The 72,089-nt window shown below is 38.2% G+C and overlaps 2 protein-coding genes and 1 pseudogene across 3 annotated transcripts; all 3 read right to left on the reverse strand.

The window, feature by feature from the left end:
* Window positions 1-15,106: 15,106 nt before the first annotated feature.
* On the reverse strand, window positions 15,107-36,562 carry LOC113356924 (isoflavone 3'-hydroxylase-like). Of its 2 annotated transcripts, XM_026600162.1 has the most exons (3): window positions 36,529-36,562; window positions 17,742-18,679; window positions 15,107-16,104 (listed from the first exon to the last, which is right to left on the reverse strand). In XM_026600162.1, the coding sequence occupies exons 2-3, from the start codon at window positions 18,648-18,650 to the stop codon at window positions 15,445-15,447; spliced, it is 1,569 nt and encodes a 522-aa protein (XP_026455947.1). In that variant the 5' UTR covers window positions 18,651-18,679; window positions 36,529-36,562; the 3' UTR covers window positions 15,107-15,444. The 2 variants fall into 2 exon arrangements, with proteins under 2 accessions (XP_026455947.1, XP_026455946.1); XM_026600161.1 differs by lacking the exon at window positions 36,529-36,562 and having other exon boundaries at window positions 17,742-18,705.
* Window positions 34,644-36,571, reverse strand: LOC113356923 (annotated as a pseudogene).
* A 1,478-nt stretch (window positions 36,572-38,049) lies between these two features.
* LOC113359780 lies at window positions 38,050-38,592 on the reverse strand. The gene has a single exon (XM_026603361.1). The coding sequence runs from the start codon at window positions 38,590-38,592 to the stop codon at window positions 38,050-38,052; it is 543 nt and encodes a 180-aa protein (XP_026459146.1).
* Between the last annotated feature and the right edge of the window lie 33,497 nt (window positions 38,593-72,089).

Below are 72,089 nucleotides of genomic sequence, written 5' to 3' on the forward strand. Positions count from 1 at the left end.
AAATCAGGGTATAATATTAAGTACCACATAAATGGTAACTTTCAGTACAATACCTTAGTGGAAGCAGATCCAGAATCTTGAAACAATTGTAAGAATAAAGTTGTTTTTGTTTTAATGTGATAAGGAAATTCTACCAGGAGTCTAGAGAATTACAAAGAATTTGTGGTATGAAGATCAACGTTGTAACAGATGCAAGCATCCCTTGGAATCAACTAAGTACATCATTTTGGTTCATCCTCTCCAATATCATTTGGTTTGGGATGATTGGTTTTAGGACTTCAGAAAGTACCTGGGAGTCACAAAAGCAATAGATTTTAGAGCAGGGCGGTTGGAAGTTCATGAATAAATGAAGATCAAAATCAAGTTTGACATAAACTATGATGCTTCTTTTCTTAAATATACAAAATTTGGTGGGATCGGTCTAATAGCTAGAAATTTTCCAGGTGGTCTGTTAGCTTACTTGCAATCAATGTACGTGCACAAAAAAGAAATAGTCAGGAGATCAAGTCTTGTAATCTAGTTAGTGAATATTATTTTCTAGGTTTTGCTGATCCTATCATCTCTATAAATAGGATTATTTTGTAACTGTAAAACTATCTCAGTATGTATTTTTGGTCATCAATATAATTCACCGTACGGGTTTGTCCATGGATATATGTGCTAGTGCTAAACCACATTAATCATTTTGTATTCTTTATTTGTGTTTGATTCATCTATTCAATTGATGATCTATACCGATACTCATAGTTTATTGTTAGCTAGAGGATTTTTTTGTATTAGCATAAAGGAAATACTAGACATTGAACGTGTGGAGTGCCTAGCACAAGGCCATAAAGAAGTGATTGTCGAGTCAGACCGTGAAGGTCTGGTTAAAGTTGTTAACGGAAGAGAGAAAATTATTTATTGCAAATATAGAAATATAGAGGCCTAGTTGAAGATGTAGTTTTTTTTTACTTAACCCAATTAAATGATTGGTGTTTTAAGCACATAAACAAACTTGTAAATAAATGTACCTATTTAATAGAAAATGCGCTCTTATTAGTTTTTCTGTTGAATGGCTAGAAGATCCACCATATTTTGTAGCTTTCGCTATTCTAATCGATGATCCGTCTTAATATCCATAATTTATTAGTTAGTGTTGGAGAATAGGAAATTTAGTTTATGTTTCTTGCTGAAATATTATTTTTCTATTTATGGATTTATTTTAGTTTTATTATGTCTTGTATGCCAAGTTAAGGCTATATTTCCTGTACAGCAATTCATGTAATTAAAACATATATAAATAGATTTTTATCTTTGGTTTTCTCACATTGAGAAACCTATCAAAACCTAAATCATGTCTTGGTATTAGATAGGTCGACCCTTCATCCGACATGTTTAGGGTTTCTTTTTTTATTTTTTCTTTTCTTTCTTCATCTTTTGTGTTTTCGACATGGTTACTACATCTTCTCAATCTTCCTAAACTTCTTCTTCCACTACATATTCTCAATCCACTTATTCTATGTATTCCTCAATTCTTTTTCCGCCACTAATTCTCCATCCTTAGATCAGGCACCTTTTGAGCGCCTCCATGGTGCTGTTTCAGAAAAACTCATTGGTCATAATTATCTTTTACGTAAAGATCAGTTTACGCATTAATTATTTACAAGGATATGATTTAGAAAAATATGTCGATGGTTCTCTTGAAATTCCACCAGCTCTTATTAATGGAATTCCTAATCCATTATTTTTGTCTTGGAGGCGCACATATAAACTTCTTCTCGGTTCGATTACGTCTTCACTCACTGCTCCAATCTTAGCCAAATTTAAGTCTTGTGATTATTCTTTTGCAATCTGGACCAAACTTGAAGCTCTCTTTGCATTTAAAACTGATGTGCATCTCATTCATCTTGAAGAATCCCTTTCATCAATCAAGAAAGGAAATTCAACTATGTCTGATTACATTCAATCAGTTAAAAATATTGTATATTCTCTTGCTGCTAATGGTGTTGAAGTTTTTGATAAAGAGTTTCGTCATTATGTTGTTAATGATGAATCAATTGTTAGCTCTTTAATCACCACTATGAGTGTTATTACTGCTGATGATTTTGAATCCATGTTGTTGTCTTATGTTCTTCGTGTCACTGCACAGAATCAAGTTGCTCTCTCTCAACCACTTGCTAATATTGTCCCTATGAATAGCCATGTGAATGCTCCTCTCAGAAGGGGTGGAATACTAGCTGTTATTTGTCATATATGTATCAAACCTTTTTACAATGCTCGATATTGTCGCAAAAGGCTGGATACAGTGACTTACCCTCATCGTGAGAAACGTCCATTGTACAAGAATAATTCTACTAGAGGCAGAAGACCTTCTTCCAATGCTCCTGTTGCATATACTGCTTCTCACAATTCTTCTTATGCCTATGACTGGCTTCACGATAGTGGTGTGATGAATCACATGACTAATGATCTCAGCAATTTACAAACCCGTTATATATGAGTACAACGGACTTAATCATATTCGAACTACTGGAGGTTCATCCTTGCCGATTTCTAATACTGGCGATGGTATTATTTCCACACCTGCTCGTAAATTTCTTCTCCCTAATGTTCTTCATGTTCCACATCTCTCTACAAATCTATTATCTATCTCTAAATTCTGCCTTGATAATAATGTCTTCTTTGAATTCCATGATTCTTTTTGCCTTGTGAAGGATCGTCAAACTGGAGAGTTAGTACTTCGAGAAATGCTTAAGAAGGAGGGTATTCATACTTTTCTTCCTGTTTCATCTGTTTGTGCTCTTGTTGGTGAACATACTTCTTTACAAACATGGGACTTTCGTTTAGGGAATCCAATGCTCAAAACTGTCGAAGCCGTTGTCTCGAAGCACAGCTTACCTGTTTTTGTTTTTAAATTTTCTATGTGTCAGTCATGTTTAGAAAATAAAAGTCATAAACTTAGTTTTACAGCCAGTACTACAGTTTATGAAAATCCTTTGGATCTTATTGTTTTAGATGTTTCGGGTCCTGCTCCACTTTTATCTAATAAAGGTTTTCGACACTATATTACTTTTATTGATGTTTTTAGTCATTTCACTTGGATTTTCCATATGCATACAAAATCTGATGTTATTGGTATCTTTGATGTCTTTTATCAACAAGTGCAAACTCTCTTTGGTCAAAAAATTTTCCAGACTGATAACGGTAGTGAATATAAGAAATCACTAAAATTCTGCAACAAAATGGTACCAACATCGCATTACTTGTCCCCCTACATCTTCTCAAAATGGTCATGCAGAAAGACGACATTGTCACATAGTTGAAATTGGATTAACACTCCTATCCATGGCTACTGTTCCACCTCGCTTTTGGTATGATGCGTTTTTCACTGCCACCTTTATTATGAATCGTGTTCCTTTAGTTCCCACAGGTGTTAAATCATCATATGCATTGTTGTTTAATAAAGTCCCAAATTTTCTATCACTTCAGACTTTTAGGTGCTTATGTTTTTCTCATCTCAGAGATTATCGATCTACTAAACTTGAATCGCGGTCTTCTCCTTGTGTTTTTCTTGGATATTGTGCAACCCGTGAGGGTTATAAGTGTTTTCACATTCCTACTGGTCGAATTTATTGGTCGCGTCGTGTTGTTTTTGATGAGTTATCTTTTCCTTTTGCAGATTCCAACTCCTCGGTACTACCATCTCCCCGGGATCCCTCACAATTAACTTTTTCTTCCCCTCACTTTCCAGTTTCTGCAGCCTTGTCCTCCTCTTCTATTTTCGCTGCTTCATTAGTCCCTCCTGCAAATATTTTTGTCCCAAACTTTCTTGTTTGCAGTCCTAACAGTAATTTGCAGTTTCCTCCTGCCGCTCACCTGCCAAAATTATTCGACCATCCTCATCTGCTAGCATCTAATAACATCCCAGCAGTTGTTACTGTTCTCGACAACAGCACAACCCATTTACCTCTATCAGAAATTCAGCGTACATCTATAGAGGGTTCATCCATGTCTCCCTATTGATGGTGGTTTTTAGCTTAGGGTTAAAATCGTAAAACCTTGCATCAGATGTGACGTCACTCTACAAGGAAACGGTGCTGCGAGTACTAACCTCTCCACCGACACATTTATTGAGCCGCTCAATATACTTTTATCGATAACACTCTGTAAATCTCGGCACCTCGCCAATACGAGACTCACTAAGTACTTTCCTGTGCTATGTTCCCCAGCAGAACCCTTAATCGGTATGGCATGACGGATTTATGTTCACTCGCAGCGGAGTAGCATGAACCTCCAAGTACCAAAGTTAAGGCCATTGCACGAAATGCTCAGACAGAAAGCACACTGCATTCTGTAGATAAAGATTTTGTGTGGCAGCATACAAAATCCAGCTAATTATTGTGATAACTCGCAAAGAACTCATAAACCCAACTAATTTGCAAATTAGGGTTTCGCGACCCGCGTAGTATACTGGACCCAGTTGGTCGAAACCATGCTTAAACAAGCTAGGCAACCAAATCCTCCACAACGCGCTAAAAGTGCGGTCGCGCCCTAGCATGCCGGACCTCTTCCCATCGACCAATCAGGTCGCTTCAAACCTTCCACGACCTCAAAAAGGTCTCCATGCTAAGTTGGCTTCCCAAAACACGCCAGCTTCCCAAAAACGCGCTAGCTTCCCAAAAAACGCCAGCATGCCGCACGTGCATGCCGCACATGCCAGCGCGCATGCCAGACGCGCATGCCCGACGTGCTTGCCATACGTGCATGCCAGACGCGCTTACCAGACGCGCATGCCAGACGCGCATGCCAGCGCCACTTACAACACCACGGCCACTGGCAGACCGTCATGCCACGACTACCAGCACATCGCTATGCCACGGCCACTGGCATACCACCATGCCACAGCTACTATCACTTCTCTATGCCACGGCCACTGGCATGCAACCATGCCACAACTACTAGCACGTCGCTATGCCACGGTCACTGGCATGCCACCAGGCCACAACTACTAGCCAAAACGAGCCTAGCATCACATATGCTATTTACCTACGGCAAACCTCTCAATTTTAACTTGCCACACGTAGCAAAGTGCTACATGTTTTCCACGAAAAATTTCGAGACATCAAAACATGTCACAAACTGGGGGATACTCATCAGGGTATTGGTATGGCGGTTTACAGCGTGCGGCGTGCAATACGCCCGTTACAAGAAAGTGTCATAAAGCAGGGTGGTTAGTAATGGCAAGAAGTAATGGTGAAAACATATCCTTCATTATGGAAACATCAGTTCCAGGTGTTACTCGTTACTCATTTCTTCCAATACTCAAATGTTCCCGCTTCTACGAGACCAGGGTACATTTTATTGCGACTTGTATAAATAGGTCTCACCTATTTCCACCAGACAACAAGTTTTTGGTCAGGAGAACAATACCACATCCATAAATCGTCTGATAGCTTTTCACTCAGCTATCCAGTTCACCTTTCTGATACAATTCAGAAAACACCTGCACCTCCAGAATCAACTATTCTGGTCTCAACACTTTCTTCGCTTCCCTCCCTAAGAACAACCCTTCTCCTTTACTTTGTGACCGAAGCAAGCCTGGAACGAACATTTATTGGTTTAGGCCAGGATTATAAAGATTGATCTCTCGAATCAAAAGTACTCCCGTGCAGTACATTGTTTTGGGTTTAGACTCGTTTCTCATCCGCACTCACACGAAATTATAAAAATCAACAGAAACGGTTTTCACCCACAAACAATTGGCGACCACAATGGGAGATTAATCTCTCGGTTACAATATCAATTTCCAATTCTCGATTTCATTCTTCAACCCCGCGTTGAAATCATCCCCGGTACTAACGCTCTTTCCAGTGGCATTAATACGCCACCTGCTAACACCAGCGGCGCGGAAAACGTTCCTTCAGGTGTTACACCGCCAATCACCAAAGACAGAGCCGCCGCCACTCCCAACGTTTCTTCAAATATGACAACTCCAACCGTCACCAGAGCCGTTGCTACTCCACCATCAGGACGAGAGACTGGAGGAGCCAGAAGAAGCCGATCTCCTCTTACCACTGTTGATCTGATGGAAAGACAAAAGGTTCTCGTAAGGCTCAGACAAACATGGATACAACTCAGAAAGAGATACCTATTTTCCTCAAGATACTAACGGAGCGGCTACCACAAGAGTCACGTCAACCCCAGATGGAGCTGACAAGGAATACTTTTAACATCCGGCACATGCACTTCAGCAGGACGCGCGTTTATAGATGAAGAGACTCGCGTTGCTCTTGAACGACCAATAGAAAGGAATCAGCAATCCAATTTCATCACACGTGAAGATCGGGAACGACTTCTTCAAAATCGGGGCAAAGAAAATCAGCAACCCTCCTGAGTTCACAGAGACCCTCTTCCCGTCAGGAGCTGCATGATTTCTGGGGAGTTCGCCCACAAAATCGTGCAGTCTATGATGAAACATTTATGTGAGATTCTGTATTTCTCCAAGGCGCAGCGTCAAGAAATATTTGCAGCCCTCAACCGCACTGCATCAGGAAAGCATCTGTTTCCAGCCAGGGAAGTCGTTCCCAAACCCCAACCTCTCGTGGAAAGCACGATTGATAGATGAAACTGGGGACTCCTAACCACTGTTCACTGGAAGGATGTCGAGTTTGACAACATGATTATTGACGCGGCCTCTGACTTCAACATTGTAACCGTCAAGTCTCTGAGAGTTGCAAGGGAAAATCAAACAGAAGAGGCGTATTCTTTCCCATGAGGAGAAAAACACTACTTGCTGACCAGCACTATTTGTGACATCTTCCCATATGCCATATCGTATCAAGTCGTTTTTCGAAGTCAAGGGTTAATAGTGCCCTCATTGGAGTTTCCTCCAGGAGTCGCTTCGACATTTCTCTCCAGGAGCCGCTTCAACGTTCTTTCCAGAAGTCGCTCCGCTTCAACGTTCTTTCCAGAAGTCGCTCCGCTTCAACGTTCTCCAGTAGCGGCTCCACTTCAACGTTCTCCAGCAGCGGATCCACTTCAACGTTCTCCAGCAGCGGACCCGCTTCAACGTTCTCTCCAGAAGTCGCTCCGCTTCAACATTCGCTCCAGCAGCCACTCCGCTTCAGCATTCTCTCCATAAGCTACTCCAGGATCCGAGGCCGAAGCTTCAGCGTTTTGTTCCATAAGCTTCAACGTCCTCTCCAAGAGCCGAAGCCACTTCAATGCCTCCTTCCTGCCAAGGATCGTGCCGTAGCCGCCACTCCTCCTTTCTAAGGTTCATGCCCGTAGACACCACACTCGTCCCTGTCAAGGATCGTGATCGCATCTAGCCAAGGTTCTTATTTATGGCCACTTTTGCTTCATCCCATTAAAGACCCGGGGACTTTTTTCCGTCTGTCAACCCATCATCATCCTGATGTCATCACTAGCGCCTGATGCTGCTTACTCATGGGGGAGCCTAAAATACCCAAAGACCAATCATGCGTGAAGGACATGCCTAGCGGAGACAGGGCTAAGTAACTATCCTTAATCTAAATGTTTTATATCTATTAGGCATATTCAATAAATTTTAAAATATCTTAGTGTTAGGACGTCTAAATTCCTCAACACTCACTACTGTGTTGCTAGGCAAGCTTCCTCAATACATTTTCCTCTTGGTGTTGAGACGTGCGAATTCCTCAACACCACTACTGTGTTGCTAGGCATGCTTCCTCAACACATTCTTCCTCTTGGTGTTGAGACGTGCAAATTCCTCAACACCACTATTGTGTTGCTAGGCAAGCTTCCTCAACACATTTTCCACTTGGTGTTGAGATGTGCAAATTCCTCAACACCACTATTGTGTTGCTAGGCAAGCTTCCTCAACACATTCTTCCTCTTGGTGTTGAGACGTGCAAATTCCTCAACACCACTACTGTGTTGCTAGGAAAGCTTCCTCAACACATTTTCCTCTTGGTGTTGAGACGTGCAAATTCCTCAACACCACTACTGTGTTGCTAGGCAAGCTTCCTCAACACATTCTTCTTCTTGGTGTTGAGACGTGCAAATTCCTCAACACCACTACTGTGTTGCGATAGTAGTGTTGCTAGGCAAGATTCCTCAACACATTTTCCTCTTGGTGTTGAGACGTGCAACACCACTACTGTGTTGCTAGGCAAGTTTCCTCAACACATTTTCCTTTTGGTGTTGATACGTGCAAATTCTTCTAGACCACTACTGTGTTGCTAGGCAAGTTTCCTCAACACATTTTACTCTTGGTGTTGAGACGTGCAAATTCCTCGATACCACTATTGTGTTGCTAGGCAAGCTTCCTCAACACATTTTCCTTTTGGTGTTGATATGTGAAAATTCCTCAACACCACTAGTGTGTTGCTAGGCATGCTTCCTCAACACATTCTTCCTCTTGGTGTTGAGACGTGCAAATTCCTCAACACCACTACTGTGTTGCTAGGCAAGCTTCCTCAACACATTTTCCTCTTGGTGTTGAGACGTGCAAATTCCTCAACATCACTATTCTGTTGCCAGGCATGCTGCCTCAACACATCCTTTCTCTTAGTGTTGAGACGTGTAAACTCCTCAACACTCACTACTGTGTTGCAAGGCATGCTTCCTTAACACATCCATCCTCTTAGTATTGAGACGTGTAAAATCCTCAACACTCACTACTCTGTTGTCAGACATACTGCCTCAATACATTATAGTGCTGACGGCTGCACCACCTCAACACTCATCTTAGCAGTTCAAAGAAGTGCCATCTTCTCCGCTTCATAGCCAGCGCCAACAGTCCGCTCAACAGCCGGCGCCAACAGTCCACATCCTAGACAGCGATATTCACCCTTCCATAGCCAGCAGCGTTGTTGACCTAGTCAGTCAAAGCAGCGCCATCTACCTTTTTGTAGCCGGCCAATACCCGTTCCGCGGACCAAGTTTTAGTGCTACCTCTGCCAATCAGTATCCAAAGTTGCAGCGCTGACGCCAACCCACTATGGCCAAGTCGCGTTCAAGCCGCCCCAAGCCAAGCCGCGTCCAAGCCGCGCCAAGCCAAGACAAGTCGCGTCCAAACCGTGTCGCGCCAAGCCAAGCCGCTTCCAAACTGCGCCAAGTCGAGTCGCGCCCAAACCAAGCCAAGCCGCGTCCAAACCAAGCCAAGTCGTGCCCAAGCCAAGCCAAGTCGCGTCCAAGTCAATCTAGCACCGGTGCCAACGCCAAGACAAATCTATGCAAAATCCGCCAGCACAAGGATCACAGATTTCTTATGCCTTCCACTAAAGGTTAGTTGAATTTCGTTGGCGATCTCTTCACGTATTGCTCTCTCGATTTTACTCTCGCCTGTCACCATCTCATGCTTACCCCGCAACAATGTTACTGTTACGTGCTAAGCAGGGGACTTAATGTTGATGGTGGTTTTTAGCTGAGGGTTAAAATCGTAAAACCTTGTATCATATGTGACGTCACTCTGCAAGGAAACGGTGCTGCGAGTACTAACCTCTCCACCGACACATTTATTGAGCCGCTCAATATACTTTTATCCATAATACTCTGTAAATTTCGACACCTCGACAATATGAGACTCACTGAGTACTTTCCTGTTCTATGTTCCCCAGCTGAACCCTTAATCGGTATGGCATGACGGATTTATGTTCACTCGCAGCGGACTAGCATGAACCTCCAAGTACCAAAGTTAAGGCCATTGCACGAAATGCTCAGACAAAAAGCACACTGCATTATGTAGATAAAGATTTTGTGTGGTGGCATACAAAATCCAGCTAATTATTGTGATAACTCGCAAAGAACTCATAAACCCAAATAATTTGCAAATTAGGGTTTCGCGCCCCGCGCAGTATACTGGACCTTGTTGGTCGAAACCATGCTTAAACAAGCTAGGCAACCAAATCCGCCACAACAGGCTAAAAGTGCAGTTGCGCCCTAGCATGTCGGCCCTCTTCCCGTCGACCAATCAGGTCGCTTCAAACCTGCCGCAGCCTCAAAAAGGTCTTCTTGCTAATTTGGCTTCCCAAAACACGCCAGCTTCCCGAAAACGCGCTAGCTTCCCAAAAAACGCCAACATGCCGGACGCGCATGTCGCACATGCCAGCCGCGCATGCCAGACGCGCATGCCAGACCCACTTACAACACCACTGCCACTGGCAGACCATCATGCCACGGAAACTAGCACATCGATATGCCACGGCCACTGGCATACCACCATGCCACAACTACTAGCACGTCGCTATGCCACGGCCACTGGCATGCCACCATGCCACAACTACTAGCACGTCGATATGCCACGGTCACTGGCATGCCACCATGCCACAACTACTAGCCAAAATGAGCCTAGCATCACATATGATACTTACCTACGGCAAGCCTCTCAATTTTAACTTTCCACACGTAGAAAAGTGCTACATGTTTTCCACAAAAACTTTCGAGACATCAAAACATGTCACAAACTGGGGGATACTCATCAGGGTATTGGTCTGGCGGTTTACAGCGTGCGGCGTGCAATACGCCCGTTACAAGAAAGTGTCACAAAGCGGGGCAGTTAGTAATGGCAAGAAGTAATGGTGAAAACGTATCCTTCATTATGAAAACATCAATTCCAGGCGTTACCCATTACTCCTTTCTTCCATTACTCAAATGTTCTCGCTTCTATGAGACCAGGGTACGTTTTATTGCGACTTGTATAAATAGGTCTCACCTATTTCCACCAGACAACAAGTTTTTGGTCAGGAGAACAATACCACATCCAGAAATCTTCTGATAGCTTTTCACTCAGCTAGCCAGTTCAACTTTCTGATACAAGTCACAAAACACCTGCACCTCCAGAATCAACTATTCTGGTCTCAAAACTTTCTTCGCTTCCCTCCCTAAGACCAACCCTTCTCCTTCACTTTGTGACCGAAGTAAGCCTGGAACGGCCATTTATTGGTTTAGTCCAGGATTGTACAGATTGATCTCTCGAGTCAAAAGTACTCCCGTGCAGTACATTGTTTTGGGTTTAGACTCATTTCTCATCTGCACTCACACGAAATTACCAAAATCAGCAGAAACGGTTTTCACCCACAAATACTCTCACAATGGATTGTCAGCAGTCTTCTTTGTCTGCCTCTGCTGACCCATCTGCTCCTGTTACCGACTCAGCTACTGAAGCCCAACAGTCTCTTTCATCCAAGGTTCAGTGATCAGCTACTGCCCATCCAGGTGTTTCTTATACTGCACCAGCACAGCTGCTTCCTGATAGCATTCTCTAAACTACATCACCGGGTCCTACTGTTACTATAAGTACTTCACCTGAACAAGTTGTCCTAGCTTCTCGACCACCGACTCGGAATGATCATTCTATGGTTACAAGAGGAATGGATGGTATCTTTAAACCGAAATCTCTTTTAGATTCGAAGCATGCCTTAATTACTGAGGCTTTCTTTGGGCCAACTTGTTATTTGCAGGCGAAGGAAGATCTTTAATGGCGTAAGTCTATGGATGATCAATATAATGCTCTTGTCCAAAATGACACTTGGTCTTATGTTAAACTCCGGATATGAATGTGATGGTATCTAAATGGATGTTTCGCGTCAAATGCCTTGCTGATGGCACTATTGAACGAAGTAAATCTCGTCTAGTGGCTCAAGGCTTTCATCAACGTGAAGGGTAGGACTATGGAGAAACTTTCAGTCTGGTTATAAATCCTTGTACAATTCGTGTTGTTCTTACTTTGTCACTTACATCTGCTTGGCCTATTCGCCAACTTGATATTCAGAATGCATTTCTCAATGGTCTTTTTACGGAGGAGGTCTATATGAAGCAACCTCCTGACTATATTAATCCAAATTATCCTGATCATGTTTGTCAACTGCATAAATCGTTGTACGGCCTAAAACAAGCACCAAGGGCGTGGTATACTCGTTTTAGTGTGTTTCTACAATAACTTGGCTTTGTTGTTTCCCGAGCAGATTCTTATTCGCCGTTCGACTACTGATGTTACTTATCTCCTTGTATATGTTGACGATATTATCTTAACATGCTCCTCTTCTTATTCTTTACAACATCTTATTGATACTCTACACAAGAAATTTGCACTAAAAGATCTTGGGGGATTGTCCCTTTTTATTGGTGTTGAAGTTACAAGAACAACTGATGGTTTGTTTCTTTCCCAACGTCGTTATATAGAGGATTTATTGGAGCGTGCCAATATGCAAGGAGCAAAGCCTGTGAGTACTCCATTTACTAGTTCTACTGAGCTAAATCCACAAGGTGGGGTTCCTTTGAAAGATCCTACTAAATATCGGAGTCTTGTTGGAGGTCTTTAATATTTTTGATCACATGGCCTGAGCTTGCTTTCTTAGTCAATAAAGTATGTCAATTTATGCAGCATCCTACTGACAAGCATCTTCTTCTTGTCAAAAGAATAATGCGTTATTTAGAAGGTACACTTCCTCTTATGGTCTTACTCTTCGGCCTTCTTATAATTTGAAACTGAGTTTTCAAGCCTACATGGATGTTGATTGGGCTAGTAATCAAACTGATAGACGTTCCACTAGTGGTTGTTATGTTTACTTGGGATCGAATACCATTTCATGGAGTGCTAGGAAGCATAAAAATGTCTCTAAATCGAGCACATAAGCTGAATATCGTGGTATTGCCGTCGCCATTGCTGAGCTCATGTGGATTGAATCTCTACTCAAAGAACTTCAAGTTCCAGTCTGCACGCCTCCTGTCTTATGGTGTGATAATCTTGGGTGCTACCTATCTTATTATGAATCCAATTTTTCATGGTCGTACTAAATATATTGAAATCGATTATCATTTTATTCGCGAAAGAGTTCAACGTTGTCAGTTACATGTTCGTTTTGTTTGTTCTAAAGACCAGGTTGTTGATGTCTTCATAAACGTCTTTCGAGAAATTGATTCTCTTTTCAACGCTTCAAGCTTCCTGTTTCTGATCGCCCGCTTAGATCGAGGGAGGATGTTAAAGAACAGGAAATTTAATTTTTGTTTCCTGCGGAAATATTAATTTTTGTTTATAGCTTTAGTTTAGTTTTGTTATGTCTTGTACGCAAGCTAAGGCTATATTTCATGTACAGCAAGTCATGTAATTAAAACATATATATATAAACAGATTTTTATCTTTGGTTTTCTCACATTGAGAAACCTATCAACACCTAAATCGTGTCTGTTAGCTAGGGGATTCTATTGTATTAGCGTAAAGGAAGTAGTGGATATTGAACATGTGGAGTGCCTAGCAAGTGGGCAATCACACAAGGCCATGAAGAAGTAATTGTCGAGTATGGCCGTAAAGGTCTGATTAAAGTTGTTAAGGGAACAGTGCGAAGTTGTTAATTGAAGATGTAGTTTCTTTTTACTCAAGGCAGTTAAATGATTGGTGTTTTAAGCACATAAATAAACTTGTAGGTAAATGTGCTGATTTAATAGAAAACATGCTCGTAGATGTTCTTCTATTGAATGACTAGAAGATCCACCGCATTTTGTGGCTTCCCCTATTTTACATGACAATGTCAGCGTTTAGAGATAATATTCTCTCCGCATATCAAAATAAGAATGCTTTAGAAAAAAAAAAAAAATGGAAGTGAAATTCAACTGAACACCAACCAACACAAGCATGCTTCAAACAAAGAAAACCAACACAAGCAAGATGCCCAAGTCAAATTGGGAGCATCCATAATGTGAAAATGAGAAGCCATATTCGTCTGTTCAACTTAAACCCTACCCGTCGTGATTTGTGTATCCTATACACCTCAAAATGCGGTAAAAGAAGAAGAAACCGGCTAGAAATTGTCTTAATTGAAAAGGGGTCCACTCCCAAAAAGCCCCTTGCCGTCCTCATTTGGTCCGACTTAAGACAATTTTTGGACCTATAAATACTGCTCAACCATGATACAACTATAAACCCCTTACACAATTGAGCTCCGAAGAACACTGTCACTAGCTTGAATCTATAATTTGAGCTCGAATTTTGAGGAAAGTTTTAAGGTCGCCTATAAATGAAGCATCTCAATCTGCTTTTAGCCATAGTTTTGTTGATGGCATCGATGTCGCCTCATTTTGTCAGTTGCCGGTCTCTCCGACCAATGCCGACGAGGAATGATGAGGTAAGCGGTGATGACAAAGTTGGAGCTAACAGTGCAGGCGAGTTCACTTCTGTAAACGTTTCATCGTGCAATACTAGTAGTCGTCATAAAAGATCACTGGCATCCAAGACCAAGTTGGCTTCTGGACCTAGCAGGAGAGGCCGTGGCCACTAGACTGTTTTTTTTTTTTTTTTTTTTGAATTTCCAAATGTCCTTCTCATTAGCTAGATTTTGTAAATGAATATCGTGCTTATGCACAGTCAAAGATTCAAAGCAAGATCTTGTTCGAGCTTTGCAAGCAGATTCTTGTCAGCGTTTTATAAATTTTCCGGTAACAAAAAACTATACAAGTTACAACCTTTTATGATTCTCGCTTAAACTGAATGACATTGGGCTTTTTTCCTTCATAAGCAGCAAATGCAGTATTTCTTTATGACCAAATAGGCAAATACCAACCACAACAGAAACTGTTGCAGTAGTCCATACTTGTTTCACAATGAGACTTTCCTGAAAGCATCTTGGATTAAAGGATTGGAAACCTTTGACCAACCGACTCCAAATATCTCATTCACGATGAGGTACCACAGATGTAGCCCTTAACAACAGCTCAAAAACTTTCTTTAACAAAGCTTCATTTTCCACAAGTATCCGCAAAAGTGTGCGACCTTAAGAATAATGTAGGTGAAAATTTAGCGTATGCATTGTATACTATGGGTCATATGGTGTACAACAACAAGGTCTTGTATTTCTGCAAAAAAATCATGACAAATTCTGCAATAACAACCGCAACCGAAATAATAAGGTTGCTAATGGGGTACCATTTTGTTTGGGGGTGTACCAACATATATATAGGACAAAAAACCAATTGCCTTTGGGTTGGTACACCCCCATTAGCAGTCTTGCGGAATAAGCCGTCAAGGGTTGATCATGATTTGCATTCTTTTTCCTTTCCCCTTGTAATTATTGTACATTGCTAATTGCTTGTATAGTTTTTCATCTAATAAACTCTTCCCTCTCGTCAAACAATAAAAAAATTGCAACTCAATCATATTTTTTTACTGAAGTAAATGAATTACAATCTGTTAAAACAACCGATAATGAAAAGACAACCAGTTATTTCCATTCACTTTCTTCTTCATCTTTTCTCAGTGACGATTTCCATTTACTTTGGGCGCGCCATTTACAGGTTTACTTTTTGTGCCCGATTATTCTAGTGAAGCTTATCAATAGAACCATAGTCAAAGCAAGGCCACTAAAACTTCCATCGGAAAATCAATATTGATCCAAGTACTTCACGCTTGACAAAAGATTACTTTTTCATGATCAAAAAATACAACAAAAGGTCACCTACCCTTTCCTTTATGTAACAAAGATTTCAAATAAAATTCCCCGAGTCAACTAAATTTTTGGTGAGAAAATCCATCATGGCTTGACGAGGTTTACACACAGCTACCAAAGGCTTGGCTATAGGCATGGTAAGACCAGGCCCTTCACTCATATCCACTTCTTCATTTCCAAGTCTTCCCCATTCAAAACACTGAATTAATCTACCCAACACCAAACTCACTAATTGCATCCCCATCAAATTCCCAGGGCACCCTCTCCTTCCCATCCCAAATGGCAAGAAACTATAACTCCATAACTTTCCTTCTTTATCTTTCTCTAACGCATCGATGAATCTCTCTGGTTTGAACTCCATTGGATCATCCCACGCCTTTGGATCTTTATGTACTGCCCAAATGTTGGTCAATAAAATTGTTCCACGTGGTACTCCATATCCACCTACTGTGCACTCTTCCGACGACACATGTGGTACCGAAAGTGGAGCTACCGGATATAGTCGCATCGTCTCGTTGATTACAGAATGGAGATATGGTAGTTTTGGCAGATCATTTTCATCTAGGAGACGATGATTACCAACGTGAAGGTTAATCTCGACCATGACTTTTTCTAACACATCAGGGTGGTTCAACAGCGCCGACATCACCCATTCCATTGTAAGGGCAGATGTGTCTGTTCCAGCCGTGAAAAATATCTACACACGAGGAGAATACGATGGCAACATGCTGTAAGACGCGTTCAAAAACCAAAAATTGGCTTGGATATAACCATGTAACATGACCAGGCAAAAGTAACCTAAGAATCATCAATACTTGTCTTATTTTTTTTCAATTGATGGACCATTATCATGTTGTAAGAAGAAGCAACATTTCTGATCTTGGACAGCAATGTACAGCAACCAAAGTTACATAATCTTTAAATATCTTTATATTAATGAAGAACTACCTACCCGTGGCCTAAGCTTTTATATTAGAGAACTAGTTTAGCTGCCGGAACACTCCCACGAGGTTATGCATTTAAAGGGTGTAGGATTCGTCAGTGTAAGGAAATAATTGCTGACCCACATTGTAACAAAGAGTATTCCCAAAAGTTTGAAGGGCTATAAACAAGCGCGTACATGCCTCCCTAGCAGGCTAGTATTCCCAAAATTTTAAGGTCCTGGCCTCTCATCATTTAGCTGCATTTCCAATGCCTAAGAAGTTAACTAATAGGCTTGATTCCATTCAGAAGAATTTCTAGTGGAATAAAAATCAAGATGAAAAAGGTTTACTTCTTATAAAATGGGATACAATTACTAAGCCAAAAAACCTAGGTGGTCTCAACATTAAGAATACTCAATACTGAGGAATTAAATAAATCCCCCCTAGCCAAACTGGGTTAGAGTGTTAAAACACAAGTATCTTCCTAATACCAATCCCTTGCATGATGTTAGTAAACAAGGTTCATGCGTCTGGAAGAGGATATGTATAGGATTAGACACTGTAAAGGAAAATTATTATTCGGAAGTGGGTGATGGTAGAAATGTATCAATATGGAGAGATAAGTGGAAATTATTATTGCAAAGGAAAATCATTTCGACACCTGTTCATAGACTGTAGACTGTTAGGTTAATAAACAGATTTGGATTGCTATGGGAGTTTGTTGTGTTAATATAACTCTACATTTGAGCTTTATTAACTGGATAGCTAGTTGGTTTTCTAATTCTCTTGATCATATTCAGATTCATTATGTGAAATTTTTGAAACACCGTTGTGCAGATGTATTTTATAACGTTAAATGCAGGTACCGATATAGTTAGCCGAACCAATAAGGATACAGCTCGCTGGAAGGAAAATGTTAGGAAAACGGTCTGACACGAATCTAAGGGTTGTTAGAACTAGAAATCCTAAATCATGGAAATTTCCACCTGACGGATTTACTAAGATCAGCTTTGATGCTTCATTTGTTAAAGCATCTAAATGCATGGCTACTGGTCTGATTATGTTTTCTGATGTAGGTACACTCAAAGGAGCATAGAGCAAACCGGCAGTAGCAGAAGCAGTGGCTGCTTATGAATCGATTATGTGGGCTGAGCAATGTCAGTATGGTCAAAGCTTTAAATAGCAGTTAGATTGCTTAGAATTGTAAAAGGGCATTAGAAGTTGGATGTGCGCTCATGTTTTAAGGGACACTAACCTAAGAATAAGTTCCTCGGTTTAACTTGGTCAGTAAAAAATCCATCTCCCCCCCAAGTTTGGCTTGAAGTTGAAGTTGGTTTAAGTTTTGTGTGTGTGGCTCTGTTCAAACGACCATCAATCTAAGTAAGGAAGTGCAAGAAGATAATTTACTTACCCCGATGAGTCCATTGACGATATCTCGAGGGTATTGTTCAGGTTCAGTTTCCTGCAGTTTCAAGAGAACATCGATAAACACCTTCTTCGACTCGCATTGATCAGTCAGATCATTTTCTCTGTTCTTGCAACGTTCCACAACCAAATTTTGCAGATATGCGTCTCTTTTTCTATGTATATATGCTAATTTCTTGTCAATTCCAATTATAAAATTAAACCACTTTAAAACCGGAAAAAAATCCCCCAAGTTCATCGACACATTTGGTACAAACATCTCTCTCAAGTTATCCAATTCAATCTTCTTTTTTCTCTCATCGTCTCCATAATCAATAAACTTTTTCCCAGCTACAATTCTCATCATTACATTAAGAACCAACTCTAAAAACAGTGATTTCATTTCAACCTTCACAAATCCCTCGCCACCACTAAATCTTCCTACCAAGTGCTTGATAACAGACTCAATTTCTTCCTTACGAATACTCGAAAAATGTTGAACACTATTCGAAGAAAATACTTCGATAGTAAAAATCCGTCGTAGATTGCGCCAGTGTTGACCATAAGGAGCCCAACCAATTGCAGTGAAGTTGTAACCGAAGTGTTTTCCGGCCAATAAATGAGGACGACTTGCGAATACGATATCGTTTTTGGAGAAACATTCTTCGACCGCAGATGGAGATGAGATGACAAGCACACGACAGAAACCAAGTTGGAGGAAGAGGATCGGACCGAATTTGTTAGAGAGAGAATGGAAAGTTCTATGAAGGGGTTTTTTGAGGAGGTGGATATGACCTATGATTGGATATGATGGTGGGCTTGGTGGCAAGTTTTTGGCAGGTTTATTAAGTAATTTGTAGAGAAGGAACAATAAGAAGATGAATATGGAGATGGATAAGAAATTGAAGGTTTCCATTGTGGAATGATGGATGATAATGGATCTACCAGATGCAGAGCAGAGTGAAGTTATCGGTGCATAAAGTACTGTATAAATAAAAAATTATTTCAACGGGGGAAGAATATTCTTTTTAAATTGGTTTTGTTTTGCCTTCACACTTGTATGTATGGAATCTCAATGTAAACTGTAAATGTAGACTCCATTTTTTTTTAAATAATGATTCTGCACACACTCATAATTGCTAAAGGGAGTTACCGGATTAGCAGGGGTACCACGAGAAAGTTGCACACAATTTTCCTTCTTGTATTGCTGATAGAGTTTCGGAAATCAGAATCTTCACAAACCAGTTCCATCTTTGAATTATGACCAATTGAGATGGTCGTTAATTACTGATGAAATATTTACTGAGAAATCTCTTTATGACATATTGCATAACCATGTTGCACTGTCTTCTTTAATTTTTTCTGCTCCTTACTGGAAACCTTTTTGGAAGATGAATGTTTCTCAAAAGAATCAAGAATTTTCTATGAAAATATATCCACAATGCTCTTTTGGATAGGAAAAGGTTAGAACACATAACTTCTGATAATGAAAAGTACTGTATTTTCTGTAATCATCCTAGTGAATCTTTAAAACACTTATTCTTTGAGTGTTCATATGTTGTAACACCCCGTGTTTTTAGCATGGCACATGCTCAAAGATGCGCCATGGCATGAGATGAAGCTTCATCTCAAGTTTCGTTGCGTGTTAAGAGGAACATTGGCCTAGAACCAATATGGCGCCAAGTATGGCGCAATGCGAAGACATATTGTCCAAGGACCAATATCACACCAAGAGGGTACAAGTTGTAAGCTATGTTGGCCAAGGGCCAATCTCGCATCCAATGGTGCATTAGGCCAGTTGGGTAGATGGCCTTGAGCAAAGCTAGTGCTAACATAGCACATTTCCGTTTTATTGGCCTATGGTCAATATCGCTTTACTGTGTTGCAATAGGTCAGAGCAGGATGGCCTTGGCAATGTACAGCCATCCTGGCTGGACATTGGAGTGACCTATGGGCCAAAGCCGGAAGTACATCCTTCACGGCCCTTCACTGGACCTGGCTTAGGAAATGTTCAGCCATTATGGTCGGACGATGGAATTGGCATGTGAGACAGAACTGAATGTACATCCATCTTGGTCGGTATTCAAAAATACCTGGCAACGACCATGAATAGTGAAAAAGTTGGATTTGGTGAAGTTATTTTCCTCCCCTAATTTAAGTTGTAAAAATGTCTTTAAAACATATATATGGAGGGGTAGTTGGTTAAAGGTGCATATGTGAACCATGCACCAAGTAAGCTTCATAGGTTAGCCGAAAGAGCATAAATGATGATTAGGCCTCATTTATGGTTGTGTAGCCTTGCCAATGGAGCATATTAAGCATGGACATCACTATGCCATGCCGAGGACTAGATATGCATCACTTGGATGCATTTTGACAGAACGGCCTACACAGTCTAGGTCATTACCATTATTGCTTGGCCACGGCCTTGCAAACAAGTTGTCTTAAGTTGTTGTCCCTTCGAGGATGAACTGCGGTATGTGCTTGATCCCTTTAGAGTAGGGAAGAATACGTAGGCAGCCGCAATGAATACAGCACTTTGTCGCTTATATCATCTAATTGAGAGATGATTGCGGCATATTGGCCTCTCATATCATCTGGCTCGGTGATGCGATGCAAGAGATGATTGTGGCCATACTTGATGAGACTAGTTGCATGTCATTCACTGGATGCTCATACTGCCTATCAAGCTACACAGAGTTGGTATATGCACCAAGTGCGAGTTGGGAATGGCCAAGGAGGTAAGCTACATCAATATGCAAGTTAGTGGAGTTTGCATAAGCCTAAGAAGAGTACGGCATGAGCCTGATTGATGTACTCTTGCCACGTACGAGGAAGACAAGTGCATGCTTTCAGCAGTTCTTATGCTAGGTGAGAAAGGTGGAATTGGGATTACAAAGGCTTATGTGCAAGTTCAAGGCATTTATGCCTAGAAAGGACTCGAGAGCCAGTGGTGCATGAAATAATGCATCGGCACTAGCCTCAATGGCCTTATACCCTTTGTAGAACAAGGGTAAGTTGGAAAGGTGTGGAAGCTAAGTTAGCTGCATCATGCTCCACGAGCATGCTTGTAAGGAAAAATGGACGTGCATTTGCCTAGTTTTAAGGCCCAGACTTTAGTATCAGAGTGGTTTGCTGATGTCACGAGAAGCCAAATAGTTGGACACGGTGATGTTAGATCAAAAATGATCTAGCAGTGCGAGAGCAAAAATCTTTCCAATTTTTTACACAGGCCTCTAATATGTTCAAAGATGGAAATAATTCTGCTCTCACACTGCTAGATCATTTTTGATCTAGCAGCACCGTGTCCAATTATTTGGCTTCTCGTGACATCAGCAAACCAGGAATTTAACCACAGTTAACTTCCATTTTTAGGCGATTTTTTCCTGCCCGTTTATTTACCTGCCGTATCTTAAAATTTTGGACGCTAAGGATAATTTTTTCCTTTTTATACTGTCGTAGAGAACAAATATGCTTATTCGGATCTTATATCGAAAATTTTCTTCTTTTTACTCGCGACAACTGAAGCATACGCATGCCTTTCCAGCTTTGTAAAACTAGATAATGTAGAGATACTATATATGAGGGGAGGAAAGGATGGGCGATGGTGCAGCTGTAAGTAAGTTTTTTCCTGTCAATGGACTGCTAATGTTCAACAAGTTCGAGTCTGGTTTAATCCATAAGGAATTCTAGTCTGGTTACTGAAAATGCACCATGAATCCAGTGACTTACTTCACTATGTACGCAGGGGTATAATGCAGACTCACTGTAAGAAATTGAGCAACTATAATTCAAAGAAAAGATGAACAAAAAAGATATGGTTTGGAATCTCTTAGAAAAACTTTGTCCTTATAAAGTCGCATTGCAAGTTTTAAACCATATCAAAAGTCAAACAGTAGATTGGCGTGACTCGGAAGCACCGTCTGTGACACATGAGAGCATAATACTGGACATGTGATACTACATCCGATTCGAATAGCATCACTCAGACACAAGTGCTAAAAATCTCTCGTTAAATTGGACATTTTCAACAGCATTATGGGTTCCTTCACCTTCCGGTGGTATTGGTTCCTAGAAAAATCATGATAGTTGATAATTATGTTATATATGCGGTTACTAACAACATCTTTATTTCGCAGGAGATAGTTTGAGTATATACCTCAAGAAGTTGTAGACAGTAATAAGGGACTGACTTCATAAGATCTTGTTGGAGAGTTGAGCTAACTCGTATTGAGGAACCAATGCTATTGTTATCAACCTCCAAAGCACTTGGTGGTATGGAACTGAAAAGGGTTATTTCTTTTACTTCTAAATCACTATGTGTTACTTCTTGTATGTCTGAATCTTATGTAAATTTATGCCAGTCCAATGAGATCCTAAATGGACATGGAAAACAGAAAACAAAGCCATTTATATGTTAGTTCTATAAAGAGATGTTAATGTAATGACTACACACCTGTACTTTAGGCAATCTGACATATATTGATCTCAACTGGATAGGAATAGCGAGTTTGCAGTTCCTCTAGTTTCTGTAACTTTTTGTCTATTTAGAGATTCTTCCGCGAGCCAAAAATATAATCTGGCGCGGAAAAATATACATACATATCTAATTAGGGTATAAAATATCTCGATATATTCTAAAGATACGGCAGGTAAATAAACGGGTAGGAAAAAATCGCCTAAAAAAATGGAAGTTAACTGTGGTGAAATTCCTGGTTTGCTGATGTCACGTGAAATTGGACACAGTGCTGCTAGATCAAAAATTATCTAGCAGCGCGAGAGCAAAAAAATTTCCTAAAAAGTTGGGGATGCTTTTTGTTCATAAGGATGGACACATGGTAGCAGACAAGCTGGCTAAAGAGGCAAGGAAGCAAGCATTCTATAAACAACATTGGAATACAGTGCCGGATTTTATTTTGTTCTCGCTTAATATAGATAATAATGTATTAGTTTCCACTTCGAGCAACTTTTCAAATGTTATTGTTCATCATGAGAATGAGAGACATAATCTGTTGAAGGTGTCTCATATTTCAGGGGATCATGTCAGAATAAGAATCCCTCCTTCCTTTCCTCTTCCCAGGAAAAAAAAAACAACCTTAGCCTCCATTAATTTCTTGCTCAGATTTGGTCCTTTTTGGACCAGATCTGAGCAAGATTTCTTTTTCTTTTTAATTTTTAATCGAACAAAAGTAGTTTTCTTTTGTTTTTGATGTCATTTGGCATATTTCTTCGCTATTTGGAGCGATTTTTCTTCGCCATTTGGGCGAGTTCCTCTTCGCTTTGAGAGCGATTTATTCAAACCTTGATCACTGGTTGGTAACTTGTTATTCTCGATTCAAGAACATCGACAATCTAACACGGTATTGCTTAGAATCCATATTCAATCCAAAGGATTTAGGGCATCCGGGTTCGTTTGGATTTACAAGATTTTGGGCAAATAACTCCTTTCTTATAGGAGTATCTCTTATTGAAGAAGAAGAAAATCAGATTAAATGGTCAGAATCGATTCCGGATTATACCATCATCCTTCTGATGAGTGCCAAATATTGTATATATTTATCCCTTTTTGTTGGCATTTTAACTCATCTTTTATGCATTAATTCTACATTTTATCCCATATTCTGTATTTTCATTGTTTTCAAGAATAAATATTTTTATTAATTAACTTTGCATTTTTAGGTAATAAATAAAGTTCGGATGAGTCGCGGGGCAAAAAGAGCAGAAAAGTAGTGAAAAGCCGGGAGAAATCACGCAAGGAAGCCGCAAAGAATGGTGCGCACAACCTCATTTTCTACACACAAAAGCGCCTCCGTTCTCAGCCATCAGATCAGTTCTCAGAAGCATCCGACGGTCGCTCCTTCATAGAGCATCAAAATCTGAAGTCTCTGCCGAGCACCACAGCGCTGAAATTCCAAGCCTTCAGATTAGATGGTAGTTGAATCCAACGGTCTCTCCCTTGCTGTTCATCAACGTTTGATATCTCCGCCTTACACTACAACACCTAACCCCATCTAGAGCCGTTAACTTCGTTGTATCAAAAAATCTGACGGTCGATACAAGCTTCACTTCACATCACCGTCCGATCTACCTACCAGCTTCGCATCCAGTGACTCAGCGTCGCAGAACATCAAACTCGATGGATCCGCCTAACACCCTAGCAACCGAACCCTACCACCTAACCAAACACCCCCCTTCTCCCAAACAGTCGAGCCATCTCCTCCATCACCCCTCCTCTGCAGAACCATCACCCTGCAACTGTCGCCACCATCATCGCCACCTCTCCCTGTCGCCACCAAACACCACCATACCACCTCCGTCATCATCCTACACGTGATTGAACACCTTCCCCCATCATTCTAGCCCTTTATCCCATCAACTCATTACCTAACCTAAACCCTAGGTTATGGGTTGATGGATTAACGTGTGCTAGAGAAGCAATTGATGCATGGAGGTGATACAGGAGAACAAATAGAAGCATGGGTCGACATCACAATGGAGTGGTTGTGTCAAATTGGGTGAGTAATCACAAACCCTAGCTCTGTCAGTTTGGGAATTTTTGGGTGAAAATGGGTAGAACCCTAATTGTCTGTGGGTATATATATGGGTGTGAGTATGATGTAAAAAACTATGTTTGGATTAGCCTACATCCAGAACTTCCAAGTTCTGTTAATTTTCAATTTTCAGTTACAGCTCAATTTCAGTTCATGTTGTGTTTAATTCCTGTTATGCTTATGTCCTGTCATGTTAGTATCCTGTTAAATGTATCTTGTTATGTGCTTGTTTAATTTCATGTTTTGATTCCCATTTCATTCCTGTTGATGTTTGTTACATGTTCACTGTTGTGTTTAATGTGCTGTTACATTTGAAGGAATGCTAGGCTAGATACATCTGTGAAGCTTTGAACTAATTGTGCAATGGAAGAAATCAGTGCTCATAGCAAGCTGATTTTCTTGCCATTCCTTGTGTATGCTTAGGTTGCAGTGTTGATTGAGCTTTGGGAGAAACTAGTGCTCATAGCAAGCTAGTTCTCTTCCCATTCTTTTAGTATACCTCCTGAATGCCTTAGTCTAGCCTTGCTTCATTTCAGTTTCTTTATCACCCCTGCCCTTGGCTTAGGCCTTGGTTCATCTTGCACTGTTTTATGCTTGTAGTTGCTTTGTTCTTTGTTTCTGTCACTGTTTTACTTCCATGTTCATTTCATTTGCTGATTTACTTCTAGTGCTGCTACTTCTTTTGGCTTGCTGCAACTCTGTTGCTTCTCTTATTCCACTGCCTTGCAGCTGCTGTGCAGCACTTGTGCTGCTGCTGCATTGCCTTCTCTGCTGCTGCATTGCCTTCTCTGCTGCTGCAACTCTGTTGTTGCTGCTTTCTTTGCTTTCCCCTGCTGTTGCTGCTCACTGCTGCTGCTGCCCTTCTGCTGTGCAGTCTTGCTACTGCTGCTGCCTGCCAAAGCCAGCTGAGCCCAATTCAGTTCATTGCTGTGCACTCAAGCCCAAAGCTCACTTCAAACTGAAGCCCAATTCAGTCAACTGTGGGCTTAACCAAAGCCCAGTTGTTTAAAACCAAAGCCCAAATTCATTAAAGCCCAATCCAATTCAGGCTTGATCAAAAGCCTAAGTTTAAGGCCAAAGCCCATTGACACTTCAAAGACCAACTGAGCCCAAGCTCAGTTCATTTTATTGTGAACAAACCCATTAGCACTCAAAGCCCAATTTAAGCCAAAAGGCTTCTAAGCCCAATAGCAATTTAGGAACCCAATTAGCTAGAACAATCCAAAACACACCCGATCTCTGTGGATCGACCCGTACTTGCACGAGCTACAACTGACGACCGTGCACTTGCGGTATTACTGTAGGCCCGTTTTCATTGCGCATAATTTCTATACCCTTTCGAGGCCTATCAAGTTTTTGGCGCCGCTGCCGGGGATTGGTGCTGTGTTTTTCTTGTAGTTTTTCTTAGCTATTTTGCATTTCACTGCATAGCATTTGCATCTGCATCTGCTTCACTTCATTTGCTGTTGGACCTGCTGATCTGAACCTGTTTTTCCTCCGCTGGGACGCCATCAAGGAAAAGAACCAAAACCCAACTGGGTTTTTGCAACAATATCAGAGCAGCTGGGTTGTGCTTAAAAGGTAACCCATTTAAGAGAACCCGAATTGTGGGCTTCCAATTTATTAATTGTGGACTGTAATATTAAAGCCAATTTTTGGGCTTCTCTTATTTTCTGTTGGGTTTGTAATAATTTATTTGTGGGCTTTTTTTTTTTTTTTTTTTTTTTTTTTTAATTGTGGGCTTGTTTAAATTCTTTCATTGGACTTGTATTTTGGACTCTGGGTTTAAACCCAGCTGAGCTTGTAACCGATTGTGGGCTTGTTTCCACTCAAGAGTGGACCTCGAAACCAAAGTTTTAAAACAAACGTCGGGCCTTAACCAACTGGGCCAAATTAAACTTTCAAAATTAAAACTTAGTGTTTCTTGAGCCGCAGCCTTCCTTCCATTCCATTAGAGGACAACAGTGGGCGTGCTCCCAATTCAAAAACCAAATTTTATTTCTTTTTCTAAAAAAACCAAAAAAAAAAAACCAAAAAAAAAAAACCAAAATTTTCTTTTGCTCCCATTCAAAAACCAAATTTTATTTTCTTTTTCAAAAAAAAAAAAAAAAAAAAAAAAAAAAAAATCTTTTGCTCCCAATTTTTAAAACCAAATTTCTACTTTGCTCCCATTTTTAAACCAAATTTTCTTTTTCGTTTTCCCATCAAAACCAAAATTTGTCTTTTTCCCAACAAAACCAAATTTTTTTCCAAAAAGTCCAATCCCATTAAAAAAACCAAATTTTCTTGTAGATAATGTGTTAGTAAAATTTCCTTTTGTATATATTTTCTGCTCATCCAATATGATCTCGGCTGAAATATGTTGGATTTTTGCCTTGAATAACGGAGTTTTAATTCTGCTTTCGCCGAAATCGGGTATTCTCTCTCCTTTTACTCTACTCAGCATGTCCCTTTCCATATGTTGCATTTTAATTCTTTCCATATTTGAAACATTGAGGACAATGTTTAGTTTAGGTTTGGGGGTATAGAGTAGATGCCACGATATATGCCATAATTGAAAACGAACTCCTTCTTCTTTTGAAAAAATCGAAAAAATTCAAAAAAATTAAAAAATGAAAAATCATAAAAATGGAGCTCATTTACCTTGAAATGTTGACTCTTGTGCAAATATGTAATTATTAGGAGTCTTAGTCTAGATATTTAGGCACCCTGATTCTAGCACAATTCACATAGTGATAAGAAATTTGCACGCGCACGATCTACCAATACATGTATGGCCTCGATCTTCAAGGTGTTTGATAGGAAGTTACGATTGCCAATCACTTTAGAATACTGAACGAAACTTGACTAGCTTGTTATTTGGTTGGTTGGGATAGAAGGTGGAGGTTACATTAAGAAAGACAACCATCGAATTTAACTGGGTGCGTCAAAAAGGGCTACCTCTTGCAAAGTGTCATGTAATATTTTGTTTCCTTTTGTATATGTATCAAAAGTGTCTCCTGCAAAAAAAAAAAAAAAAAAAAAACGATGTATTTATTCAGAAAAAAAAAAAAAAATATCAGAAAAATACAAAAAAAATCAAGTATTTGTTCAATTCCATCCTCTCTTGTTCCAAAAATAAAAAGAGATTTGTCAATGTAAATAAGAGTCATGTAAATAGTCATTTTGTTGTTTCATTGTAATAAGCAAGGAAGGGTGTATGCCATTGATGTACAACGCGAGAAATTGTGAAATACCTCCAACTCATTCACAATTCTCGAAAAGTCCGGACAGCTAGCTAGATTTCGACCTCAGTTCTTAGCCTGAGAAACTATCTCTTGGTGATTAGTAGTCATAACTTCAGATCTTTCTTTACACATGTGTAGATACACTTTACACTCTTATCACATGTCTTTTTTTGTTATCAGTGCTAGGATTGTGCCTTCGATAGCTAGATTGACATCTCCATTTTGCTGTGAGCTTAAACTGTTTTGCACATGTCACATTTGATGGAATATGAGCTTATATTTTGTCCTTAGGTTTTGTAGGCACACCTCTGGTAAACCTTCACGAGACTTCAACTCGTCCACTAGGGACACTTAGTGGTTTAAAAGGCTTAGTGCATACGCTAAATGCATTCGAGAGACCAGCGACAGTGGTATAGTTAGGATTTCCTTAGTTTTGTTTTACTTGAGGACAAGTAAAATTCAGGTTTGGGGGTATTTGATGAGTGCCAAATATTGTATATATTTATCCCTTTTTGTTGGCATTTAACTCATCTTTTGTGCATTAATTCTACATTTTATCCCATATTCTGTATTTTCATTGTTTTCAAGAATAAATATTTTTATTAATTAATTTTGCATTTTTAGGTAATAAATAAAGTTCGGATGAGTCGCGGAGCGAAAAGAGCAGAAAAGTAATGAAAAGCCGGGAGAAATTACGCAAGGAAGCTGCGAAGAATGGTGCGCACAACCTCATTTTCTACACACAAAAACGCCTCCGTTCTCAGCCGTCAGATCAGTTCTCAGAAGCATCCGATGGTCGCTCCTTCATAGAGCATCAAAATCTGAAGTCTCTGCCAAGCACCACAGCGCTGAAATTCCAATCCTTCAGATTAGATGGTAGTTGAATCCAACGGTCGCTCCCTTGCTGTGCATCAAAGTTTGATATCTCCGCCTAACACTACAACACCTAACTCCATCTGGCATCGTTGATTTTGTTGTATTATATAATCTAGCGGTCGCCACAAGCATCACTTCACATCACCGTCCGATCTACCTACCAGCTCCATATCCCACGGCTCATCCTCGCTGTTCATCCAATTTGATGAAGCCGCCTAACACCCTAGCAACCGAACCCTACCACCTAACCAAACACCCCCCTTCTCCCAAACAGTCGAGCCATCTCCTCCATCACCCCTCCTCTGCAGAACCATCACCCTGCAACTGTCGCCACCATCATCGCCACCTCTCCCTGTCGCCACCAAACACCACCATACCACCTCCGTCATCATCCTACACGTGATTGAACACCTTCCCCCATCATTCTAGCCCTTTATCCCATCAACTCATTACCTAACCTAAACCCTAGGTTATGGGTTGATGGATTAACGTGTGCTAGAGAAGCAATTGATGCATGGAGGTGATACAGGAGAACAAATAGAAGCATGGGTCGACATCACAATGGAGTGGTTGTGTCAAATTGGGTGAGTAATCACAAACCCTAGCTCTGTCAGTTTGGGAATTTTTGGGTGAAAATGGGTAGAACCCTAATTGTCTGTGGGTATATATATGGGTGTGAGTATGATGTAAAAACTATGCTTGGAGTAGCCAACATCCAGGACTTTCATGTCCTGTTAATTTTCAGTTTCAGCTCAGTTCATGTTTCAGTTCAATTTCAGTTAAATGTGTATGTTTTAATTTCTTGCTTTGTCACTGTTAAATGTGCTTATGTTATGTTCTGTTAATGTTATGTGCTTGTTTAATTTCATGTTTGATTTCCAATTCATTCCTGTTACATTTGTCCTGTTAACATGTGTTGTTGCTCACTGCCATGTAATGTTTGTGTAATGTTGTGTTTAATTTGCTGTCACAATTGATGGAATGCTAGGCTAGGTATCTGTGAAGCTTTGAACTAATTGTGCAATGGAAGAAATCAGTGCTCATAGCAAGCTGATTTTCTTGCCATTCCTTGTGTATGCTTAGGTTGCAGTGTTGATTGAGCTTTGGGAGAAACTAGTGCTCATAGCAAGCTAGTTCTCTTCCCATTCTTTTAGTATACCTCCTGAATGCCTTAGTCTAGCCTTGCTTCATTTCAGTTTCTTTATCACCCCTGCCCTTGGCTTAGGCCTTGGTTCATCTTGCACTGTTTTATGCTTGTAGTTGCTTTGTTCTTTGTTTCTGTCACTGTTTTACTTCCATGTTCATTTCATTTGCTGATTTACTTCTAGTGCTGCTACTTCTTTTGGCTTGCTGCAACTCTGTTGCTTCTCTTATTCCACTGCCTTGCAGCTGCTGTGCAGCACTTGTGCTGCTGCTGCATTGCCTTCTCTGCTGCTGCATTGCCTTCTCTGCTGCTGCAACTCTGTTGTTGCTGCTTTCTTTGCTTTCCCCTGCTGTTGCTGCTCACTGCTGCTGCTGCCCTTCTGCTGTGCAGTCTTGCTACTGCTGCTGCCTGCCAAAGCCAGCTGAGCCCAATTCAGTTCATTGCTGTGCACTCAAGCCCAAAGCTCACTTCAAACTGAAGCCCAATTCAGTCAACTGTGGGCTTAACCAAAGCCCAGTTGTTTAAAACCAAAGCCCAAATTCATTAAGGCCCAATCCAATTCAGGCTTAATCAAAAGCCTAAGTTTAAGGCCAAAGCCCATTTGCACTTCAAAGACTAACTGAGCCCAAGCTCAGTTCATTTTATTGTGAACAAACCCATTAGCACTCAAAGCCCAATTTAAGCCAAAAGGCTTCATAGCCCAATAGCAATTTAGGAACCCAATTAGCTAAACACTCCAAAACACACCCGATCTCTGTGGATCGACCCGTACTTGCACGAGCTACAACTGACGACCGTGCACTTGCGGTATTACTGTAGGCCCCCGTTTTCATTGCGCTTCATTTTATACATATCTCCGGGCCCACCAAGTTTTTGGCCCGGGGATAAAATTTCTATACCCTTTTCCAGGCCTGCCAAGTTTTTGTCTCTACACTTTTTCTTTTGGGTTGATCCTCAACTCTTTAGATTGTTAGTGTATGGTGATTTTTTTGTATATAATCCAGTAGATAAAATTTCTTAAAAACCCTTTTGTTCCTTTTGTATATATTTTGCTAATCCAATATGATCTCGGCTGAAATATGTTGGATTTTTGCCTTGAATAACGGAGTTTTAATTCTGCTTTCGCCGAAATCGGGTATTCTCTCTCCTTTTACTCTACTCAGCATGTCCCTTTCCATATGTTGCATTTTAATTCTTTCCATATTTTGAAACATTGAGGACAATGTTTAGTTTAGGTTTGGGGGTATAGAGTAGATACCATGATAATTTGCCATAATTGAAAACGAACTCCTTCTTCTTTTTAAAAAAAAATTGAAAAATTCCAAAAAAATTGAAAAATCAAAATTCAAAAAAAATTAAAAATTAAAAAATCATAAAAATGGAGCTCATTTACCTTGAAATGTTGACTCTTGTGCAAATATGTAATTATTAGGAGTCTTAGTCTAGATATTTAGGCACCCTGATTCTAGCACAATTCACATAGTGATAAGAAATTTGCACGCGCACGATCTACCAATACATGTATGGCCTCGATCTTCAAGGTGTTTGATAGGAAGTTACGATTGCCAATCACTTTAGAATACTGAACGAAACTTGACTAGCTTGTTCTTTGGTTGGTTGGGATAGAAGGTGGAGGTTACATTAAGAAAGACAACCATCGAATTTAACTGGGTGCATCAAAAAGGGCTACCTCTTGCAAAGTGTCATGTAATCTTTTGTTTCTTTTTGTTATGTATCAAAAGTGTTTCCTTGTAAAAAAAAAAAAAAAAAAAAAAAAAAAAAAAAAAAAAAAAAAAAAAAAAAAAAAAAAAAAAAAAAAAAAAAAAAAAAAAAAAAAAAAAAAAAAAAAAAAAAAAAAAAAAAAAAAAAAAAAAAAAAAAATCAAGTATTCCATCATCTCTTGTTCCAAAAATAAAAGAGAATAGTCAATGTAAATAAGAGTCATGTAAATAGTCATCTTTTGTGTTTTTGTGTTGTAAGCAAGGAGGGTGTATGCCATTGATGTACAACGCGAGTAATTGTGAAATACCTCCAACTCATTCACAATTCTCGTAAAGTCCGGACAGCTAGCTAGATTTCGACCTCAGTTCTTAGCCTGAGAAACTATCTCTTGGTGATTAGTAGTCATGACTTCAGATCCTTCTTTACACATGTGTAGATACACTTTACACTCTTATCACATGTCTTTTTTTTGTTATCAGTGCTAGGATTGTGCCTTCGATAGCTAGATTGACATCTCCATTTTGCTGTGAGCTTAAACTGTTTTGCACATGTCACATTTGATGGAATATGAGCTTATATTTTGTCCTTAGGTTTTGTAGGCACACCTCTGGTAAACCTTCACGAGACTTCACTCGTCCACTAGGGACACTTAGTGGTTTAAAAGGCTTAGTGCATACGCTAAATGCATTCGAGAGACCAGCGACAGTGGTATAGTTAGGATTTCCTTAGTTTTGTTTTACTTGAGGACAAGTAAAATTCAGGTTTGGGGGTATTTGATGAGTGCCAAATATTGTATATATTTATCCCTTTTTGTTGGCATTTTAACTCATCTTTTGTGCATTAATTCTACATTTTATCCCATATTCTGTATTTTCCTTGTTTTTAAGAATAAATATTTTTCTTAATTAATTTTGCATTTTTAGGTACCAAATAAAGTCTGGATGATTTGCGGAGCAGAAAAGTAGTGAAAAGCCGGGAGAAATCACGCAAGGAAGCCGCGAAGAATGGTGCGCACAACCTCATTTTCTACACACAAAAACGCCTCCGTTCTCAGCCGTCAGATCAGTTCCCAGAAGCATCCGATGGTCGCTCCTTCATAGAGCATCAAAATCTGAAGTCTCTGCCAAGCACCACAGCGCTGAAATTCCAAGCCTTCAGATTAGATGGTAGTTGAATCCAACGGTCGCTCCCTTGCTGTTCATCAACGTTTGATATCTCCGCCTTACACTACAACACCTAACCCCATCTAGAGCCGTTAACTTCGTTGTATCAAAAAATCTGACGGTCGCTACAAGCTTCACTTCACATCACCGTCCGATCTACCTACCAGCTTCGCATCCAGTGACTCAGCGTCGCAGAACATCAAACTCGATGGATCCGCCTAACACCCTAGCAACCGAACCCTACCACCTAACCAAACACCCCCCTTCTCCCAAACAGTCGAGCCATCTCCTCCATCACCCCTCCTCTGCAGAACCATCACCCTGCAACTGTCGCCACCATCATCGCCACCTCTCCCTGTCGCCACCAAACACCACCATACCACCTCCGTCATCATCCTACACGTGATTGAACACCTTCCCCCATCATTCTAGCCCTTTATCCCATCAACTCATTACCTAACCTAAACCCTAGGTTATGGGTTGATGGATTAACGTGTGCTAGAGAAGCAATTGATGCATGGAGGTGATACAGGAGAACAAATAGAAGCATGGGTCGACATCACAATGGAGTGGTTGTGTCAAATTGGGTGAGTAATCACAAACCCTAGCTCTGTCAGTTTGGGAATTTTTGGGTGAAAATGGGTAGAACCCTAATTGTCTGTGGGTATATATATGGGTGTGAGTATGATGTAAAAACTATGCTTGGAGTAGCCAACATCCAGGACTTTCATGTCCTGTTAATTTTCAGTTTCAGCTCAGTTCATGTTTCAGTTCAATTTCAGTTAAATGTGTATGTTTTAATTTCTTGCTTTGTCACTGTTAAATGTGCTTATGTTATGTTCTGTTAATGTTATGTGCTTGTTTAATTTCATGTTTGATTTCCAATTCATTCCTGTTACATTTGTCCTGTTAACATGTGTTGTTGCTCACTGCCATGTAATGTTTGTGTAATGTTGTGTTTAATTTGCTGTCACAATTGATGGAATGCTAGGCTAGGTATCTGTGAAGCTTTGAACTAATTGTGCAATGGAAGAAATCAGTGCTCATAGCAAGCTGATTTTCTTGCCATTCCTTGTGTATGCTTAGGTTGCAGTGTTGATTGAGCTTTGGGAGAAACTAGTGCTCATAGCAAGCTAGTTCTCTTCCCATTCTTTTAGTATACCTCCTGAATGCCTTAGTCTAGCCTTGCTTCATTTCAGTTTCTTTATCACCCCTGCCCTTGGCTTAGGCCTTGGTTCATCTTGCACTGTTTTATGCTTGTAGTTGCTTTGTTCTTTGTTTCTGTCACTGTTTTACTTCCATGTTCATTTCATTTGCTGATTTACTTCTAGTGCTGCTACTTCTTTTGGCTTGCTGCAACTCTGTTGCTTCTCTTATTCCACTGCCTTGCAGCTGCTGTGCAGCACTTGTGCTGCTGCTGCATTGCCTTCTCTGCTGCTGCATTGCCTTCTCTGCTGCTGCAACTCTGTTGTTGCTGCTTTCTTTGCTTTCCCCTGCTGTTGCTGCTCACTGCTGCTGCTGCCCTTCTGCTGTGCAGTCTTGCTACTGCTGCTGCCTGCCAAAGCCAGCTGAGCCCAATTCAGTTCATTGCTGTGCACTCAAGCCCAAAGCTCACTTCAAACTGAAGCCCAATTCAGTCAACTGTGGGCTTAACCAAAGCCCAGTTGTTTAAAACCAAAGCCCAAATTCATTAAAGCCCAATCCAATTCAGGCTTGATCAAAAGCCTAAGTTTAAGGCCAAAGCCCATTGACACTTCAAAGACCAACTGAGCCCAAGCTCAGTTCATTTTATTGTGAACAAACCCATTAGCACTCAAAGCCCAATTTAAGCCAAAAGGCTTCTAAGCCCAATAGCAATTTAGGAACCCAATTAGCTAGAACAATCCAAAACACACCCGATCTCTGTGGATCGACCCGTACTTGCACGAGCTACAACTGACGACCGTGCACTTGCGGTATTACTGTAGGCCCGTTTTCATTGCGCATAATTTCTATACCCTTTCGAGGCCTATCACCTTCCCTACTACAATTACAAAAATTTGGTATCTTTACGGTATATGGGTCTTTCTCTTCGTGATTTACTTGTAATTGATATCTTCATTTGTATTAGGGTTCTTATTATCTTGTATCTTGATGTTTTTTGTTATTCTTGTAAGCGATCATGTAATCACATTTTGATTTGAACAAATTGAAATTGTTGATTGACAAAAAAAAAATGTCAGAATAAGAACAACTACAAGTCTACAAATCTCAAGTTAATTCCCTGAGGCAACTAAATTTTTGGTGAGAAAATCCATCATGGCTTGACGAGGTTTACACACAGCTACCAAAGACTTAGCTATTGGCATGGTAAGACCAGGCCCTTCACTCATATCCACTTCTTCGTTTCCAAATCTTTCCCATTCAAAACACTGAATTAATCTACCCAACACCAAACTTACTAATTGCATCCCCATCAAATTCCCAGGGCACCCTCTCCTTCCCATCCCAAATGGCAAAAAAACTAGAACTCCATAACTTTCCATCTTTGTCTTTCTCCAACGCATCAATGAATCTCTCTGGTTTGAACTTCAATGGCTCATCCCACAACATTGGATCTCTATGTATTGCCCAAACGTTGGTCAATAAAACTGTCCCACGAGGTACTTTATACCCACCTACCGTGCACTCTTCCGACGACGCATGTGGTACTAATAGTGGACCAACCGGATATAATCGCAATGTCTCGTTGATTACAGAATGGAGATATGGTAGCTTTGGAAGATCATTTTCATCTAGAAGACAATGATTTCCAACGTGAAGGTCAATCTCGGCCGTGTCCTTTTCTAACGCATCGGGATGTTTCAACAGCGCCGACATCACCCATTCCATTGCAAGGGCCGACATGTCTGTTCCAGCCGTGAAAAATATCTGCACACGAGAGAATACAATGACAAAATGTTGTAATACACACTTAATCGAATCAACATTTATGATTTTGTGCAGCAACCAAATCCTGTACAGGTCAGGACCCAAGTTATAAAATCTGTAAAGATCTTCACTGCTATTAAAGAACTACCAGTGGCCTAAGCTATTGATTCCTCTGTGTCTGTAAAAAACCTATTTTACTGTTTTCTAAACGACTACCTATCCAAGTGACAAAATGTGAGAAGATAATTACTTACCCCAATGAGTCCATTGACGATATCTTGAGGGTATTGGCCAGGTTCAGTCTCTTGCAGTTTCAAGAGAACATCGATGAACACCTTCTTCGTCTCGCATTCATCATTCAGATTCAGATCATTTTCTCTTTTCTTGCGACGCTCCACAACCAAATTTTGCAAATATGCGTCTCGTTTTCTATGTACATATGCTAATTTCTTGTCAAATCCAATTATAAAATTAATCCACTTCAAAACTGGAAATAAATCCACCAAGTTCATCGACATGTTTGGTACAAAAATCTCTCTCAAATTATCCAATTCAATCTTCTTCTTGTTCTCATCGTTTCCATAATCTATAACCTCTTTCCCAGCTACAATTCTCATCATTATATTAAAAACCAACTCTAAAAACAATGATTTCATTTCAACCTTCACAAATCCCCCCTCACCGCCATTAAATCTTCCTACCAATTGCTTGATAACAGATTCGATTTCCTCCTTACGAATTCTCGAAGAAGATTGAATGCTATGAGAAGAAAACACTTCAATAGTAGAAATCTGTCGTAGATTGCGCCAATGTTGACCGTAAGGAGCCCAACCAAGTGCAGTGAAGTTGTAACCAAAGTGTTTTCCACTTAAGAAATGAGGACGATTTGCAAATACGGTATCGTTTTTGGATAAACATTCTTCGACCGCAGATGGAGATGAGATGACAAGCACACGACAGAAACCAAGTCGGAGGAAGAGGATCGGACCGAATTTGTCAGAGAGAGAATGGAAAGTTCTGTGAAGGGGTTTTTTGAGGATGTGGAGATGACCTATGATTGGATACGATGGTGGGCTTGGTGGCAAGTTTTTGGCAGGTTTATTAAGTAATTTGTAGAGAAGGAACAATAAGAAGATGAATATGGAGATGGATAAGAAATTGAAGGTTTCCATTGTGGAATGATGGATGATAATGGATCTACCAGATGCAGAGCAGCACAGACAACAGACTCCAGAGTAAAGTTATCGGTAATAAAATACTGTTTGAATTATTTCAACTGTGAAAGATATATTGTTTTTAAATTGATTTTTGTGAAAACCACGGGGAGATCCATTCTACAAATTTTCTACACCGTGAAACCCACAGGCGGAAAAGTTCATGCGCGCACCCAATTTTCGTGAGAAAATTTCTCCCAAACCCACAATTTATAAAATTTGGTTTCTTCGTATCTTATCTTCTTCTTCTTCTTCACGGGAATTTCTTCTTCAATTATTTTTCTTTTCTTCCTCCCAACTGTGACTTACGATCAATAATATTGATAGACAGTATAATCACATGAAGATTGGAAACAATAGATGAATTAAATCGAAAATTAGGGTTTGAGGTGATGTTATGAGATGAATCGAGATCTTGCTGTTTGTTATTTCTGAAAGATGTATGAATGGGTTTTTTTTAATTAGGTATTATGATTGAGAAGATGAATCTGAGATGTGTTCTGAGATGGAGATAGGGTTTTGTAATTGTTTCAATCAAGTAGAACATGAAGAAAAGTTAATTTGAGATTTAAAAAATACAGGGAATAATAATAAAGCTTATTTGAGCTTGGAAAAAGAAGAAGAAGAAGATAATGTTGTTATGAGGGCTTAACATGTCATGTAGTCAAAGAATGGATGCATAACACATTATCTGGCATCTTTGTTATTTTGTGTGAAATCGAAAATTGATGCATAATGCATCATGCAGTCGAGAAAATGGATGCATAACCTGATATGCATCCAAAATACGGCTGCATAATGCATTATGCATCGAGAAAATTGTTGCATAATCTTTTATGCATAGAGAAAATGGATGCATAACTTGATATGCATCCTTAAATATGGTTGCATAACCAATTATGCATCAATTTTTTTATGTACGGACTAAAATCAACCAAAACAATGGTTACATAACTCGTTATAGATGCATAACTTTGTTATGCAGTCGAGAAAATGATTGCATAATTCGTTATGCGTCTGCATAATGTGTTATGCATCTGTTTTGGAGGCTGCATAATAAATATGTAGTCAGTTTTCGAAAATTTTCCCTAAAACGATGATCACCTCCGACTTTTTCGTGAAAAATAAAAATTTGATATTGTTGTTTGTACTCGTCGTGTAGCTCTCTTAAAAAGATTTCCAACGATATAAAAATTTTAAATTCCAAGGCGCGGATTTTTAGATATGTTATATCCAAGTTGTGTTGCCAATTATACCCCTGAAAATTAGGATGCATATGAAAAAATAGTATGCATAACGATTAATGTATTGATTCTTAATAATTTCGGATAATTTTGGGTGTCACGGTATCTAAAATTAATTGTGGGCCTGACAATAAGAATATTATTTTTTTTGGGCCTGCGCCTAATTTTCCCTTGACTTTTTCGCCTTCGCTTGTGTGGAATGTCCATGTAAAGCCTTGGTACCGGTAGACACATTTTTTTTTTAGACGAAGGCCTTCATTAAGGCTAATGGTCCTCCTCGACTGTTGGTAAGAGCCAGACAGGAGGGGTAGACCAGTGCATAGTAGAATTGTTGTTTTTAGCCCACTGTGCAAGTTCATGAGCTACAGAATTACAACAACGAGGTTGGAATGTAAAGATACAGGCAACTAACTTAGAAGAGAAAAACTGAATGTCTTTAAAAATAGCATTCGTACGCGAGTTTCCCTCAAAATTCCTTGCAGAAAATTGGTCGATAAGGGACTTTGCATCGCTTCCTATGATGATGTGAGTTAGACGTTGCTCCAAAGCTTTCTTCAGTACCGCCCAGATGGCTCTTGCTTCAGCTTCCTCAGCAGAAAATACTTCAAATGCTAAGGCTGCACAAAAGGTTGCTTTTCTTGAGAAATCTCGCATCACATACCCTGCACTATTTTCTCCAGAGATAATATCAAAAGCACCATCAGTATTGCATTTAATCCAACCAATAGAGGGAGGCATCCATTTATCACAAATACTGACAGAGATAGCAGTAGAGACAGGCAAACTAGTCTTCCTAGTGAGGAGCATAGCTCTGGCTCTAGCAAGGACAGTAGTATGGTTTTCCCTAATGTTTTGGAAGATGAAATTGTTTCTACTAGTCCAAAGAGACCATAAAATAGCCACAAAAAGACATTGATCATCCTCAGGGAGTTTAGATTGAGGATCAATTAACCATAAAAGAAGCCAATCAATAAAAGACTTATTTTGAAAAACTTATGCTGAAATCGGAGATGAACCAGACTCTGCTAGCACATGGACAAGTGATCAGAGCATGCATAATAGTTTCCTGAGGATCAGAACACCTAGGACAATCCACGCTATGCATAGGCATTCTAGTGTGAAGGATAGTTCTGGAGGGCAAAGCATTTCTATCTGCTCTCCATAAAAAAACTTGAATTCTGTAAGGAACTATATCTTTCCAAATACGCTTCCAAAGGTTTTTACAAGGGAAGGCCTAAGGCCTCTGAGACCCAAGTAGGCAGATTTAGAAGAAAACTTGCTATTCTTTGAAAGATCTCAAGCCCTCCTATCAGGAGAGCAAAGCTGGCTTAAGGGAATAGTGATAATCTTATGGACAGAAGCATTATCAAAGTGAGTGTTAAGTCTACACACATCCCAACTTCTAGATTGAGGATCAATAAAATAAGACCCTTTAATACTAGGATCAGGAGGAACTAGAGGGTTGGGTGTAGTAGAACCCAAAGTAGGTATCCATTTATCACACCATGGGTAAATAAATTGACCATCCCCAACAATCCAAGAGATGAAAGGCTCGATTAGTTCCTTTATGGCATGAAGACACTTCCAAGTCCAAGAGAACTTACCAGTACACTTGGCATTCAAGAAATCAGTTCTAGGAAAGTATTTATCCTTAAGAACAGTGGCCAGTGAGCAATTAGGATTCTCCAGGCATTCCTAGCCAGCATAGCCAGATTATTTAATTCAGCCTTCCTAAAACCCAAACCACCTTCAGCTTTAGAGGAGCATAAAATGTCCCAACCAAGCAGATGCAGCTTTCTATCTTTTGAGTCTAAGGTTTCCCCCCACCAGAATTTGCAGAGGTGAGAGTCCATTTGTTTATAAAGATGCTTAGGAATAAGAAAGGCTCTTATTTGAAAAAGAGGGATAGCCTGGCCAATGTGCTTAATTAGAGTAGTCCTAGCAGCTTAGGATATGAGCTTATGAAGCCAGATAGAGATTCTGGCATCAACAGCTTGGAGAATACCCATCTGATTTTGGATTTTAGAAGCTTGAAACACAGTAGGAGTGCCAAGATATTTTTCTCCTAAATCCCTGTTGGAAATTTCTAGAATATTGGCCAAAAGAGATTTCCTATGTTCAGGATTCTTCCTGCTAAAAAAAATGCCAGATTTTTCAAAATTAATTTATTTCCCAGAGAATAGACAGTACTTTTGAAGATAGTCTTTAATGACTTGAAAATTCTGAGTAGTATCTTTAGAAAATAAGAGAGAATCATCAGCAAACAAAAGGTGAGTCAGTCAGGGGCATCTTTACAAACTTTGATGCCTTCTAAAAATACCCTTTTTTTTAAGACTATCAATGTAGGAAGATAGAGCTTCAGAGCAAATGATGTAAAGATAGGGAGATAGGGGTCTCCCTGTCTGAGACCTCTTTCAGGATGGAAAAAACCAGTAGGCTCCCATTAAGAAGGACAGAGTAGGAGACAGTAGACACACACTGGTTTATGAGCTTGACCCAGTGGTTAGACAGACCCATTTTAGTTAAAACCACAAGCTTATCATAATCTTTAGACGTATCAAGTTTGATGGCAGCTATCCCTTCAACTTTGTCATTATGGTAGACAACATATATGGCCTCATTGGCAAGCAGAATATTATCAGAAATACTCCTCTTAGGAATAAAGGCACTTTGATTTTGGGAAATTATATTGTTCATAAAAGGTTTGAGTCTATTAGCCAAAGTTTTTGAAAGAATTGTATAGATAAAATTACAGAGCCCTATTGGTCTGTATTAAGTAACAAGTTCAGCAAGAGGGACTTTAGGAATGAGAGCAATATTGGTATGGTTAAAGACCTTAGCAATATGCCCTGTTCTGAAGCAGGTTTGCGTCGTATCAATGACATCATCTCCCACAATATCCAATGTTTTTGATAAAAAAGACCAGTAAAACCATCTGGTCCAGGAGCCTTTTTCCCCCCCATTTGGAAAACAATATTCTTAATTTCCTCTGGAGTAAGAGGCATATTTAAGGGTTATTTTGTTTTTGGTACTCAGGTTTCGTCCAACTTTTGAGTTTGGTCTAATATTTGTCCAGCTTTGTGTTTGTACTTGGAATTAACGTTGACTCATGTTGACTCAATTATCTTTTGACTTTTGTTTAATAATTATTAAAAAATTAAATAAAATCTAATTATTAATCTAAGTTACTGTTATGCCCTTTCACTTTTACCAAACCAGTTCTCTGAAACCCTAATTCATTTGCTACTTCATCTTATTACGCCTCCGCAAGAATCACGACGTCTGCATAATGTCGTGAACCATTTTCATATCCTGATTTCGTGTATCACCAGCTTCTTCTCTGAAATTCGAATTCTAGATGCAACCCATCTCCTCAAATCCTGTGCCTCTATCTTCTTCGGTTCCAGTCCTGTTAAAATCACCACTCACATAAAACCAAATTCTTGAGTATCTTCAAATTCTCTTCTGATACTCAAATAATTTTCCATTACCAACAACAGAAAGATATTATCTCGGCCCCAATCAGTTCCTGCATTAACATACCCTTGTCAACATCAATGGCAGCACACACACAACGAAATTCCTCTTACATTTTGAATCTCGGATACAATACTGTACATTCATCTTCTTCAAATATGATATGTAAACCAAAATTTAAAACAATGGAAAGGGAAACAGACACCACAAGTACAAATTCTCGATTCACTTCCGTGCTGATTTTTGACAACAAAATTCCTAATTCTGTCGATTCCAGCCCTAATTCAGAGAAACCCTAATCTCCCATCATCTTCTTCTTATGAACCGACGATCTTCACAATACGAAATTTTAAACCTTCAAAAGTAACGATTTGGTTCAATTGCAAGATATGTACCCAATTATAAATCGTTCGATTACAAATCCAAATTTCAATCTCAAGTCAAATTCAAACAAGAGATAGAACCCACAAAATTGTTACTCCACAAATGAAATTAAAAACCCCAAAATCCAAAATCAAACCAATCAGACGCTCCCGATGATGATGCATTTGATGCTCCTGATGATGAAATTATTGTTTTTAGATCCTAATCAACAACCGACAGTATGTTCAAGCATCTTAAGAGACAGTGCAAAACCATCCCATGTTTCTTTGATTTTGGGAGATCTATTTGGCGTCTAGAATCTCAAAATCAACATCAGATTTTTTTCTTTTCTTTTTTTCTTCTGATTCTACATTCCTCTATTAATCGCAATGGCGTAGTGGAAGTGAAGAGGGTGAGCGGTACAGTGGTGTGGTGGAAGTGAAGAGGGTGAGCGTTACTAGAATAAGAATTGGTTCTGATATTAAGGTGGTTTCTTTATAAGGGTTAAATGAGTAAAAGACTCAATTATTAATAATAAAAGAGAAATAGAAAATAGAAAACTAAAAAATAATTAGGTCAAATAAAGTCAATCACAGTCAACATCAATTCCAAGTACCAACCGCAAAGCTGGACAAATGTTAGACCAAACTCAAAAGCTGGACAAAACCTAAGTACCAAAAACAAAATAACTCCATATTTAACAATGCATTATCCTCAGCAGAAAATTTAATAGGAAGATTAGCAAGGATTTCATCCTGAAACTGTTGAGGGTGGGAAGAATAAAGGCTTTTGAAATAGTCTATGAAAGAATTTCCAATACTATCTCTATCAGTTAGAATAGTATTCAAGGAGTTCTTAATCCAACTGATGGCATTTCTTTTTCTCCTAAAGAGTTACTCTATGGAAATAGGGTGAATTTTTGTCACCTTCCATGAGCCAGACCTCCCTAGATTTATCTTTCCAATATAACTCTTCTAAATTATAAAGGTACTCAAGTCTAGCTTTGAGTCTAGCAGTATTATTGGTATCAGATGAGTTAGGAGTTGGAGATCAGCTAAGTCTTTTCTAATGGTAGATATATTGGTTTGAATATTACAAAAAAAGACTTATTCCAATCTCTTAGACCTTTCTTAGTACTTAACAGTTTAGCTTTGAGCTTGTAGGCAGGGGAGCCTACCACATTGACAGACCAAGAGTTAGCAATAATGTCTCTGCAGGTAGGATCCTCAATCCACATAGCCATAAAATGAAAAGGTCTAGGCATACAAATATCCTCATAATTAAAACCTATATGCATTGGGAAATGATCAGAAGAGTCCCTGGGGAGATTGTTGACACAAATTTTAGGACAAAGATCTTCAGCAGTTTGGTTTATTAGACATCTATCTAATCTTTCAAGAATTAAATCATGACCTTGTTGCATATTGGACCAAGTAAACCTAGGTCCAGAGAAACCAGGATCATGCGAATTAAATACTGAACATATATTTCTAAGGTTTTCAAAATCAGGATCATCAACTTCTAGGCCATCATTTTTATCTTCAGTACCTAAGAGGGCATTAAAGTCTCATATGAAGAAAACAGGTTCATCTAAGGGAGCATTAGGTTGCTGACATTGTTGTTCCTAAAAGGCTTGTCTAAGACTACTATTAGGTTCACCATACATGAAATGAATATGACAGGTCTTAGAGTGAATGGTGTCAGTAGATGTAACATAGATACCCCTCATACTGGATGAAACAATGTTGAGATGAATTTCCTTCTTCCAAGCAAGAGCAAGGCCACCACTTCTACCAACACTAGGGATGTTAAAGGTACATGAGAAACCCATATTTTTAAGTTTTATGGCTGCCATATCTTTGTTCATTTTTGTTTCAGAGAGAAAAATAATGTCTGGGTTGACATTCCTATACAGTAGACTAAGTTCCTTATTAGCAGATTTCTTTCCAAATCCTCTAATATTCCATGCAATCAGGTTGATGTTATTAACATGGAGAGGGTTTATAGTATTATTTGCAGTATCAATTAAAGGGATTGGTTGAGGTTGATTTACCTGAGTGGTAGAGTCAGATCCACCACCAAGAGAAGCACTGGTATCCTCACCACTTTGAGAAGCATTTTGGGAAGAATCGAGACTAGAAGTAGCAGCATTGAGAAGAGAATTATTGCGGACACCATTGTTGTTTGTGGAACTGTCAGCAGGTACATTGTAGCTCCCAAAGGAATTAAACACTAGTTGGGTATTGAGAGAATAGGTAGAAAGGTCAATGGCCGGTAAATCCCCCAATTTGGTAATTGGAGGAAAAAATTGAGCATAATCAGGTTCATTAGTGTCATGTTCTTCAGGGATAACCACTATGATTGCCAAACTAGAATTAGATCTTGTACGTTTCCTCAAATCAGATCTGGGGTTAATCTTTCTTTTGAGATTTGCTAGAGCATCATGTTCAGTTGAGTGAAGTGCTCCCCTAGTGATGATTGGGTTGGTATTTGGGACAGCAGCAGTCTTGAACCTTCTTGATGAGTTGGTAGTACGAATCGGACCACTAGGGGTTGGCTCGGAACTAAAAATAGAAGCTTCAACAGTAACATTTTGAGGGTAACCTGTTTGAGAATGATTGGTAAGCCATTCTCCAGTCGAGTCGAATGTTGCTAGACAGGACCAATGTCAAAGATCTTTAGAATAGTGGATATGTTTACAAAAGGACCCATCTGAAAAGTGTTTGATAAGCCCTTCTGAGTAGTATTTTCCATTCTCTGATCAACATCCTTTGCTTTTCCTTTGTTGCACATTTCAAGTGCAGGAGATTCAATTTGAGTTTCTGGCACTATTTCAGTTTGTTGCATGATGGTATCTGTAATGGCAGCAGAGGAAGAGTCTACTTGCTTGGTTACCGTTGGATGAGGCATCATTAGCCTTGAGACAGCTGGGAGAACATACTTGCTGCTAGAAGCATCAAGTTCTTTGATTTTTTTCTGCTTTAACTTCCAAGCAGGACAATTTTGATTTTTATGATCAAGAACACGGCATGAAGTACAAAAATACCTTGGAACCTTGATGTATCTGCATTCAATCAGAAATAGTTGAGTTCTACGGCTGGTAAATAAGGGAATGCCCACTGGCAAAGCTATCTGCACTGGAATTCTGAGACACACCTTGACGTTCTTCTTTAAGGGAAGTTTGCTAAAAGGAGCTTGAGCATCAATGAGTTCACCCATTTTGAGAATAAGTTTCTGGAGATCTTCAAACTCAGTACACTCGCTTGGAATATTACATAGAATGAACCACATTATTTCTTCATCGAAATAGAGTTGATGATTTGGTGGCCATCCTTCAGTTGGAACCACTTTCAATACCATTAGATAACCACAAACGAACCAAGGTCTCTGAGAGTTAATTCTGTTGAAATCATCTTCAGCTAAGAAACGAATAAGAACTTTGTTGCGCAATCCACTGAATGTGGTGACAGTAGGGGGTTGAGCTAAAGGCCAGTTATTGCATATGTAGAATCGGATAAAAGAAGTAGGAACCAGCGTTTCGCAGCATAAGTATCCCGCCATACACCATTTCCAGTTATTATCAGATTCAGCTAGAACAACTTTCTTGTCTATGAAGACTGGTTCAGCAAGAGAAGATGGTAGTGTTAGTTTCTCATCCATTTGAGTAGAAAGGGTTTGAATTTCAATATTCAAATTTTGAGTGTTCTTTGTAGAGTTTGGGAATTCCATCAGGTAAGAGAATTGGGTATATATGAGTTTAGTTTGATTGAGATCAGTGTTATAGGTAAATAATATAAAATATAATTGTAGAGAAAGGAATCTCTTGGTGGTAATGTACTGATATTGATCACAGACAATATGGATAGAGAGAAGGAAAGAGGGGTTTGTTTGTTTATATGTTTGAACCTTAAAAAAGGAATGAGAAAATTGTTGACTATTAACAAGAAAGATTTCAGGAGAAATTTGGCGTAATATAGCTGTAGTTGTACTGCAAAGACTGTGTTGTGGGAGGGGCTTATCATACGAAGTGTCACTTTCGTATCAATACTTTATGGGCACCTTTAGATTTGAGATATTCACGTGAATTTGATGATAATAGAACCATGTAAGGACAAACGCAATAATACATTGTTGGTTTTCCTGAAATAGAAGATGGTGGTATGTAAGCCTGATGTTATTTGGGGTTGGTGGATATTTAATGAGTTTGTCTTTTTTTTTATAAACATAGGTATAATATAGAAAACTGACAAGAGTAATAATGGTAGCATAGATGTAGGATGGGTAGTAAAGATGGCTATGGGGAGAAAAGATCTGTTGTAGTTGATGGATTAGGGGGGTTGTTGGGGTTCGATAGGTGACATGGGTTTGGTTTTAGAGCTAGTAATCCATATGGCAGACATGCCCCATACTGCAATGGTGCCTCTCGACTGATGTTGCATTCTTCTAGTCTGCAAAAAACACAAAAATTTTATTAGACCCCAAAATGCTTTGTGGAAGTTACATGACCTACCAATGCACCACTTGAAGGCAGTTCCAAGGGAAGTTATGGATAATGAAGAGGTTAGGTGTTGAAATAGGGGTTTGTGGGGTAATTATGATGAGGAAGTTGGATGGAGTACGCATGGCTTTGAAGGGGCGTGAGTAACCAAGCGACGGGACTGATTACCAAAGGCCATAAATGGCAGTTAATGAGAGCATTTGTGCCTTTAAAAGGGTGGTTTGGATGAGATCAGCATAGCCATTAGCAAATTTACCAGAAGAAGAAAAAATTATATATATAATATCCAAGTATGGCAAGTTTCAGTAACCACATTCCGGCCATTGTTGCCGCTTCTGATCAATACCAAGTAGCCAAAACTCAAGCCTTATCACTCCCCATTGATGATCTAATGAGATTGAGAGATGAAATTCAGAGTGAGATAAATAAGCGTGCAAGTGAAGAAGCAAAGCGCTTAAGAGAGGAAGAGGAAATCAAGAAGAGAGAAGAAGAGAGAATTGAGTCCCTTTATGATGCATGGGTACCAAAACATTTTGAAAGGTCTGATCGGAAGGGTGAAGAGAGGGTTGAGAGGCATCAGAAAGGACCGAAGTATGGTAGCGCCACTGAGAGCGATTCTGAAGCATATTCTGGTGCTGGTTTTGAATATCCAGTAGAAGAGGTGAACACCAGTGACGAAGGGTCAGATGCTGCTGAAGAGAAGAGGAGGATGGAGAGGTATTTGGAGGGGAAACTGCGTCGGCGATTTGAGTTCGAATTAGCAAACCCCAAAATCTTTGCTCGGACCATGGAGGAGGGTGAGCCCAGAATCGAGAATAAGCCTCTTGTGAGGATATATCCCAGAGTAGCTCCTGAGGAAGATACTAGTGCTTCTGACGAAGATTTTCCTGATGTTGCCAAAGATGATGATGAAGAGAGCAGTGATGAGGAAAGATCATCTTCTGGAAGAAGTGATACTTCTCCTGCATCGTCAGGCAGTAGCTGTAGCGAGAGGTATGAGGAGGATGAATATTGGGGTTATGATGATGAAGAGGACTACTAAGGTCCTCTTTTGGGGCGTCGAAAACAGCCGAATTTTCAGAGTTTGAAATTTTTTTGAAAATGATAAGCAAAGTTTTAACAAATTGGCTTTCTCGATGTTTAACTCCAATCCTCTTGAATTTCTTGTTGGTGATGATGGGTCTTGTTTTTTGGTGTCTCTACCTTTGGTAAGTTTGTTTTAAGTTGTTTCTGTGGTTGACAGTTGGTGTTGAAGTAGTGGTGGTGTTGATGGTGACAAAGAGCTCTTGTTCTAGGGCTATGTTAATTTTAGTAGGTTTTTTTTCTCGGTAATTTTGTTGTTTAAAGGTCTGCTTTTCTTGGTTTGTAATTACGGCAGATGAATTGATAATATGTTTAATGATTTGGTAGTTGGTTTGAATGTAATGGTACTTCTTTTTCACTTCTATGAATGTTTCTGTAAGTTAAACTAGTAAGATAAGTATACATATTGCTGAACAAAGTAGCAAACTGAATTAGTAATCTCAAGAATAAGGGATTGTAGATGTTGTACATGTTGTTAAGCTTGGAAGGATGAACACAAAACTGCATTTGTGAGGAAAAAATAGGCTGATGTCACAGTGACGGAGCAGTTCTCAAGACTCTCTCTTCTCTCTTAGAATTTTTGGTAGACATTATTGTTACTTCTTCTTTTGAAGTTTGAAATTTTGAATGACCGGTCTCGGTGAAAGACAAAACAATACAAAAAACCCAAATACTAGGCCCACCCAGAAAAAGGACGGAAGATTGTACCGAGAGGGATAGAACAGACACAATGCTGCATTCTCAGCATTGCGATATGGAAGGGTAGGAGTGGGCCCCACCACCCCTTTCACACAATGCATTATTCAGTTTTGTTTTCGGTAAATCGATGATTTCCGAATAATAAAAGACTTTTATTTTATGTATCCGTCAAAGATTTCTATATTTATATTATTTTTGAGAAATTTCATAAAATTTCATTCATGGTAAGGCTTATTCCTATGCACATGGCAAACATCAGATTTTTTCATATATGCACCCACTATGGGTATGCCAAAGTGCCAAATCTATATGCTTATATGTCAGATATAACATATAGGCATACACGACAAACTTTCCAGCGAGCGATAGAGTTCTCATCGCTAGATGATCAAACTATCGCTCGTTGGTCTTTCCAGCGCCAGCATTAGTCAATATGTCGCTCGCTGTTTTGATCATCGCTCATCAGTTCCTCATCCAACGGCTACTATTCCCCCCTATAAATATCCATTTCAACTCACACCATCTCAACTTCAAATTCATTTCACTATGCCTAGTGTCACATAACCGAAGTGGATTTCACTCGAGAAGAAGATATTTCTCTAATTCCATTATGGATTTCAGTTGCAAGTAATGGAGATTTCAATTTAGAGACTTTTAACTTGTGGGACACTGTGTTCGAAAGGTTTATGAGGTTAAGTCACATAAATTCAAGCAGAACAAATGAGTGTCTTCAAAATCGTCATAATTTCATCAATAACGATGTGAAAAAGTATCAGGAAATTATGTGGATGACAAAAGGGGATAATATTGGGTTGTCAACAGAAAAAAATTAAATTAGAGCTCATACCAAATTTGCTGAAGACAACAGAAGATGATTTAGTCACGACGAATGTTATGAACTCTACAAGGTGCACGTGCAGGGATTCAATTTTTAAATATTGTGTTATGCAATTAAGGTTAATTTTTAATGAAATGTAAAACTAGTTTAACTTTGAATATTAATATAAAAGATAGTTTCCATTAACTAAAATAAAAAGATTACATTTGAAATATTTAAACTAAACTACATCCACAAACTACTCATTTCGTTTTTGACCAAAGACCCAATTGTCTGCGTTTTCTGGATCAAGAGTCATGTTCAACATATCAGTTAGAGAGCCGGTTTGAGACTCACTTAGTGGTTGAGTCTCATCATAATCACCATAACCTTGATAATAATGGGTCCAGGGCGCAGGGGAACATGATACAAATCTTGAAATACGTGTTGTTGATAGGATGGTGGAGTTTGCTGAAATGGTTGAAATGTTGATGAGATTGAGGCAATTGGGGTACACAAAGTCGATTGCCTAATTGCTTCTATGTTCACACCACCACCAGGAGTCATTATGTCAGTTGGCATTTTCCTAAGCAGGCGTGCAGGAGTTGTATCAATGCATATCACCACGTTTTCATCACCTTAACATTTTCATCACCTTCACATACTACTTGATTATCTAGCACTTGGTTTGGAGTAGAAATTTCTGGTATCTCCTACATATAACGACGTCTCAAACTTCTTTCACTTCCACGACTTCGCTGACTTGATCGACTGGGACATATGCCTCTACCACTGGGACTCTAGTGAGTCATTCCTCTACCACTGAGAGTCATTCCTCTAACACTAGAACTCATGCCTCTACTACTACCTGAACCATCATTACTGTAAAATCCTTGACTCGTTTCAAACATCATGCTTTCCCTCAGTTTTTGCAACTCATCCAAGTGGAATCTCTGAAATCCATGTAATAGAGCATGATAATCGTTCAACTGGGTCTGATATTGCTCTGATGTAGCATTGACCCCCCAATATGGATAAGTCCGATCAAGTGCACTGGAAGCAATTGTATAAGTAACAATCTCTCCATATGTGGTGGATATAGTTTATACATCCCAATAAAATGGTGGCATAGTTGACGATGAACCCACTTGAGAAGGATATGTAAATGCGTCGCCCGTCTCTGGTGGAGGTTGGGAAGGAAGAAATTCATCGCCAAGTGGCATCCTACCTAAAGTTGGGAAATTCATCCGACCCAAACTTTGCGGTTTCATAGCAACAATGGGCTTGAAAATAGTGTTAAACCAAAATCGGTAGTCATTTCTGTCCATTGGCTCCTGGATCAATTCATCATCTTCTTGCCAATGATGACCTTCCCTTATCAATTTCAAGTAGTCGTCTTCAGAAACCTCTGAACTTGGATATGGGTTGAGGGATATCACTGATCTTTTCAGCAAATGAAGAAGTTATCTTTCACCATAATACCAAACACCCTTTTCAGAAATAGGGTTGTATAACACGATCCTTTTAAGGCTTAGATGTATCATTCTCTGAGCTTGTTTTTCTTCGAACTCAGGGATTGCTTCATAAGGCTGGGAGACAAGGTTAAGGCTTTTTCTATACAACTGTTGAATTTTATGAACAATAGCAGTATGTTTACCGAGGGATATGTAAATCTCTGATAAAATTGTAGACCCCAATCATATGTTGGTGCTTGTTCTAAATCTTCTAATGCTTCGAGAAAACCAATTAACACCACTGAGCTAGCATTTGTAAATAAACAATGGCCTAGTGTCCACAACACAAGCATACATTCGAGTTCCTCATAATGACCAGGAAACAAATATTCATTATTTCCTAACTTGTTATCATTCATTTTCTTAGCATAACGTTGCAAAAAAAAAATTCAACCCACCCACTTTTAATCCATTTTTTTTATTAGTCTATGAGAAGCATTTCCTTCTACATCATTTGAGTATAAAGGAAATCTTTGTTTCCATCGATCTTCTGATAACCAATTTAGTCTGCTAAATGTAAGTAAGTGTGCAGTACATGGAATTCCCATTAACATGTATAAATATATCGGTATAACTCCTATTAACAACATTTATTCATAATTAGAGTTTGTTGAGTTTTATAAAACAAAAAATATAATCTGAAAATTTAATTACTAGAAAAAACCGACTTACCTAATCAAAGTCTTTGAAAAAGAACGTGCGTGTAGTCTTCCACCATCGTTCTAATATAACTTGAACTCCTTGAGTCCTGTGGTTTCTAGGTTGTATATGATATTAATGTCTCCAAGGATATCTTCAGACTCTCTCTTGAACAATATGGGGAAGTAACTGAAACATCGTACGGAACTCAGACCATCCACCTCTTAGAAAAACTGAATTGACTCGCTTCGGATGGTCAGATATGTGATTAGGGAACACACCATCACCGCCTACTTGTCTAACATTTTGAAATTCATATTCTTTATCCATAACATAACTTAATCCACTGGCTGGGGTACTAGTAGATCCTTTTAGTTTTCCGTTTCTTTTTTTTTCTCACTCGCCATATTTTTTAGGAAGTAAAACAAAAGATAATGTTCTTAGCGAAGAGAACAAAAAAGCAGGGAAAAGTTGAGAAGGGAAAAGGAGGTAAAGTTTGAGGAATAGATGGGACGGTGCGGTATTTATAGGCGCTACAAAGTCGGGCGTTGGCGATAATGTTAAGATCGTTTGCTAGAAACTCTGTCGCTCCGTGGTTTTCTCATAGTGGCACAACTCGTTTTCCATGCCACCTGGTACTCAAAACATCTTTCTTTGGCATGTGCATAGGAATATGCCTAAGGTAGAGATTATATGGCCTTCAAAGAATATCGAAATCAAAGATTAAAATACAATTAAAAGAAACAAACAAAGAGTAATTCGTGTAAAGAAGTAATAAAATACCAACAAGAGTACAAACTACCAAGCAATCCGAAGATTGAAAGAATGGTTTTGGGATTATAACTTAACCATTTTGACCAAAAAAAAAATTCTTCTTGAAAAAGAGATAATCTCATAAAATTATAAGAGTAATAATATCCCAAAATCTTGAATCTTGATCACCACACTTGAACTTCCACCTAAAATCTCCATTAAAATAACAAAGAAACGCCATGAGAGCGCATCTCCATAAAGGAAAGACAAAAAAAAAACGTAAAAACACCATAAGAATCTCCTATAAGCAATGGAGATTGAACAAAAAACTTAAAACAACTCAACCATATATATCTTTTTCTTCATTAATATCACATTCTCCCATTAAACAAAACCATCAAGAAACTATCAAGTTAGTGTTAGGGCATAGCTCGGTTGAACTCACCAAGCGTTGGTATGTCAAGTTTGGTTGCCATATTTTAGTACCAACACTCATTTAGAGTCGCTTGATTATATACTAGATTCAACTTCATTTAAGTTAGATTAGAAAGTATATGAATGTTGAGATATACAAGTATTACTCTGAAGACCTAAAGGATGTGAAAAAGTAACGAAATGCAACGACATCATCCTTCCACTTGAGGTTAGTAACACTGACTTGAACTTGTTTCAATTCCTAGCGTATCTTTCAAGTCGTGCTTATTGAAAATATAACATGCGAAGCTGTACATATTGTATATTATACTCTAGTGATGTGACATGATCATAATAGTATGATCATAATATTAAGGAATTAGACTATGAAGTATAACGCTTATCTTTTGAACTTCGTTGATATGATATCGACATAATCTTGTATATATTTTTTATGATTATGTGTATGGGTTATGGTGAATATTTTATCCTATGAAACAATGTTTTACATTTGTTTAAAGGAAGTACGTACATGAACTTGTTTCATGAATCGAAAGAGAAATCAATAGGTTTATTGGTATTGCTATTCGTTGCATATCTTTGGCTGACCAATATATGTGAGTTGGTAGAAACGATCTTAAATCAGGTTATGTATCTTGGTATAACCGATCACAATACCTAGACTTATGATTTGGTATGACTGGTCCTGGTAATTGGTGTAATCGATCATAAGTAATCACCATGAGATGGTATGATCGATCATAGTAATTGGTGTGACTGATCATAAATGTTGTGTGTCCGATCCTTATAACTGGTGTAACCGATCCTAGTGACTGGTGTGACCGATCACAAGCAGATACCATATTTAGGTATAACCGACACAAGCAGATACCATATTTAGGTATAACCGATCCTAGTGACTGGTATAACCGATCTGAACCCGTGTATGTGACTTGGTAGGACCGATCACAACTAACCATTGTGATTTGGTATGACCAATCACATTGTAGTCTTGGAATATTGGTAAACCAATTATAAACTTGTTTGGAAGTGTGGTAGAACCGATTCCAATAAGCAAATCCATGTAAATATGAAATAAGGATTTGCAGTGAAAAGATGTCAACATACTTTAAACACGAGCAATAACTCTTATCATTTATTGTTCAAATAAATTCCTTGGTACTCAAGGTGATCATGTGCCGAAATAAATTAAGAATTTTTTAATTAAGGTTTTTGGTTTTATATGCTTTAATTACCAGCAATTAATGCATAGCTCTAGAGAATAAAATTTAGTAATGCACATCTACTAATTGGAGATTTTCTATTGAGAGATTTAGGAAATATTGGACCATAATTTATTGGAATTATGAAAACTGAATTTGGGAATTCATTGCATATCTTGAAAATATTTTCGGTTTTGGAAATTCCTTGGTGTCCAAACATCATTGGTCTATAAATACTTAAGTTTGCATTTCTAGCAAACTATCTTAAGAGCCAGGTAAACTTCATCTCTTATTTTTTATGGTGGAGCCATCTATTCGGAGAGGAAAGTATCCTAATTAGGTGAAATCTCTTACGACTGATCGTTTAAAGACTTCTGTGGGATCAAGAAGCTCTACGAGTACCGTTGGTAGGAAACTAGATAATTGCAGTGTTATTATTTTCGATTTGATTTGATTGATTAACGGTTGTTGAAACTTTGATTGCACGTTGTTTGTTTATTCTTGAGAATCTTCTCTTCTGATATAAGATTCATTCAGACTAAATCAAAGTATCGATGGGATCTTTAGAACTATTTTTAGATCTAAAGACATCTTATGATAATCCATTATTAACAGACTCCATTTTGTGCGTGATTGATTACAAGCGATTCAAGTGGTGTTGTTTAGGTATTTGAAGGCAATATATAGAAGATTTGAAGACGAATAAGAATTCTTATTAGTTTTCGTATCTTGTGTATTTAGTGCACAAACCTTGATCGGCTAGGATCCAACTAGAATCGATTTATCTTTCATAGATGTGATTGATTAGTTGCTTGAGATCGGCATTCTCTATATTTCTCTTTGGTATCTAAATTGATTGAGTGTGGATCTATACTTGACTATTTCGGTAGTTATAGTTAGATTGATCTAACCAGACAAAGGAGTTTATTTGATTAAAAGGAAGAGCATTTGTCAACGACTCATCTATATCTTATATCAAGATTGATTAGAGTGGTTACCAACAGATTCTTTCTTTGCTGTTTGGAATACGATCCAAAGGACGTGTTTCACGTGTGTGACTCTAGAAGTCGAAGGCGCAGGGATACTGAGGGAACTAAGTAGCTAGGGGTAGCCTTCTTGGCCTCAACTATACGAAGTTGGTATTAGATTTTGTATAGCGGCTTAATTCTGAGAGTATTCAAAACTGGACTAGGTCCCGGGTTTTTTCTGCATTTGCGGTTTCCTCATTAACAAAATCTTGTTGTGCTATTTACTTTACTTTCCGCATTAAAATTTAAGTAAATTGCACTTTACGTTAACTCTATAATACTTGATAGTGATCCTGTAGAGTTTGGTTATTACCGAACCTATTATCAAGTACACACTTTGTTGTTGCATTGTCTTGATCTTGTATTCGTAGTCAATGACATAATTTATCTTGTTGTTGTATTGTTTTGATATCATATCCATAGACGATCACACGAAGTGTGAACCGAATTGTCGTATTGTCTCGACTCTGTCCATAGACGATTACATTCGGTAGAGGACTTATAGGTTAATAATTAAAAGATTGTGGTGTATTTGGGTACCCCTCGTCTTTTCAGTTAGCCTAGGTAAGATTTAATTAAGGTTTTCCTAGATTTTCAAAGGAATATGTCGCATCATAATCAGATGATCTAATAAATATCTAAAAACAAAATCCAAAAACTAATTGAAATATATCACTAGTTGGACGATCATAATTGACGATATCTCATCATCTGGACTACTGAGTTCAGACGTTAGTCGCTTATAGATGATCGACTAGTTCTTAATGGCATCCAAAAATCAGTCATCTGTGATCGATACCTAGCAAACCACAAGCTCCTCTCCACATGCTACCGGCATCATCATTCACTAATTCAACAATATTAGATGTATATTTTCAATCCAATTCTAGTAATTTTTTACTTCATTATACACTAAATATATTTTTATACCAAAAACCTAAGTTCGTCAACTGTACACGAAGTGTAATTTTTGCACCAACAGAAATTAAGTGCTAAGTTCATCCTCTAATAAGTTCATAGCCAACTAATAAAATCAAATATAAGTGGATCCAACTTGAACAACTGAGCAAAAACAAAAAACAAAAAGATCGAATTTGAACAACAATCTGGTTATCCAATCACATTTGTATTAAATTGTATATTAGGTTTAGTTTTTAACTTCCTTTTACTTGGATTTGATTTTTCTTGAGCAATCACTTGATTTCTTAGAGCCATCTTTGGGTGGTTGATCAACAATGAAAAAAGAACCAAGGTGGCGTCAGTTGGGGAAAAAAAGGTTGGGGACAGTGGTGCCGGGAAAAAAGATTAAAAAAATAGGATTCGTATTCTTAGGGCTTTCAGTGATGGGTGGATAAATGATAGAAAGGGTGTAAGAAAAAAGTCAAAATATTTTAAGGTAGTATTTTAGGGTTTTTAAAACATAGATGGGTGGTACATAGGATAAATGGGGATGGAACTTAATGTGGATGGGAAATAGGAAAAGCGGGGTAGGAAATAGGGGAACCAACTCTTTTCAGATATTAGAAAGTCTTGATACATTTTGGAAGCAACTTTAAAGTCTCTCATAAGATTTACAACAAGGTCACGAGACATCAAGGTGTTTGTTTTTACCTTTTCATGTTCAATGGCAAAGAAACATGATCAGATAGGAGGATATTCGCAAAATTGAAGAACATCTTCCTCACAAACAGTAGTAACTTTCTCCTCTTCCTCTTTACCTTCCCCACCTTTTTGCTATATGAGTAAGAGGTATTCGTATATGTGAAATCAAAAGACAGATTGCAAAAACTTTTATGAGAATATAAAACATTGTGTTAGGTTATTTAACTTACTACTTTTATTTGTACTATAAAGATAAACAATATAATGCAATAAATAAATAACACAAGACGCGGGAAATTTTGATAGCGAGGAAAACTACAATGTACAGAAAAACCAAAGATCTCGTTTAGAACTTGAAAATCACACTATATTAGACCACTACAGAAAGTACCCTACTATCAAACTTTAAGCTGGAATGTAGTTGCTACCAAATTGATTCTACAAGTATATAAGATTCAGTTGTAATCCTATAAATCTCTTGGATATCGCAAGACCATATGCAACACGATTCTCCTAGATGACGTCCTATACAGGTCTTGGAGTTGCTTCAACCTAAGTGAAAACTTTTTGACTATTCTGCCTCTAACAAGAAGCCTACTTTGTTTCCCTTTAGAAAGATGTTCAATCAATTAGTCTTGTAACGGCTATTTTTTCAAATAAATTCAATAAAAAGACATTTTTGGAAATAACCTATGGTTTGGAAAAGTACATCGACCAAACCGTAACCTAAGATACAGTTTGTATTCCAAACCATTGGACTGTCCACATTTTATTCTGGTAAAGATACGGTTTGGATTTCAAATTGTAGAAGTGTCAGAAACAGTGTCTGGTAAACATATGATTTGGTTTTCGTACCGTAGATGATACACTTGCATCTAAAAAAAAATCTTTCTTTTGGTTTCAAAAAAACCCAAAGCACTCATTGAATATTAAATTGGACAACTAAAGGTCATTCCCAAACTAAATTTAAAGTCTTAACGCGAGAAATTCATAATCCAACCTAAAATAAAGAAGTTCATAATTCATCCAAAAAGAAAGAAGTTCATAAGTTCATAAATTATCCATAGCTTAGCACTACTAGTTAACCTAACGCAATAGAAAGAACTCCGCCGTCAAGAACAAAATGATTCATAACCTAGCCATAACTTTTACCACCTCGACCACCACGCCTAGCTTTTGGTTGATCTTGAGTTTCAACTTCCTCTTGAAATTCTTCGTGAGTAGAAGAAGAAGCTTCGCCAGATGAAGACACTTTCCTCTTGGTACCACTTGGTTCGGCATCGTCACTTGAAGCACTTGAATACTGAAAGAGATCTTCTTTTTCAGGGTTGGTTATGTATTTAACTTGGTTCCGCAGTTTCTTCAGTTTTGGAACCGTCATCTTTTGGTTAGCATTAATGCAACTGGTAATGTCCTTGACAACGACCTTACATCTAGAGGCCTATTAACATATGAAAAGAATATCACAAACTTGTATATAGTTCAAAAACTTGCATTTAAATAAATTCTAAATTTAGTAGTGTAATAACACACCATCATCAAGGCTCGATTCTTCCAATGCTTCACCAACTTCACTAGCTCATTCTGTGTTTTTGGACTAACCTCTTTTTTTTATACTGTGCTGCTTCTAGATCCATATTAATCACATAAGGATGTCCCCACTCAAGAAACCGGGGCTAGTAACTTGCTAGTGCCAGGAATGGGTGTTAACTCATCCATCTTAAGTTGTTATTGGAGTGCGGTATGGTTTTTCCAATTAGCGAACATTGGTGCTGGGGTGAAATTTAGTTTCACTTGATTTGTTGAACAATATGAAATGGTGGAGTGTTATTTGTCTACTTCAAAAGATTCTTCGGTAACTATCATCTGGACATACCCAAGTTGACGCAAAACTCTATGAAGATTGTACATCACAAACCCCGTAGGATGATACAACGGTCCATTGTAGGTTGACACACTTGAAATGATGCATTGGTCATCTCCATCATCATTGAGCTTTAGGTATGAGTCAAACACCACCTTGTCCACTGTCATAGCATCCAACTTGAACCTAATCTCAACGGTGAACGACTCTTTATGCTTTTGTTAAACTCCAGTGTAAGGGTATCTCCTTCTAGTAAGTGGTCATAATCCCATGAATGCACAAAAAATGGATGATACATACTTGGTTATGCTACCTGGACAATCCAATTATAAATGAAATTTTAAAATCACTGGAAATTACCTGGAAAGTCGAAACATTTCCTCAAACTTGAAAGCAATTCCATCTCGTAGCTTTACCAAGATTTTCAAGCAAATAAGAAAGGGTTGCGGTGGCCCATGAGTAATGCGGTACCTCGTTACTCATATCAAGATAAAGTGTCTTCAACAATTGGAGATAAGAAGCTTTGACTCGGTTACCCGAAATATCGGGGAAAATGATAGTTCCAAGACCATACAACAAATAAGAAATAGTTGTATACCTAACGTTATCTTCGTCTATCAGTCCATCTTGTTCCTTCTTTTTGGATCCTTCAAACATTTCCCTAAAATTCTTCAATTTAATCTTTCTTGCAATGTTGACTGCTACATTTATTTCATTCCTGTTTCTTACCCTTTCGGCTCTAGGTTTGGCTCCAGGTTTGGCTCCAGCGGCAAGTTCAAACTGTTCTTCCGCCATTTCCTTGTGTTAGAGCACTGCTCGGTCGAACTCGCAAGCGTTGCTATATCAATATTTTTTTTCAAGTTTAGGTGTCAAAACTATAAGTCTTCATTCTAGTCTACTTATAGCTATGTCTCGGATTAGGATAGAATGTGCAGTTGAGCTTTATAATTCACGGCGTACTTCATCGATTGAAGACGAAGATCTACTGAGGAGAGCTTGGAGGATCTTCATCAACAAAAGGTATGTGGAGACTAAAACTTATCTATCACTCATAAGTCTATTCTATTCTACCTTCTATTGAGAGTCGTATATCTACATAAACTTTTACATTATACACATTTGATATTTCGAGCTGAGTTTAACTCGCTTATATCTTTCTCGAAATATGTGTTGGAAGCTTTTTGCTTTAGCTACATTCATCATTATTCTTGACGAGTTTAGTTGGAAACAATTTATTTGTTGGAAACTAAATAATGAGTCAAAAGATGATCATGTGAAAATTGCCTTGAAACATCTTACATGATTTGTGTGAGACAGTCATTTGATGCAGACTCGGAATGTTTCGAATTGATCAGTCGATCACTTGAGAAATACTTATAATCTAATAGTTTGTGTGAGACAGCTATTACCGTCCTCTAAGGATGTTTCAATGATTAAAATGGGAGTTTAGAACAATTAATCATTATCTGGATATAACACAGTATGCATACTAGTGTGCAAACTGTTGTGGTATGATTCGGGTTCGGAAACCAAGTTTGCATACCAATATGGGAACGATTTTAACTTTTAAACTCCGGGAACCAAGTATGTATACCAGTATGCGAACAGTTTTACTAGGACGACAGTATGCATATCCGTTTGCGAACTATTGGACAAGATCAAGTCCCGAACTTAAGTTTGCGTACCCGTCTGCAAACTAAGTTGGTTTATGTTCTAAAATCGGTTAAGTATGATTTCATACTCATGAACAAATACATTTATAAATTAAGGAATGCAATCTTTGCAAACCGTGGCTTAATGTTCATGAATTATTCTCTTGAATCAATCCAATTTTGTTTCAATTGTGTATTGTCTACTTCTATGAGAATATAAACAATTGAACAACTCTATGAGTAAGACAATTAGATTCATTTGATTATCATTTGATCTAGAAGTTTTAGATAAATGTGGTTAATAGAAAAGTGTTCATATGGCTAACTTCGGCTAACTATTGTTGAGCCAACTCAATATACACGTTCAGGTACGGTTACCCATATCTAAATGAAGGTATATTTCATTTGAGTGTAACAAGCTAAGACCATCTAATGGTGGAGAGATATTGATTTGGTTTTAAGCAAACATAACTTGAATCTTAAATCAGGATTCCATCTAACGGTGAACATTGATTGCTTTGTTTCAAAGCTATCAAACCATGATTTGAAGACTATATAAGGAGAACTCTAGCAACTGAGAAACCTAATCCCCACACCTCCTGTGTGATGCTAGTTACGTACTAGATTCGACTCTCCTTTGACCTAGGTTTTTCCTAAAACCATTATAGGTTAACGACTTAAATACTTCATTGGGATTCTTAAGCCAGACCCAACTATTTTCTCTGTAGTTGCGTGTTTTGATCTTACTTGTTCTATCATATTGAGTAGTATCTTCTCTAAGCTTGGCTCGAGATTTATCTCCGATAGGTAAGATATAAAAAGTAATCATAAAGTTCTTCATCTCATTCTTTGTAATTCCACAATAACATGTTCCACTACCATGTAGTTAAGTTATTGTGAGGTGATTGATATTTCTAGGTTGTTCTTCGAGAATATAAGACTGTGAAAAAGCGGGTGTCTAACAACCACACCCAATATTTCGCTTAGCAATTTGTATGGACTAACTCCAATGTACTTTCAAGAGAATCAACTAGACAGTCAGACTCAATCTTAAGAAAAGTATATCAAAGAGTTATATCTCAATTTCTCAATTCAATTTGCAATCAAACAAATAGGAATTTGCGAGCCCGATTGAATATAAGAAATAACTTGGACGGTATCAAAAACCAATATCCAAGTGTCAATCAATTTAATCAACAACAAAGGGTTGGATTCACAATTGATTAAACTTACGCACAACCTGTGATATTTCAATTATATAAACAAATATAATACGGAAAAGAAATAACACAGACACCAGAAATTTTGTTAACGAGGAAACCGCAAATGCATAAAAACCTCGGGACCTAGTCCAGATTTAAACACCACACTGTATTAAGCCGCTACAGACAATAGCCTACCCAAGTTAACTTCGGACTAGAATGTAGTTGAGATTGAGCCCTAACCAATCTCACACTGATCAAGGTACAGTCGCTTTCCTTACGCCTCTAGAACCACGCCAGATTCTGCGCACTTGATTCCCTTAGATGATCTCACCCACAACTAAGAGTTGCTATGACCCAAAGTCAAAGACTTTATAAACCAATCTGTCTCACACAGAAAAGTCTATTGAATAGATAAATATATCTCCCACAGATATATCTTTGAGTTTTGTTCCGTGTTTTGATAAATTGAACAGGAACCAATTGATACACCAGACTTATATTCCCGAAGAACAGCCGAGTAATATCAATCAACTCACAATAATCTTAATCGTATGGTAGCGAAACAAGATATTATGGAATCACAAACGATGAGACGAAAATGTTTGTGACTACTTTTTATCTTGCCTATCAGATATTAAATCTCGAGTAAATATTAGAAAAGATAGTACTCAATCACGATAGAAAACAACAAGATCAGAACATGCAACTATAGAAAAAATAGTTGGCTCTGGCTTCACAATCCCAATGAAGTCTTCAAGTCGTTAACCTACAGGATTTTGGAAAAACCTAAGGATAAAGGAGAATCGAATCTAGTCGCAAATAGTATCACACATGAGGTGTGAGGATTAGGTTTCCCAGCTGCTAGAGTTCTCCTTTATATAGTCTTAAAATCAGGGTTTGCAATCAATGTTACCTTGGTAACAAAGCGTTCAATATTCACCGTTAGATGAAAACCTGATTAGACTCAAGCTAATATCTTTCAACCGTTAGATCAAACTTAGCTTGTTACACATAAATGAAAAGTGACTTCATTTAGACATGAGTAACCGTACCTAAACGTGTACACCTTTATTGGCTCAACAATAGTTAACCGAAGTTATCCATATGAACACTTTCATATCAACCTCATTCATCTTAACCATAACTAGTTCAAATGACTCAAATGAAACTAATTCTAGAGTTGATCAATTGTTTATATTCTCATAGAAGTATACAAGACAAAATTAAAGCAAAATCGATTTTGATTCACTCGAATCAAGTCATGAACACTATAGCCCCGGTTTGCAAAAGATTGCATTCCTTATTATATAAGTGTATTAGTTCATGAACAAATCGATTTTAAAACATAATCCACTCAAGTATGCAAACGGGTACGCATACCTTAGTGACGGGACTAAGTTTGGGTTCGCCAATATGCAAACGGGTACACATACCACCGAACTCAGTAAAGTCGCGGAACTTGAACCTCACGCCAGTACGAGTACCGGTGTGGTACTTAGTTCCCGGACTTCTACTAAACCAATCAGTACGCACACGAGTATGCATACCATGGTTCCCGGACTTGGATCACATATATGCAAGTACACATACTATGCTTATATCCAATTGTTCTAAACTCTCATTTCAACCATTGAAACATTCTCGGAAGAAGACAATAGCTGTCTCACACTAACTATTAGCTTAAAAGCAATATTCAAGTGATCGAATGATCAATACGAAACATTCAGAGTCTACATCAAATGACTGTCTCACACAAATCATGTAAGATGTTACCAGGCGATTTTCACATGATCATGTTTTGACTTTCATCAAGAATATAAGATGAACTTGGTTAAAGCGAAATCTTACCAACACATATTTTGAGAAATATGTAAGCGAGTTAAACTCAGCTCGAAATATCAAATGTGCATAAATGAAGTCTATATAGCTATACGACTTTTGTCTCAAATAGGAGATAGAGTAGATAGACTTTTGAGTGATAGATGAGTTTGAGTCTCCACGTACCTTTTGTTGATGAAGTTCCACAAGCTCCCCTTAGTAGTTCTTCGTCTTCAATCGATGAACGCCGTGAAGTCTAATGCTCAATTACACTTTTTATCCTAATCCGAGACTTAGCTGTAAGTAGACTAGAAAGCAAGACTTATAGTTTTGCCAACTAAACTTGACAAACAAGCTTGAGATAGCAACAGTTGTGAGTTCGACCGATCAGTACTCTAACAATCTTCCCCTTTGTCAATTTTATTGAAAAAACTATCAATACATATGGAATACAAAATAAATAAACTTTGTAGCTCTCGATCCAAATGCTTGATTTCCTTGGTTCTTCAACATTACTCAAAATCTTCGTCACTTCCAAGTACCCTAGTGATTTTGAACGTGTTCAACTCAGCATCATAGTTGTTGAAGATCCGTAGCTATAACAATGAGAGAACAGTAGCATTCAATCATTGATATACAGTGTCATAGTATTATTACACAACATCAAAGTCCAATTGTATCATAACTTTGACAACAATAGTATGGTGATATCTATCACTCCCCTTTAGTAAATACTTCATCTCACATGAAAACCACTCCCCCTTACATAATGATCTGTAAACCATATGTATTTGTAGTGTGGACTACAAATTAATTCTCCCCCTTTTTGTCAATATAAATTGGCAAAGGTACGAAAACTAGTGGGATCCTAATGAAATTTCCATAGAGGTACTTTATGACCAAAAGAGAACCTATCAAACTTGTTTCGATGATTTCACATAGCCGAAACTAGTGTATTCATCAAGGAGTTTATAAAGATACAAGAAAACTCCTACAATATTCCACAACCACACTCCCCACAAATATTTGGCAATTAAGCACAAGTTCAATTAAGAACTCTCCCCCATAAAAATGTCATTCCCGAATGAACAACAAGAGCGACCTTACTTTCACAAGTAAAAATAAGGATTTCTTTGGACATTAACAAATCACATGAAATATGAATTTGTATCCAAAATACTCAATTAAATTAACCACAAGAGAACCCATGATTAATTTAATCGGAAATGCTCACATAAGAGAACTTACGTAGCCGCACAGTACTTACACAAAGATGTGGATCGGGGAAAGACCAATACTGCGGAATATTCAAAGATTCATTCTATTTTTCATCAATATTTGCATAAAGACATGTAATAGACTTAATCTTTGTAAACAAAAGTTCATCCTATCTTCCATCAATATTTGCATAATGACATAATAGGCTTAACTTTTGTTGTCAAAAGTTCATTCTATCTTTTATCAATATTCGCATAAAGATATATGATAGACTTAATTTTTGAGAAAATATGGACAATCATAGTTCACGGACGGAAAAACACATATCCCATAACAAGTTGCAATATATAAAACCATAAAGATTAATACTGCAAAATCATCTTCCAAATAAACTTTAGAATTTAAATAAATAAATCTAAAAACATTGCAAGATGAAAATCGTTGGAAATAGCTATGTGTACTCACAATAATTGCTCTTCCAAAACCTAGTTAACCTTCTCAAAACACAAGAATAAATTCTCATAAGAAGTTTCCTAGACATTAAGGCCTCTAAAAAATTCTTGATCGTCCCTGAACTCCTTGTCGTCAACAGCCATAGGAACATAAGGTTCATGAAGAAAGGGGTCAATTCCAACAAACCTTCTAGACTAATGCCGAACCAGGGCCTTCTGAATTTCGAGAGTCCTCAAAACAATAGCCTTTATTTGCTGAATCTCCTTTCTTGTTTCCTTTAACTCTTCAAGAACCCCAGAAAACTTCTGTAGATTAGAAGGAACAACTCTTGATTTCCTCACATTCCTCCTTTTTCTTTTCAAAGTTGAAGGTACAAGAGATTTATATTTTTCCTTCATGATTGATGGCTTAACAATCATATTAACATCTTTTCCATCAGAAGACATATTCTTGGAATATCCATACCAGTATGAGATTGTGAGAGGAATTCACAAATCAGACTCAACAAGCAATCTTGTGATAAAAAGAGTTTTCAGAGAAGGGAAAAGGAATGTAGGGTTACGTAACCTTTGTACACTAAATGATTAACGTACACACAACTGACAACCCTAAAGAAGGCAAAATTGTCGATTTTAACCCTCTTTTATCGAGCAAACAGAGTAAAGCCCTTTCAATATCAATTAGATACGAAAAGATGGAAGAATTCCAAAAAGGTGAAAACAAGACCAAAAATAAGAAACAAAACATGAAAAATTCTTTTTCTCTTTTCCTAAAGCCTGAAGTGTGCAAACCCTTGTCTTTTTTTGAACCAGGCACATGAGACAAGATACACAACTAACACATTTAAGTTGTGCTGGGGTGGACAATAATGTGTCCACCATAACCTTTTTGAATGGAATTCTTAGAACCCTGTTTCACAGACTGTTTAGACCATATTCTTTTCTCTAGTGGTCTAATTTTTTATTTGAAAATTAACTTCTTGGGGGAAGGGATGAGACTACATACCTCAGACGATTTTTGAACAAGTTTGAGCTTGTTTGCTAATCGATTTGCTCTTCGTTGAAGTTTGTTGACATATCTTATCTTATGTTTGTACTTGAAACATTTAGAGAGTTCCTGACCCTTGAGAGTACAATAAGAACATGTCAATGTGGAGGATGGTTCAGACGTCATGGTTGCGCAGGAAGCTAGACAAATGGTAGAACATGAAAAATAAGAAACATAATTTCAAGCAGACAAAGAGAAATCCATTTTATCCTCCAAGGTGGTTGAAGTTTCTCCCGGGAGAATATCGAGATTGATGTATGTATTGCTACAATTGTCAAATTCAATTTTTTCATAGAGGAGTACAATATTTGATTTTCGTCTTCATTAGAATCATAGTGATCAGACATTTCATCAAGAGTTGCAGCAAGACCTTTGTTTCCATTGTATTTTCTACGATTTGGACACTCATTTGTAAAATGACCAAATCCTTTACACTTGAAGCATTGTGGCATATCCTCTTCATCAGTATCGTCGGTATCCCTGTTATTAGGAGGAACACGATTATGAGGTTTAACTGATGACTTAGGTTTATCTATAATAAACCGTTTATTTCTATTCAAAAGAAGATATCTAAATTGTCTTGTGATCAAAGAGACCGACTTTTCAAGATATTCATCTGATGAATCAGTCTCAGAAGGATCATCTTCAGAGATGCCAACACTTTAACTTTTGTCAAGTAATTTAGTGTTCTTTTGTGCTTTGAAAGCAATATCTTTTCCAGATTTGGATACATGCTCATGATCAAAGATCTTTAACTTCCTAACAAGAGTATTTCTGGAAAGCACATCAAGGTTATTTCCTTCAACGATGGCATGTTTCTTATAATCGTATCTAAATGACAATGATCTGAGAATTTTCATCACAATGTCCTTTTCAGGAATAACATTACCCAATGCAAAAGATGCATTAACAATTTCAAATACTTTGTGATTAAACTCATCAAATGAATCTTCATCTTCCATAAGAAGGTTTTCCCAATCAGAATTTAGGTTTTGAAGCCTAGCTTATTTTTCACAGGTGCTCCCTTCAAATACGGTTTCTAAAATATCCCAAGCTTCTTTAGACCGAGTGCACGTAGTCACATGGTGCTGAAAATCAGGGGTAATGGCATGGATGATTGCATTCTATCCGTCAGAATTTCGCTATGCAGCAAGAATTTCGACAACATCATAATCACCGACATCCTTTGGAATAGTTACAGTGCCTATTGTAACAACCGGATGATCATAGCCATTAACAACGTAAACCCATGATTGAAAATCACGCGCTTGAAGAAAGGCGCGCGTAACAATTTTTCACTACAAGTAATTCGAGCCATCGAAGACTGGCGGTACGTGTATTGGGATAACACTTCTATCCATAGAGTCAGATCACTACAAACATAGACTTATAAGGTCTTGAACGTGTTTGCCTGCTCTGATACCAATTGAAAAGGCGGGGGTCTAACAACTACACCCAATATTTTTCTTATCAATCTGTATGAACTAACTCAAATATACTTTCAAGAGAATCAACTAGATAGTCAGACTCAATCTTAAGAAAAGTATATCAAAGAGTTATATCTCAGTTTCTCAATTCAATCTGCAATCAAACAAATAGGAATTTGCGAGCCCGATTGAATATAAGAAATAACTTGGACAGTATCAAAAACCAGTATCCAAGTGTCAGTCAATTTAATCAACAACCAAAGGTTGGATTCACAATTGATTGAACTTACGCACAACATATGATATTTCAATTATATAAAAAAATATAATGCGGAAAAGAAATAACACAGACACCAGAAGTTTTGTTAACGAGGAAACCAAAAATGCAGAATAACCCTGGGACCTAGTCCAGATTTGAACACCACACTATATTAAGCCGTTACAGACACTATCTTACTGCAAGTTAACTTCAGATTGGAATGTAGTTGAGCCCTAACCAATCTCACACTGATCAAGGTAAAGTTGCGCTCCTTACCTCTCTGAATCCCAGCAGGACTCTACGCACTTGATTCCTTTAGTTGATCTCACCCACAACTAAGAGTTGCTACGACCCAAAGTCGGAGACTTGATAAACCAATCTGTCTCACACAGAAAAGTCTATTGGATAGATAAATATGTCTCCCACAGATAACCCTATGAGTTTTGTTCCGTCTTTTGATAAATCAAGGTGAACAAGAACCAATTGATATACCAGACCTGTATGGTAGCGAAACAAGATATTTGTGGAATCACAAATGATGAGACGAAGATTTTGTGACTACTTTTTATCTTGCCTATCAGAGATTAAATCTCGAGCAAATCTTAGAGAAGATAGTACTCAATCACGATAGAAAACAACAAGATCAGAACACGCAACTATAGAGAAAATAGTCGGGTCTTGTTACACAATCCCAATATAGTATTCAAGTCGTTAACCTACAGGGTTTTGGAAAAACCTAAGGTTAAAGAAGAATCGACTCTAGTCACAACTATTATCACACATGAGGTGTGGGGATTAGGTTTCCCAGTTGCTAGAGTTCTCCTTTATATAGTCTTCAAATATGGGTTTCCAATCAATGTTACCTTGGTAACAAAGCATTCAATATTCACCGTTATATGAAAACCTTGTTAGCCTCAAGCTAATATATTTCAACCGTTAGATCGAGCTTAGCTTGTTACACACAAATGAAAAGTGACTTCATTTAGATATGAGTAACCATACCTAAACGTTTACACCTATGTTGGCTCAACAATAGTTAACCGAAGTTAGCCATATGAACACTTTCATATCAACCTCATTCATCTTAACCATAACTAGTTCAAATGACTCGAATGAAACTAGTTCTAGAGTTGTTCAATTGTTTATATTCTCATAGAAGTATACAAGAAACAATTAAAGCAAAATTGATTTTGATTCACTCAAATCAAGTCATAAACATTATAGCCACGGTTTCCAAAAGATAGCATTCCTTATTTTGTAAATGTATTAGTTCATGAACAACCCGATTTTAGAACATAATCCACTCAAGTATGCAAACGGGTAGGCATACCTTAGTGGCCGGACTAAGTTTGGGTTCGCCAGTATGCGAATGGGTACGCATACCACCAAACTCAATAAAGTCCCGAAACTTGAACCTCACGCCAGTACACGTACTGGTATGTGTACTTAGTTCCCGAACCTCTAATAAACCAATCAGTACGTATACGGGTATGCATACCATGGTTCCGGGACTTGGATCACACACATGCAAGTACACATACTGTGCTTATATCCAATTGTTCTAAACTCTCATTTCAACCATTGAGACATTCTTGGAAGACGGTAATAGTTGTCTCACACAAACTATTAGCCTCAAAGCAATTTTCAAGTGATCGAATGATCAATACGAAACATTCTGAGTCTACATCAAATGATTGTCTCACACTAATCATGTAAGATATTACCAGGCGATTTTCACATGATCATCTTTTTACTTTCGTCAAGAATATAAGATGAACTTGGTTAAAGCAAAATCTTACTAACACATATTTCGATAAATATGTAAGCGAGTTAAACACAGCTCGAAATATCAAATGTGCATAAATGAAGTCTATATAGCTATACGACTTTTGTCTCAAATAATAGATAGAGTAGATAGACTTTTGAGTGATAGATGAGTTCAAGTCTCCACATACCTTTTATTGATGAAGTTCCACAAGCTCCCCTTAGTAGTTCTTCGTATTCAATTGATGAACGCCGTGAAGTCTAATGCGCAACTACACTTTCTATCCTAATCCGAGACTTAGCTATAAGTAGACTAGAAATCAAGACTTATTATTTTGGCAACTAAACTTGACAAATAGTGAGATAGAAATGCTTGCAAGTTCGACGGAGCAGTACTCTGACAGACCAGATTATCAATTGGTTCATGTTCACCTTGATATATCAAAAGACGGAACAAAAACTTCGTAGGTATTTCTGTGGGAAACAGATTTGTTTATAAAGTCTTCGACTTTGAGTCGTAGCAACTCTTAGTTGTGGGTGAGATCAGCTAAGGGAATCAAGTGCGTAGAGTCTTGATGTGGTTCAGAGGCGTAAGGAACGTGATTTTACCTTAATCGGTGTGAGACTTGGTTAGTGCTTAACTACATTCCAGTCCGAAGTTAACTTGTAGTAGGATAGTGTCTGTAGCGGCTTAATAAAGTGTAATGTTCAAATATGGACTAAGTCCCAGGGTTTTACCTGCATATGCGGTTTACTCGTTAACAAAACTTCTGGTGTCTGTGTTATTTATTTTCCGCATTATATTTGTTTATATAATTGAAATACCACAGGTGTGCGTAGTTCAATCAACTGGTAAATCCGGCATTTGGTTGTTGATTGAAATTGATTGACACTTGAACATTGGTTTTTGATACCGTTCAAGTTATTTTTCTTATTAATCGGGCTCACAGATTTCAATCTGTTTTATTGCAGATTGTATTGAGAAATTGAGATGTAACTCTTGGATGTTTTTCCTTGATTAAGTGTGACTGTCTAGTTGATTATCTTGGAAATATATTGGAGTTAGTCCATACATATTGCCGAACGAAATATTGGGTGTGGTTGTTAGACCCCCACTTTTTCGATTGGTATCAGAGCGGCCAAACATGCTAAGACCTCGTAAGTCTGTGTTTATAGCAATCTGACTCTATGGACAGAAGCGCTATTTCTGTAAGCGTATCTCTAGTGTTCAATAGCTCAAATTTATTATGGTGGAAAATTGTTATGCGTTCTTTTCTTCAAGCGCATGATTTTCAATCATGGGTTCGTGTTGTTAATGGCTATGATCCTCCAATGGTTACAGTAGATGGTGTAACTATTGCAAAGGATATTGGTAGGTATGAGCCTGATGAGATTCTCGTTGCAAAGCAAAATTCTGACGGCTTAAATGCTATCATACATGCCATTACCCTAGATCTTCAGCACCATGTGACTACGTGGACTCGGTCTAAATATGCTTGGGATATCTTAGAAACCGTATTTGATGGGAATACCTCTGAAAAAGAAGCTAGGCTTCAAAACCTAACTTCTGATTGGGAAAACCTTCATATGGCTGATGAAGATTCATCTGATGAATTTAATTACAAAGTATCTGAAATTGTTAATGCATCTTTTGCATTAGGTAAAACTATTCCTGAAAAGAATATTGTGATGAAAATTCTCAGATCATTGCCAGCTAGATACGATTCTAAGAAACATGCCATTGTTAAAGAAAATAACCTTGAAGCTCTTTCCAGAAACATTCTTGTTGGAAAACTAAAGATTTTTGATCTTAAACTGAGTAAAAGAGAAATACTTCACATGTATTGCAATCATGTTACTATATCTGATGTAAAGTATCTATGTCCTGAATTGATTGATATAAAGGATGATAATTGCTTTAAATCATCTCTTTCACTGTTTGTACAACAGTTAAAGAAAACTCTTAGACAACGAAAAAGAAAGTCTCATAAAAATTCGTCGTCAGTCAATAAGAATGATGGAAAAGTTCACAAAGACTATGATAATATAACTTGTTCAGGTGTTATAAAAGTATTCATAATATCACTGGTTGTTATAATAAGGAGGTTAGTGAGTTAACCAAAGCATGGATGGAAACTCTTGACTAATGTCCTGGGGAAGAAGTCTGTGAATGTTCTCTCACCTACTTTGCTGATAATCACATTTGTCTTTCTAACAACTCTGATTGTTCCACGATAAACTATCTAATTCCTCAGAAAAGAAAATTGATCTTTTGATCAAAGATCTGTACTCAATGAAGAGTATGTTTCAACTGGAAAAGGAAGCATGGATTAAAATTGTAGATGATCCAGAATGTCAAATGAAAAAATTAAGACAAGAAAATGCAACTTCTCGCAACCGTGATTTTAAGAAAAAGAATTGATTGTCTTCGACAGACTCTTTTAAACCCAATCAGCATATTATTCCTAATATCATATCTTTTTCAAACTTCTATTGTAACGAGAAAGACACGGTAAAATACAATGACACGACAAATCGTTTGTCACCTTTTTTTGAACCCACAATTGGGGGATGTCAAAATTAATTGGGGGATATAGCTACATGACAAAAACTGGATCCAAATATCAAATCTGGGTCACCCCTTATGTAATTATTTTTTTAATTCCTAATCTAGCCCTCACTAATCAGGTTTAGTGGTTAATAATAATTAGGAAAATCTTAAGTATTTGGGGGATAGATTAGTGTGTATTTTTATTTGAATTTGTGTGAGTGAGGTGAGAGTAGAAGGAGGCAAAAATATTTTTGAGTGAAATCTTTTTTGTGAAAATGGAAGATGATTGTGAAGAGAGAATTGTTGCTAAGAGGTTGAAAATATGATTTTTTTTTTATTTGAATCCACCATTTTTGCAGCTGAAAAAGCTCGGTGCTGGCATGGTATTCAACCAAAAAACCATGCCGACATTTGTTGGAAATTTTCGTAAATGTTTGCCACTATCCGGGGGGTCTGGGGGGGGGGGGGGGTAGCCCCTACGATACTTTGTCTCGTAACAAAATTTTCTGGTTTTGATCTTCAAAACCTATTTTATTTTGTTTTAATCAGTCCACTGCCGACACAGTCAGTTAATTCTCGAGCATGCCGGTACCTATGCCGGCATATTATGTTGCTTTAATTTCTATGTCGACACATGATGAAAAGTATCCAGAAAATTGACTTTTTTTTTCACTTGACTACCGGCATTGATAGATTTATATCGAGCATGCCGGCATTTAGTTCCGGCATTGAATTCATCAATTCCGGCATTGATCTTCATCACTTCCGACGATGTAAAAAAACATATTTTCGGCATGGTCTTCATCACTTCCGGCATGGTCTTCATCATTTCCGACATGTTCTTCATCACTTACGGCATGGTCTTCATCACTTCCGGCATGTCCTTCATCATTTCCGACATGGTCTTCATCGCTTCCGGCATGGCCTTCATCAGTA

This window comes from Papaver somniferum, chromosome 3, assembly GCF_003573695.1.
Source record: "Papaver somniferum cultivar HN1 chromosome 3, ASM357369v1, whole genome shotgun sequence".
Lineage (NCBI taxonomy): Eukaryota > Viridiplantae > Streptophyta > Magnoliopsida > Ranunculales > Papaveraceae > Papaver > Papaver somniferum.

Excerpts from the sequence above, each read along its gene's own strand:
- LOC113356924 (XM_026600162.1), bottom strand. The coding sequence starts at position 18,650 with ATGGAAACCTTCAATTTCTTATCCATCTCCATATTCATCTTCTTATTG. Across the intron at positions 16,105-17,741 it reads TCGTCAATGGACTCATCGGG|ATATTTTTCACGGCTGGAAC; the intron begins GTAAGTAAATTA and ends CCTCGTGTGTAG.
- LOC113359780 (XM_026603361.1), bottom strand. The coding sequence starts at position 38,592 with ATGCTCCTCACTAGGAAGACTAGTTTGCCTGTCTCTACTGCTATCTCT.